At 47.7% G+C, this 60,948-nt stretch overlaps 1 protein-coding gene across 2 annotated transcripts; it reads right to left on the bottom strand.

The window, feature by feature from the left end:
* Positions 1–10,516: 10,516 nt before the first annotated feature.
* Positions 10,517–30,145, bottom strand: PVALB (parvalbumin). 2 transcript variants are annotated; one of them, XM_005887459.2, is made up of 5 exons: positions 30,070–30,145; positions 27,395–27,462; positions 25,597–25,729; positions 24,215–24,324; positions 10,517–10,728 (listed from the first exon to the last, which is right to left on the bottom strand). In XM_005887459.2, the coding sequence occupies exons 2-5, from the start codon at positions 27,453–27,455 to the stop codon at positions 10,700–10,702; spliced, it is 333 nt and encodes a 110-aa protein (XP_005887521.1). In that variant the 5' UTR covers positions 27,456–27,462; positions 30,070–30,145; the 3' UTR covers positions 10,517–10,699. The 2 variants fall into 2 exon arrangements, with proteins under 2 accessions (XP_005887521.1, XP_070226164.1); XM_070370063.1 differs by lacking the exon at positions 30,070–30,145 and adding an exon at positions 27,868–27,956.
* Positions 30,146–60,948: the final 30,803 nt, after the last annotated feature.

The raw sequence follows: 60,948 nt of genomic DNA, 5'->3' as shown, positions 1-60,948 counted from the left end.
GGATGTTGGCAATTTGATCTCTGGTTCCTCTGCCTTTTCTAAAACCAGCTTGAACATCAGGAAGTTCACGGTTCACATATTGCTGAAGCCTGGCTTGGAGAATTTTGAGCATTACTTTACTAGTGTGTGAGATGAGTGCAATTGTGCGGTAGTTTGAGCATTCTTTGGCATTGCCTTTCTTTGGGATTGGAATGAAAACTGACCTTTACCAGTCCTGTGGCCACTGCTGAGTTTTCCAAATTTGCTGGCATATTGAGTGCAGCACTTTCACAGCATCGTCTTTCAGTATTTGGAACAGCTCAATTGGAATTCCATCACCTCCACTAGCTTTGTTCGTAGTGACACTTTCTAAGGCCCACTTGTCTTCACATTCCAGGATGTCTGGCTCTAGGTCAGTGATCACACCATCGTGATTATCTGGGTCGTGAAGATCTTTTTTGTACAGTTCTTCTGTGTATTCTTGCCATCTCTTCTTAATATCTTCTGCTTGTGTTAGGTCCATACCATTTCTGTCCTTTATCGAGCTCATCTTTGCCTGAAATGTTCCTTTGGTATCTCTGATTTTCTTTTTTTTTTTTTGTATCTCTGATTTTCTTGAAGAGATCCCTAGTCTTTCCCATTCTGTTGTTTTCCTCTATTTCTTTGCATTGATCGCTGAAGAAGGCTTTCTTATCTCTTCTTGCTATTCTTTGGAACTCTGCATTCAGATGTTTATATCTTTCCTTTTCTCCTTTGCTTTTCGCTTCTCTTCTTTTCACAGCTATTTGTAAGGCCTCCCCAGACAGCCATTTTGCTTTTTTGCATTTCTTTTCCATGGGGATGGTCTTGATCCCTGTCTCCTGTACAATGTCATGAACCTCATTCCATAGTTCACCAGGCACTCTATCTATCAGATCTAGGCCCTTAAATCTATTTCTCTCTCATAATTTCCCTCAGTCCGTTCTTGACCTGCTTCCTTGCGTTTTCTATCTATCAGCGAAGGATATCTTTGAAATTGAGATGAGAAAAAAGAGGCACACAGAAGTTGAGCAACGTGCTTAGATTATACACTTGAAACAGGGTGAGGTAGGATTCGAACCCATGCCAGCTGGCGTCAGGAGCCATTGCCGTGCTGTTTCCAACGGAGCATCTCTGCCAAGTAGGCAGGGCTGGCCTCTGCTGCCTCTTGGCCCTCACTCCGACTCACTCAGTGACACCTCTTCTCCTGGCTCCCCGCCTACCCCCAGGCTGCCTTTCTCCAATGCATGGGTGGAGTGAGTCCTCCCTGCAGTGAGATGGTAGCCCCCAGGGCTATCAGCCTGCCCTCCAGGCGCTCCCTGGTGAGTATGCTCTGGCCATGACTTAACTCCCACTGTAGGCCACTTGATGTGGCTGGACTTGAAGGAACAATTCTTCACCCCAGCCTCTCAGAGTTCCTGTGAAGCTCAAAACCGATACCACCTGTTGCCTCAGGCATGCTTTGCAAGCTGTAAAGTGCTGGACAAAGTTAAAGGCTGTCAGTTTTACCAAGATCGACTTCTTTCTGAGACTGGTTCTCCATCTCTTGCTCCAAGGATTCTTGGGGCGTGTCATAAGCACATGAATGTGGCATCTGTGGGCTGGCATCTGGCAGCCTTTGAACAGACTGGGAATACCTTTTAGAATGCCGAGTCAAGGGCCTTTTCCGGATGGAAGCAGTGGGGCTGGTGGGCATGTTGCCCAACAGGGAGGCCTCCAGGCCCGCTTGCCAAGCCTCTGGTCCCTGTAAACAGGCGTGATTGCCTGGAGACCCTGGCACCCTCTTTACATTTACTTGAGGGAGCTGACAGGACATGAGCTGCCCAGAGCATCTTGACTTCTCCCACTGGGGGGCTGTGTGCCTGGTGGCACCAGAGGGACAAGGGGACAAACTTTTAAGTCAACAGATCTGGATTCAGAGTCTCATCTAACATAAAGATGGTTCTGTTTCCCCCTGTAGGTGAGACACCCCTCTGTTTCCCCAAAGAGAGTTCTGACGTCTCGGTTGCTGGGAAAGATTTTTAAGATCTCAAGAGGGAAAAGAAAAGCAAACAGTTGTGGGATATTTGAAATGAAGAATAGATACCAAGTCGTGTGGAGATTTCTCTCAAAGGGCTGACATTTCAGAGCTCTTTCCTGTTTTCTCAAACTTTAACAGTCAGTGCATCCATTTTCCAGAGGAGAAAACAGAGGCTCAGTTAAATGCTTTGAAAGACGTGTCTGACATCACATGGTTAATGAGAAGGTAGAGTGGGATTAGAATTCATATCGTCTGTTTCCACATCCAGCTCCACTGCTTACTGGTCAGGTGGCCTTGGGAGAGCTCAAGACCTCAGCTGAGCCTCCGTTTCATCATCTGTAAAATGGGACTAGTGACCTATGAGAGAGAGCTGTGAGAATTAAACAGGATAATTCCTGTAAACCATTTGATGCAGCCACAGAATAAACACCCAACAAATACCAGTGGTTTTTACTACTCTAGGATACGCTGTTATTAATGAATGAATGATTAACTTAAATGGACCTTGGCCATCTGCTGGGGCCTAGGAAGCTTTCCTTTCTAGAAACCAAAGAAATGAAGGCAGTTTCCTTTGCATGGAAATAAAGGCCCTAACTTATATGCAGGGTACATCATGAGAAACGCTGGTCTGGAAGAAGCACAAGCTGGAATCAAGATTGCCGGGAGAAATATCAATAACCTCAGATATGCAGATGACACCACCCTTATGGCAGAAAGTGAAGAGGAACTCAAAAGCCTCTTGATGAAAGTGAAAGAGGAGAGTGAAAAAGTTGGCTTAAAGCTCAACATTCAGAAAACGAAGATCATGGCATTCAGTCCCATCACTTCATGGGAAATAGATGGGGAAACAGTGGAAATAGTGTCAGACTTTATTTTTCTGGGCTCCAAAATCACTGCAGATGGTGACTGCAGCCATGAAATTAAAAGATGCTTACTCCTTGGAAGCAAAGTTATGACCAACCTAGATAGCATATTCAAAAGCAGAGACATTACTTTGTCAACAAAGGTCCAGCTAGTCAAGGCTACGATTTTTCCTGTGGTCGTGTATGGATGTGAGAGTTGGACTGTGAAGAAGGCTGAGAGCCGAAGAATTGATGCTTTTGAATTGTGGTGTTGGAGAAGACTCTTGAGAGTCCCTTGGACTGCAAGGAGATCCAACCAGTCCATTCTGAAGGAGATCAGCCCTGGGATTTCTTTGGAAGGAATGATGCTAAAGCTGAAACTCCAGTACTTTGGCCACCTCATGCAAAGAGTTGACTTATTGGAAAAGACTCTGATGCTGGGTGGGATTGAGGGCAGGAGGAGAAGGGGATGACAGAGGATGAGATGGCTGGATGGCATCACTGACTCAATGGACGTGAGTCTGGGTGAACTCCGGGAGTTGGTGATGGACAGGGAGGCCTGGCGTGCTGCGATTCATGGGGTCGCAAAGAGTTGGACACGACTGAGCAACTGAACTGAGTCATGTCTGGTGGCAGAATTGCCTGTTACTTCCTCTGGATCATTAACCTTCTTGAAGGATCCTTCCTAAAGCAGAGAAAGGGCCGCCCACCTCCACCCCCAGTGTAGACCATCCCTGACCTTCTCTCTGAGGGCTGCCCCCAACCAGTGTAGACCATCCCTGACCATCTCTGTGAGGGCTGCCCCCAGTGTAGACCATCCCTGACCATCTCTCTGAGGGCTGCCCCTCCCAGTGTAGACCATCCCTGACCATCTCTCTGGCGATGCTGACAAGCGGGCCTTTTGTGATGATTATGCAAGAAGCCTTTCAATAAGTGACCCTCTGCTCCAGCAAGAAGCTTTGAATTTTGCAGAACTGCTGGAGCAAAGTAATTTCTCATCTGGCACTGGCTCCCATAAGTCTCACAACCATCTCAGAATTGTCTCTGAAGTGCTCTGCCTAACCGATTGCCCTCCACTCATTTCTCGAGAGTTAACAGATGTGAGATTTAGAGGAGAGGGTGACAAGTGGCCCGGGACCTGGAGAAGCTGTTGTGGTGAGAGGGGCCACTTCTCACTGGAGCACATCCAAATTGGCATCGTGGTGAATATAGAAAAAGCTAGAAAGTTTAACGGCCTCCATGGCTTCCCTGGTGACTCAGATGGTGATGAATTTGCCTGCAATGCAGGAGACCTGGGTCTGATCCCTGGGTTGGAAAGATCCCCTGAGGAAGGGCATGGCAGCCCTCTCCGTATTCTTGCCTAGAGAACCCCAGGGACAGAGGAGTCTGGCAGGCTACAATCCACAGGGTCGCAAAGAGTCAGATGTGGCTGAGCAACTAACAGTTTCACTTTCACACTCTCAGGGGCCTCCATTATCAGAGCAGTTTCCACGCTGGTCCCTTGGCTGCTGCTTCCCTGCTGCATTCTCCTCCCAGTGGCAGATGGTTACCTACTTACATTTTTTTTTGTGAAACTTATTTTTTGAAAATTTATTTACGTTACCATATATAAAATAGGTAGCCAATGAGAATTTGCTGTATGGTTCAGGAAACTCAAACAGGGGCTCTGGATCAACCTAGAAGCAGGGGATGGGGAGGGAGGTGGGAGGGAGTTTCAAAAGGGGAGGGGATATATGTATACCTATGGCTGATTCATGTTGAGATTTGACAGAAAACAGCAAAATTCTGTAAAGCAATTATCCTTCAATAAAAAATAAATCAATTTAAAAAAGAATAATAAATGGGACTTCAATGGTAGCAAAAAAATTTTTTATTTATTTATAGCTGCCAGGTCTTCATTGCTGCAAAAGGGCTTTGTCTAGTTACAGAGAGCAGACTGCTCATGGCTGCTGCCTCCCTGTTGCCGAGTGTGGGCTCTAGGGAGCCTAGCTTCAGTAGTTGTGAGTCCCAGGCTCTGCGCAGGCGCAGTAGTTGTGGCTCTTGGGCTTAGTTGTTCCCGTGACACGTGAAATCCCTGGTCAGGAATGGAACCGCATGTCCCCTGCACTGGCAGGCAAATTCTTAACCACTGGTGGTCCACACCAGGGAAGTCCCAACTAGCCACTTTTTAATTCGTGTTCCTAAATATGGGATGCACATCATTTACCTACCCCGTAGGACAGACAGCTGTAGTGGGTCTCAGCATGGGCTCTGGGGTCAGATAAACCAGGCGTGGGCCTGACTCCTACATGGTTTTGGTTTGGAGTTCACCCAGGAGACCCTGCCCAAGGATGTAAGCCCAGTGTTTTAGGGTGAACCAATTCCTGAAAGTACCACTTGGGGAGTGGGGTGGAGACATGAGACAGGGCGGGGAGGGGACCTCTGGGAGGGCCCAGCACTAAGCGAACTGCTGCGGAGGGCAGCTTAGCCCCATGGAGACTCGGGGACACTGCATGGAGCTGGAGTCACCCCAGCTCCACTGAGGGAGCTGGCAGGTGCTTATCCGCCCCAACATCCGGCCCTGGTTGGAGCTGCACAGCTGCGACCCTCCGTACGTCCGCCTTGCCCTGTGCGGGGGCAGGATGTCCACAGCCAGGAACAAAACCCCACTGGACAGAGAGTCTTGGGTCATCAGGGTGAGGGATGGAGGCCCTGCAGGAGCCGCGGTGACCGCTCCCCTCCCCCAACATGGGGCTGCCTGCCCTAGGCCCTTGGGAGTCTCAGATCTGATCCCCATAAAGCCCCAAATGCAGACACACCTTCTACCACTTCCCTGAGAAGGCAGAGTGGGAACGGAGGTAATTCAGGAAAGAGCTGGTTGAGATGCGGTTTGGGGTCCAGGCGGGCTGCTCAGGCCCTTCTCTGGCTGCACTGATGGAGGAGGATGCCCCTCACAAACGACCTCCTCATGCCTATACAAGCCTGAATGTCAGGTTCACCCGATTCAGATCTTCCCAGGCTAATGTCCTGCAGAGTGGTAGCAGGGGCACTGGGGCTGGGGCATCTTTACTCTAGGGGCAGAGTCGGAAGGAGACTGAGGGCTTTGGGAAGAGCTCTCAGAGTTACTATGATGACTCAACAAGGTGATGCTTCTGAAGTGCTTAGCTGCATAAGGAGCAAGTAATCATCCAAAAATCATTTGTGGAGGAGATGAGTATGCTTTTAATTTTCATTTTCTATGTTCATTTTCATTGGCTGTGTGGTTTGGACAAATTACCTAACCTCTCTGAACCTCAGTGTTTTCACCCATGTCACCCTTGGGGGGTCATGGTGTGGATTAAGAGATGGCGTGTATTACATATGGGCTTCTCTGATAGCTCAGTTGGTAAAGAATCCGCCTGCAATTCGGGAGACCCGGCTCAATTCCTGGGTCTGGAACATCCGCTGGAGAAGGGATAGGCTACCCACTTCAGTGTTCTTGGGCTTCCCTTGTAGCTCAGCTGGTAAAGAATCCGCCTGCAATGCAGGAGACCTGGGTTCGATCCCTGGGTTGGGAAGATCCCCTGGAGAAGGGAATGGCTACCCACTCCAATATTCTGGCCTGGAGAATCCCATGGACTGTGTAGTCCATGGGATGGCAAAGAGTCTGACATGACTGAGCAACTTTCACTTTCATATGTTATATTGGAGAAGGAAATGGTATCTCACTCCAGTATTCTGGCTTGGAGAATCCCATGGACTGTGTAGTCCATGGGATCGCAAAGAGTCTGACACGATTGAGCAACTTTCACTTTCATATATTATATTGGAGAAGGAAATGGTATCTCACTCCAGTATTCTGGCCTGGAGAATCCCATGGACTGTGTAGTCCATGGGATCGCAAAGAGTCTGACACGATTGAGCAACTTTCACTTTCATATATTATATTGGAGAAGGAAATGGTATCTCACTCCAGTATTCTTGTCTGGATAATCCCATGGACAGAGGAGCCTGGTGGGCTACAGTCCATGGGGTCACAAAGAGTCGGACACGACTGAAGTGACTTAGGAGCAGCAGCGTATATTATATACAAGCATCTGGTGCATACATAGTAAGTACTCAACAGAGGAAGAGGCAGATGTGGCCTTGTCCAGCCTCAGAACTGGAGCCCAACACAGTCATATTCTCCAGGTTTGTGACTGAAAGGAGAGTTCTGAGCCCTGACTTCCAATTTTCCCTATTCATCCTCCCCCATCTCTGGTCCTTCTTCACTCCCTCACCCCTCATCTGCATCCTTTCCCTGCACTTGGACATTCCATCCATCATTCAGCTTTCTGCCCAGGTGCAGGCTGCTCCCGCTGTTATCAAAAGGCACTCAGGACCCACTGGCCAGCTCCTCCTCCCAGCCCGAGCTCCCTCCCTACCTGTTCCCAGCTTCTCCCAGACAGAAGGGAGACAGAGATAATGAGTGAGTCTCCTCTGAGCATAACAATGAAGGAAAGGAGTTGTGTTCAGCTGATGAACAAAGTAGAAAGGGAGCTCGGAGGGTGACGATGAGATGTTGGGGCTATGGATGATGGGTGGTTGGAGGCTGGTGACACTCAGCCTAGACCGGGAGGATGCTGAGCAGGGAGGACTTACACTTGGCTCCTCCCTCCTTGCTGCGTTTGGAAGGTCCTTGTGGATGAGGTACCGTGGAAGGGTGGGAAGGTGGGAGATGAGTTCAAGTCCTCTTTCTGCTCTGCACTTCTGTGAGGCCTTGAGTGAGTCACTGGCCACATGGCCATATCCACATCATGCCACCTTTTGTGTGCCAGGCCCTGGGATCCAGCAGGAAACCCCACAGACATACTCTCAACATCTTACAATCTCTGGGGCACTTGGCTGTGAATTAGGTGGTTACACTCCCCCCACCCCCTCTACACCTGTAATGCGGGCAGTTTATGGGCTCTGATCCCAGCTGGGGGCATCGTCTGGGTGGTGTTCCTGAGGACGAAGAGGGGAAAGCCAGGGAAAGAGGGGCAAGGAGGGCAGAATCGTCCAGGCTGAGGGACCAGTTTGGAGGGAGAGGCAAAGTTGGAGGACAGGGGTGGGGAGTGGGAGGCTGGGCCATCCCTGGGGGCACAGATGGCTGGGCTGGGCTTCTTATTTTATAAAATGACTTGTGAAATATTTTATTATAAATATATTACAAAAATCTAAATAAAATAGATGGAGTAGTCACTGGACAGTTTTAAGCAGAACTATGTAACCTGGTCTGGCTTGGTAAGGGCACTTGGGGGCTCTGGGTGGAGAATGGATTGGGGAGGGGGAGAGGAGGTCAGGAGAGTGGGTAGGAGGCCGTGCAGGGGTCCAGTGGCCAGAGCAGCTCCCACCAGCATCTCTCAGAGTCTTGTTGAAAGCAGCTCGTACAGTAAAGGTCCCTGCTATAAAAATGCCACACCTGAGTTACCAACAGCAACTGGAAGAATGGCGTCACTGGAAGAGATGCCTAACGTGCCGACCAGAGGCTTTTCATAAGTGTGAGAATCAGGCCACGTGGCTCCACGGAGTCGTGTCCTGCCATGCCCGTGATCAAGCCTGGACTGAGGCGGTGGCTGCCAGGGCAATGGATACGGGCCAAACCAAGACGGATGCAGAAGCAGGAGGGAGAGGAGTGATGGGGGTCAGCGTCACTTGTCATGACACCTCTGACCACACCATTCCCTCCTGCCCCCGCAGGGTACCCTTACCTTGTCCTGACCTTGTCCTGCTCAGGCTCCAAGCAAATCGTTTCCAAGACAGGCCCCTGGAGCCAAAATCCTGTGTCCCCTAAGAGGGTCAAAAAGACAGGCTTGGCGGCTGCACCACGTGACACCCCGGGGGCATTGTGATGTGTGGGCGGTCGTCTGGGTGCAGGGTGAGAGGCGCTCAAGGCCACCCAGGCCAGCGGGCAGCGGCAGCTGTCACTGTTCCTGACTCAAGTGTCTTTCTCATGGAGCCCTGCACTGGTTTCTGTGGAGATGCTCCACTCCCTAACCCCCGCTCCTGCATTCCACATGGGTGATGTATAGGGGGGCCCCTCTTCATCAGCCTTGTCCTCAGGCTCCAAAATTGGGCCCCGTCAGACTTCACATAGAAACCTGGGTCCCCCAGGTCATGACTATTGTCATGAGCATGTGTGCACATGTGCTGCCCACTCATACACTCTCACACACTCTGGCTCACCCAGGCCCACTTCCAGCCATTTGACCTCAGCGTCTGCCTTCTCAGCCCCAGGCTGAGCCCCTGGTAAGGTGGCCCTTTGGAGCTTGCCACTGCTTTGGCGCAGTTCCTGGTTCTGGCCTCTTCTAGGCCTGGGTGTGCTGCCTCTGTCCACTGGTACTATGGAAGGCAGCTCAACCATCACCCGTCCCTGACTCTCAGCCTGGACCCTGATGGGTGGCCTGCCTGTGCCCCATCTTCAGTGAGAGCCCTCCCTGACAGCCCTGCCCAGGGCAACAATGCAGGGCCCAGGGGAAGGGTCAGCAGATGCCACTGGTACCAGGTCTGGAGACCTGACATGGGCAAGAGCATGGCCGCGGTTCCCACCCCAAGGCTGTTGTGGGGAAGAGCAGAGCCACTCTGCAGGACCACCGCCATGTCTGCTCACCCAGCTTCCCTCCCTTCTTCTGATTTCCACTGGTACCTCTCTCCTGATTCTTCTCCAGCCATGAGCTGGAGGCCCATCCAGGATGGGCCAGTCAGGGCTGCCATCCTTTGGGTTGTGATGATTGGTCCAAGGAGGGATGCAGGCTCTGGAGGGGGCTGCCGGTTTAGGGTCCTGACCCCACCACTTACTCACACTGAGATCTTAGGCAAACATGTATTGGGTTGGCCAAAAATTTTGCTCAGGTTTTTCCATAAGATGTCATAGAAGAAACCCAAATGAACTTTTTGGCCAACCCAATAACTTCCCTGTGCCTCAGTTTCCTCACCTGTACAATGGAGAGAATAATGGTCCCCACTTAATTGTTGTACAGATAGAATTATGTAAACGGCTCAGCACAGAATCAGTGCTCAGTAAATACGAGCTGCTGGGATTAATAGGACTAAATTTGGGGCCTTCTGATGGAGTGATTGTAAAAGAGAAGCTCTTTTTTAAAAACTGATATTATGAATGTACACCTTGAGCTACTGGAGGAATCTTGCCATCAGGAGGGAAAGCCTGCCTGATAATGAATTCAGCACAAAGAAAACCAGAGCTCAGAGATGGGGGAAGAAGGAATGAATCCTGATGAAATCACTTGAGTTCCTTGATTCAGCTGTTCCTGAAAGTGTGCCCCTGAACTATTCAGGAACATAACCAAGTCTTTGTTTTTTCTTCTTTTTTTGCTTGCATCATTTTGAGTTGGGTTTCTATCATTTGCAACCAAAAATGTCATAATGAGCATCCATCTGTCCATCCATCCATCCATCCATCCACAAGTCCTAGCTGTGGTCTAAACACATCACTTTCCTCTCCAGGACTTAGTTTCCACATCTGTAAAATGGGAATTTCATCAATTACTTGATGGATGGTTTCAGCGATGAATGGGCAAGCCATGTACCAAAGGCAGAGGAGGGTCTCAGTAAATTTCACTTCCATTTCATCTTTTCTGTCTATATCCTGCCCCACCCCCACCTGGAAAGTCAAAAGAGGATCCACGCCCTACCAGACCTTGCTCCTTCAGCAGCAGAATCTGATTGGTACAGCTTTTATTGTTTCTCTGTCATTTTCCAGAAGATTGGTGTCATGAGAGGGCCACAGGGAATGGGGGAGTAAAAAATAACATAAACAAACAGAAAGGCAGGAGGCAGCGAGAGGGGCTGAGATCGGGTCGTTCAGGGCAGAGAAGAGCCAGATCTGGGCAGTCAGAGCCTCTTAGCTTTCAGCCACCAGAGTGGAAAATTCTGCAAAAGAAAACGACAGAGGTGAGTCAGAGGGGGACCGTGGCCTGGGACACTGGCTGGGACCTGACTGTGGGCAGACACCCCCCTCCAGCTCCACTGCATGGTGTTTTTTCTTGATTCTCAAATATGCTGCAGAAGAGAGAGCTAGAGTGATGGAGGGAGTGAGCATGGGGATGAGTGAATGAAGGAGTAAATGAATGAGGTGAGATGGGAAATGATGCACCCACCATATTTTTTGTGTCATGATGTCATGTCACCCACAAATTATTAGTAATACTAACTACAATGCTAACAGCCATGATAGTTTTCTGAATGTTTATCACATACCAGTCAGTTTTCTAAGTGCTTTATATACAACATCGTATTTAACTGACAAAAATCCCACGATGTGCATTTTATCATTATTCCCATTCTACAGAGAGGAAACAGAGGCTCAGAGTCCAGCAAGGTCTATGAGGTCACACAGCTAGGAAGAAGCACAGCCAGGCTTCACATCTCTTTCTTTTAGCGCTTGGTTTTTAGCTCCTCTTCTGAGCTATTTCTTAGCCCCTTGGTTTAACTCATGAGGGTCTCCAGCAGAATCTTGAGAACACACAAAGCCCCAGGCCCTTGCTACAGAATTTTTGACTCAGAAGGTCTGCGGAGGGATGAGTTATTTTATTTGTCAAAAGGTGATTCTGGTGAACAGCCAAGTTCAGAAACAGCTGTGTGCTCCTCCTCCTCTGGGGGACCGAGCCAGGCCCTGGAGGAGACCGACCATGTGACTTCTGTACACAGCTCAGGGGGGTGAGTGTGTCCTGGTGCTCAGAATGAGCTGGGCTCTGTCTCACATGCATGCATGCTAAGTTGCTCCCGTCATGTTCCACTCTTTACAACCCCTGGACTGTAGCCTGCCAGACTCCTCTGGGATACTCCAGGCAAGAATGTTGGAGTGGGTTGCCATGCCCTCTTCCAGGGGATCTTTCTGACCCAGGATCAAACCTGCATCTTTTATGTCTCCTGCACTGGCAGGTGGGTTCTTAACCACTAGCGCCACCTGGGAAGCCCCTGTCTCACACAGCTCCTCATTTAATCATCACAAACACTAGGGAACCGGGAGTTATTATCCCCATTTTACAGAGAGGCAAACTGAGGACCAGAGAGCAGAAGTGACTTTTCAGTGACTTCAGGTAGTAATTGGCTGAGGATTCAAGCTCTGGGATCCAGACCCCTCCATGTGGGCTTGCCTGCCAGTCCACGGTGGTCACCCCCTTCTCCAGCCGTGTACATTGGCCCTGCTTTGCCTTAATATTAAGGATGTCAGGGAGAGACCAGTGTTGGCACCAGGGGGCAATCAGACATCTTTCTAGTGAATCCAACTCCATTAAAATGAACAAAGGATGGGGCAACCAGGTGAGGGGAGGTGCAGGGGAGTCCAAGATGGTCCCCGCACCATGGGAGTTTCTGGAAGAAGATGCTATCAGGAAGTGCTCTGTGCTGCTGGCCTTTTCTCTGAATCTTAAGCGTGCCGAGGGCATTCACACCCCAGGATCTTTGCCCCTGCCATTCTCGTTGCCTGGTACATTCTCCAGGCTGCCTCACGGCCGGCTCCTTCTCACTCACCTGGTCTCAGCTCAAATACCACCTCTCAAGGGGCCTTCTCTGACCCCTCTGGTACAAGCAGTGACCCACCCCTACTGAGACCCTTTTTGCTATCACCATTTATTTATTAGCTTCACAGCACTCCCACTCTCGGAATACCTCTGAGTCTATTCTTGCTTATTTACTTGCTGTCTGCTTCCTGCATTGGACCCTCTCAGGCTTTGTTTCCTCCGTCCCACCTCTTGGCTCTGCATCTGACACCGAGGGGACCACATGTGTTTGTGAAAAGATGGGAGAGGCACAGAGACTCTGTGTTCCCAGCAAGAAGAGGTGCCTTCTATTTAAGGCATCAACAAAACCCTCAAAGAAAAGGTGGCTTTTGATATAGGCATATAGGCAGATGCAGGATTCCCACAGGAGAAAGCAGAGGGAGAGGTCCAGTCTCAGAGGGCAGGAAGCAACGGTGTGTATTTGGGGAAGACTCAGTAGTCGTGCTGGGCTGGCCTCTTGCATGTAAGATGAGCTCAGCTAGAGAGGCCTGGGCCCCCGAATCTGGCTCTTCCCCTTGTGGGCTGTGTGACCTTAGACAAGGCGCTGAGCCTCCCTGAGCCCCACTAGCATCCTCTGTAAAAGACAGCTCTGCTTCTGACTCAGGGCGGTCAGAAGAGAGGTGCTGATGCACAGGAGGCCTCAGCCCCTTCTGGCAGCTCCTCTACCCTCCCCGCTCCACGTGTTCTCAACTGTGGGGTCCTCATGTGCTGGTCAGTAGGGTTTCTGCTCAGCAGTCAGGTCTTCTGAGACCTTTATTTGGAAGATTTACTTTAGGAGAGTCTTCCCTGTTGTTTTTCTCTCCAAGAAACGAGAGAAGACAGAAGGAGTCGGCCACCCTCTCCAATATGTGTCTCTGAGATGCCATGTCCCCAGCCTGCCAGACACTGCGGGACCCTCAGATAAGGCCCCGTCACCTCTGGAAACGCAGGTGTGATGTGGGGACAGCACAGGTGGGGACTGAGAACTAGATTTCGAGGCTTAGTCCGGCCCTGTTTGCTGGGCGTCCACTCCCCAATCTGGCCCGGGAGTGAAGGGAGAGGGCAGTAACAATTCCTAGTCAGAGACAAACAAAAAACTGAATGTGAAGTGGCTTCACAAAGGCCACAAGAAGTATCTGGGGCTCCCCTGAGGTTCATCCTGTCCTCCCCAGGCTTGGTATGATACATACTGTGAAAACCTCCCAGGGTAATTTCTTCAATGCACATGGTTATGTAAAATGTTATCAGTGGGGATGCTGGGCTATTGTTGGACCTACAAAGTTAGAAGGATTTAAAAAATCACCAAGTGAAGAAACAAAACCACCTAAACAACACATGGAATCATCATGGAAGTGACCTGCCAATGACCCCGCCGGGTGGAGGGCTCCTCATCTTTTCGGGATTTGACCTGGGAGATGGACGCCACCCTTTCCTGTCCCCAGCTAGTCCCTGAGGCCAGGAAAGTCAGGTGGCCTGGAGGTGGGGGACTGGGGATCAAATCCAGGTGAGAGAGGGGAGAGTTCTCCTGCTCGTCCTGAAAACCCTCAGGGTGGCGGGCTAAGGGATCACAGTGAATGTCAGGAATGGAACCCATCATCAAACACTAAAAATTCCTCCCACAGTCCAGGCATCAAAGCGTCCACTTTCTCACCAGGGGCTCCTCTGAACCTACAGCACCCCACTAAGGCAGGTGGTTCTTTTGAAATGGTTTTTTTTTTTTTGGCTGCACAATGAGACCTGTGGGATTTTAGTTCCCTGACCAGGGATTGAACCTGTGCCCCCTGCGCAGGTGTCTTAACCACTGGACCACCAGGGAAGCCCCAAGATATCTTTTACCATTAGTACTTTGATTAATATTGCCCATTTTTATAGAATTTAAAAATTCTTATTTTTATTGCCTCTGTGGGAAGCATTTTTGCATTTACCATCTCATTAAGTTCTCACTTCCTCCATGGGAGAGAGGCTTTTGTCTGCATTTTATAAGGGGGGAAACTGAGGCCGCAGTCCAGTTGCATGACCAAGATCACACAGAGGACATGATTCAAACTTCCCTCTTTACCCTGGAGGTTTCCGACCTACTTTGACCTGGGTCTAGAGTGACACAGGCACCAGCTCAAATATCGCCACCCCATGACTGTCATATTAGCCGTTTTTTATTTACTTCGTGGTACTTATCACTCTCTGAAATGATCTTACTCATGTAATTGCTTATTTCTTTCAGTCTCCCCCTACCACACTGTAAACCCCCAGGGGTCAGGGGGCACTATCTCTCTTGCTCACAGCTCTCAAGCAACAGAACAGACCTGGCCCCCAGCAGATGCCTGTAAACAAATGCCAAATGGGTGAACAGATGGATGAATGGATGGCATGGCTCATGAGTCCTCCTTAGGTGTTCAGCAAGTACTGACTTTCTGCATATAGTTCTCACGACAGCCCCAGGAGGCAAGTGGGATGATTCCCATTTTATAGATGGGAAAGTGGAGGCCTGGAGAGGTCAAGTGTCAAGGTCATGTAGCATAGAAGGGACAGGAGCAGGGATTTGGCTGTGGTCTCAGGAACAGCCCCTACATGAAGGTAGAGAGGCCGCTCCTGAGAAGGCTAGTATCTCACGTCAGATGGAAACATGAAATCTCTCTAGCTTCAACCTGCCATTTGATCTGAAAAACTGGCTGGAGCCCGCATAGTCTGTCCTTGGGCACTGAGTCATTCTCTTCTGGGATAAAGGAGACATGAGTCTGTCCACCATCACCTGCTCATGGGGTAACTGTCAAGAGGGGTAATTGGTCCTTTCCATTTCCTGACCTCCATCCACGCCACCCCTAACCTTCACCCTAGAAATGACACGTTCTTGGCTGCTCCTCAGCAAAGAGGCTGACTATTACCTTCACACCAGATGGCATTTGGGGCAGTCAGTGTGAAGGGGACCAGGGGACACCGACCATGGGACCCTCCAGCAGTAGAATGTCTGACATTCTGGAGCTATGGAGGTGTTTTCGACCTGTGAGGTTTTCAAAAGCCTCTAAAAACAGACCTCTGGGATCCCCCATGAAGCAGTCAGGGTGTCACAATAGTACATGCCCTGGCTTTTTGCAGAAAACACAGGATTCTAATTTTGTCCTCCCAGATCCGGCGGCAGGGCACTTGGGAGACAAATCGAGGGCAGGGGTCACCGCTTCTGTTCCTTTTGTGCCTCTCTCAGGGCAGAGCTCTTAGGAACCAGCCAATTAACTAATAGCCTTCCTACCAAAATGTCTCCTCTAAAACGTCTAGGTCTCTCCTGAGAAAAAAACAAACAAGCAAACCTACAGAGACTCTGTAAAGTCCAGGTCAAGTGATTTGGCAGTAGGAGACTGGCATGGGGGATGGACAGCAGCGGATGGGGGTCTGGTCTTGGTTCTGCCTTTACTCATGTCCCTGGACAGACACCTCACCCTGCCAGGTCTGGGTTTTCTTATTTGTGCAGCCTTGGGTCTAGAAGACACCTTTCCAGCTCCCCTCCAGAGTGTGGAGCACAGGAGCTGGGAGTCAACCCTCAACTCCCATTTCTTGCTTCTGTGACCTGGGACTAGGTACTTCACCTCACTGTGCCTCAGTTTCCTCATCTGTAAAGTGTGGCTCCTTGGGCTGTTCAGAGGAAGCAGCTCTAAAGCCCTTATCACTGGCTTGATCTATAGCTAGCACGCAGCATTTGGTAGCTGTTATTATCAAGATGTTTCTATAGCTCAAGAATTTCCCTGATGGTCCAGTGGTTAAGACTCCAGGTTTCCAATGCAGGGCGTGCTGGTTCGATCCCTGGTTGGGGAACAAAGATCCCACATACCCCGAGGCGAAAAAGAAAAGTATCCTTCTATGGCTTCAGGACTCTGTGGGAGAGGGAGAGGGTGGGATGATTTGGGATAATGGCATTGAAACATGTATAATATCATATATGAAACGAGTCGCCAGTCCAGGTTCGATGCATGATACTGGATGCTTGGGGCTGGTGCACTGGGACGACCCAGAGGGATGGTATGGGGAGGGAGGAGGGAGGAGGGTTCAGGATGGGGAACACATATATATATCTGTGGCGGATTCATTTTGATATATGGCTAAATCAATACAATATTGTAAAGTTAAAATACTTAATAAAAAAAAAACGTAAAAAAAAAAACCACCAAACCCATGAAATGCCTGGCTGCTGCCTGGCAAGGGGGTGTTGTGGGGGTGGGTGACACCACAGATGGCCCCATCACCTTTATTTCTTGCCCCACCCCCCCTCCCCCGCCCCTGCCATTTCCTGTCCTGTCTGGCACCTGCTGACAACCTTCCAACAATCCTGGAAGCTGGGTCTGAATCTTGCTCCATCGCATCCTGCCTGGGCTGGGTGGCCGTAGGTCACTACCTGACCTCTCCGAGCCTCAGTTTTCTCATGTGTACAATGGGTATGATAACGTCTACTTACACAGCTCTTGGGAAATTCCGATGAGAAAATACAGATAGATGCCTGGCATATAGGAGATGGTGTATAAATAAATGTTAGTTCCTTGGATCTCCTCAGCACCACTGGGACAGGTTGGGGCTTTGAAATAACAACCGTAATCACAAAAATCCTGAGACTAAGATAGGAAGATGGAAACAGACAGAAGACACAGGAAGCCCAAAGAGCAAATCACTGATGTGATGCATGTTTCTGACACTGTCTATCCCATCCGAGTTAGGGTCCCATCCCTCATGTGCCTATCCACAGACACTCATTCTCTGCCCCTCAGTTTCTGCATCTGTAAAATGGGGACACTGAGAGTATCTCCTCGTAGGGTGACAGTGAGGACTACACAAGGTACAGTGGTTCTTGGGTGGAGGGACATTCAGAGCCCTTCCTCCCAGAGGGATTCAGGTGCATCCCTACCTTTCGCCAAGGAAACCTCACCTGAGGCCCCTGGGGGCCACCTGGCTGGTGTCCTCATCATCTGATCAGGGAGAGAGGAAAGGTGGGGGGTGAGCAGAGGAGGGAGCAGGCAAAGGGTCAGAGGATGGGCGGGTTCAGTCCTCTCCTTTCCCTTCTGAAACTGAAATTAGCCTAATTAGGTCTGTCCCAGGTCCCTGCGCTGTGGGGGTTGGACAAAATTAGAAGCTATTGACAGGTGAGCGCAGCACCCGCTGATAGCCTGAGGGGAAAGTGAGACGAACTTTGAGTCAGCGCCTGGAAGACGCTTTCCTCCCCTCTGTCGTGAGGAGCAGGATGAAGGCAGGCCTCTGGTTTATCACCTCGCCTCTAAATAGCTCCTGGGCTGGTTTCTTATAAATCGGTATTGCAAACAGGGATCACTTTCCCACCCCAGAGGACGGGGAGGCTGGGTCATTCGAGGTCAAGGCGGAAGGCAGTGAAGAGTCGGTGAACAGTAATGGGGGTGCCCTCTGAGCCAGGCACCACCCTAGGAGCCGTCCCACTTCATCCTTACCAGCCTTCTTATCCCCATTTTACTTACAGGGAAACTGAGGCCGAGCGCCACTCAGCCAGGAAGATTATAACTTAGGCCTGGCTCATGGTAGGATGCGTCTCTTTCTCAGAGGTTGGAAATGAAAGGCCCTGAGTGCTGAATTAAGCTGTAACCTCCAGGGCCAGAAGAAGGGACATCTTTCTTTCTCCCCTCACTGCTGTTCCTTTTGGCAGGAGGGCGGTTATATAAGAAGTGCTGCCTGCCCTCCCTTGGCTAAATCTTATCTAGTGCAGCATAAGGCTGGGAGTTAGGGAGAGTCCACACGGGAATAAAAGCAAGCATCTTGCTAAGCACAGAAACCATTTATAACTCAAATGTCCCAGCTCAGCCTGTTGGAGGGAGTGGCAGAGTCAGGACACCCAGGTTCCATTCGGCCAAGGGCTTGCTGTGTGACTTTGACACTTCACATCTGCGGGGCCTGTTTTCACATCTCTCACTGGGGATCACAGACTCCGTCCCCTAGACTGTATTGAGCCCGGATGAGGAGGCAATGAAATAGGACAAAACACTGCACGCCTCGGGGCTCTGCCATCAAGGCTGCGGATTGGCCCTGGTGTGCACCTCCTGCCTGCCTTGGAAATCAAACCCCATAGGGGCTGGAGGGCTGGAATTACAGGGAGGCGGCAGGATTCTCCTTTTGTCCTTCTCACTGTCTTCCCGTCTTAGACTTGGTTTCATTTCCTTTGAGGGTGGGTATTCCACTATTTGCAAAGGATTTTGAGGTAGCTTATAAGAGATGCAGGTTTGATCCCTGGGTTGGGAAGATCCTCCAGAGGACGGAATGCTGACCCACTCCAGTATTCTTGCCTGGAGAATCCCAGGGACACAGGAGCCTGGTGGGCTACAGTCCATAGGGTCACATAGAGTCGGACACGACTGAAGCGACTTAGCACTCACGAGAAAAAGCACGTGAAACAAGAGGAAAAGAATCATTTCCAGAGTACTCACTTAACTCTCGCAACGGTTTTTGAAAGTGGTTATTTTTATCCCCACTTTGGGATGAGGACATGGATGCTCAGAGAGGGGAGAAGGTTTGACTATTCACACTGCCGATAACTCGCACTCTACAGGTTGTGTTTTTTGCCTGACTTCAGGAGTTCCAGCCTGAGGGCTTACTCCTTCCCTCTCGCCTCCCACATTAAATAGGCTGCTGCTGCTGCTAAGTTGCTTCAGTCGTGTCCGACTCTGTGCGACCCCAGAGATGGCAGCCTACCCTGGGATTCTCCAGGCAAGAACACTGGAGTGGGTTGCCATTTCCTTCTCCAATGCATGAGAGTGAAAGGTAAAAGTGAAGTCGCTCAGTCGTGTCCGACTCTTCGCGATCCCATGGACTACAGCCCACCAGGCTCTTCCATCCATGGGATTTTCCAGGCAAGAGTACTGGAGTGGGGTGCCATTGCCTTCTCCCATTAAATAGGCTACTTAAGGATAAAAGAGAACAGATTTTTGCCAGAAGGAAGCAGAAAAGGCAAATGCCTTCAGGCACATGGAACCAACTGCAAGGGTCAGGCAATCGTTGTGACTAAATTTCTCAGCCATGGAAGCAAAAAGCAAACCATGGGCTCTTGAGTTGGACCAGGCCTGAGGCATAGGAAATGGGATCTGCCACTGGGATCAGGTTTCAGGAAACTAACAAGGATTGCTGTGTGTGGGTGTGTGTACATGGGGCGTGCAGTTCCTGTTTACAGTGTGGGGTGGGGGAGTGCTGGTGAGAGTGTGGAGGCTTGCAGCAGGTCCCCAGTCCTGAGTAGCTGAGTGATCGTGGGTAAGCCACCCACTTCCCTGGGCCTTGGTTTGTACTCCCTTCCCTTCCCTGTCTGTACAGTGAGAGCATGTCTTGGGATGCTGTTGTGAGGCCTGAGGAAGTGCCCACGAATGGTGCCTACTCTTCTCATCAGCCTGCCCGTCCATGTGGGCAGGGATTGGGTACAGAGAACCCAGACTGTGGACACATGCAGGGTGGCAGAGGGTTCTGCTGGGATCTCTGAGTCTCAGTTTTGACTCTGCTCTTGAGTGAGCCTGGGCATGCTCCTTAACTGCTGAGTGCCTCAGTTTCCTCATCGGTAAACCAAAGAGTGATGGCATCTACTTTCTAGGATGATCATAAGACAGTGGTACTCAGAGTGTGGTCCCCGGACCATAAACACCACGTGGGAACTCAGTAGAAATGCAAACGCTTGGGCTCTACCCTGGACCTAAGGAAGCAGAAACCCTGAGGACAGGGCCCAGCCATCTGTGTTGTGGGCTGGGTGCTGCTGGAGACCCACAGTGGGGGAGGACAAGTACTTGAGAAGGAACCTGACACTTCGTAGTCTTGCCTATTACTGATGCCTGGGTTTGGGGGCACCTTCCATCTTCTGGTCAGCTTCTTCTTCCTTTCCTACTTTAACTCTCCCCTTTACCAGCTCTGCAACAGGCTTTCAAAGGTGGCTGTGGAGAATCAATTGACCACATCTATAAAAGTCTTAGAGCTTCCAGGAAGTAAGGAAGCTTCCTTTACTTTCCCATCTCTTTCCCTGAGAGACAGGAAAGCAAAGGGTTATAATTAGAACTTTGTCTTTCTACCCACTCTTATCAGTCTGGGATACTTAAGGACCTGGTAAATATCACTCATCTGCAGAAGGGCAAGCAGCTAGAGATGGAGGCAGTACCCCTGGTTCTGGAAACCCCAGGCACCTGCTACATGCAAGCCCACAGCCAAAAACGGGTCTCCACCCTTAGCCTGAGGACAGCTCCCTATACACCACACTTCCTCGTCATTGTATCCCCAGGCTGGACACATATTCATTCATTCACTCGTTCATTGAACTTTTCTTTTACCCCTACTATGTGCTCTGTTCTAGGTGTTGGGGTCAGAGTTGAACCAAACAAAGTTCCTGCTTTTGTGGAGCTGACATCCATCCCAGAGGAAGAGAGAAGCAATAAGTCAATAAATAAAGTCATCTATGGTAGATGCCTTTTGACTTGGAATGAATGAATGGATAAAGCAGGCAGCCCAGAACACTTGCTTTGGATCCAGACAGACCCGAACTCAGATCTTGACCTTGTCTCTTCCTAGGCAAACCCTTAGCCTCTCTGAGTCTCAGTGTCCTCATCTGTAAAATGGGTATAGGAGTAGTATCCTCAAAAGAAGCTGGGGAGATGAAATGAGTAAAATGCTAAGCACAGTGTGTGGCGCAAGGGGGCACATTGGAGTTAGATGTCACTGCTGTTCCTACTCCAGGTCACACAGCTGAGCTAGCTGGCAACCTGGCCCTCTGTCTAGGGGTGTATGCACTGGGGCACCTGGGGAGTCCCAGGGATTGAAGAGACCCCAGGATTGGCCAGTCATCTGACTGCTAATGTTAAGAGCAGGCACCTAAGGGTCAGGGACAAGTTCCATAAATTGTCCCAAGTCCCACCGGGAGCTGAAGGCATCCTCCAGTTGGTGGACAGGGCTTAGATTCTTTGGCCTTGAGAGGGAGTAGGCAGCAAAGCAGAGAGCCTAAAATAGAAAATTCTGGGCCCACGGAGGGCTCTTTCTTCCATCCCGCTGCTTACTGGGCTCCATCACACCCATCCTTCCTGTCGCCCTCCAGAAACAGTATGGTGCACGGGGGCAGAAGCGGGGATGCGTGTCTTCATCCTCTCATCTCCAGAGTACCAGATGTGGCCCCCCACCTCAGGGTGACCTGTTCTTGTTGCCCATTTCATCTCTCGCCCCTCTCTTCTGTTCTGCCCTGACTCCCACACTTGCACCAGGTTGGCTGAGCCTGGACTGTGCTGGCAGACAGACCCAGGTTTGGCCCCAGTGTCACCTTGGGCCCTGGAGCTGCTCTTCCTGCATCTGCATCTGTGTCCTCTGTCATCCCGAGGTCACGTGAGGTGACGTGTGTGCAGAGTCCAGCTTCGGACAGGACACACATCGTTCACCCTGGTAATCATCCTCTCTTGCCTCCCACCCTCAGCAAATCAGCTTCTAGTCCCTTTCTAAACATGCCCTAAACCTCCCAGCCTTAGTGCCTTTGCTGACTGATACCCAGCCCTCGCCTCGACCTCCCTCCACTTGCCCCTTGGCCTGTGGCAGACCTGCCCATGGTCTCTAGTCTGCACCAGTGCCCGCTGTCTCCCTCTTGCAGAGCTCGTATGCACCTCCCGGCCTCTGCCTGGTATTTACCCTGTGTTTGTGTCTGTATCATAGAGCTGTGAGCCTTGCACAGATAGAATAGCAATAGTATGACAGCCGCTGTTTACTGAGCACTTACAGTGCTCTGCACTCTGCACTGCCATAGAATCCTCACAAAATCCCAGTGAGTTATGTGGTGTCATGTCAGGAAATCAGGGCTCAGAGGTGCCCAGCCAGGAAGTTATGGGTCTAATTCCTCTTTGCCTCCTCCACTGCCTGGTACTGTAGATATTTGCTACTTAGTAAATATCTTTTTGGTTTGATTGAAGAGTTGAATTAGGGCTTTAAGATCTGAGTTGGGCAGGGAAGGAGGGAGGGAGAAAAAGAGGGAGGCCAGGATCTGGCCTGGTTTTTCTTCATTGTGTAGGTTGCTTGTGGGCAGCCAGCCATGAAGACCCTGCCTAGGGCTTCTGAGCTGTAGCATATTGGCTGCAAATAAAAATGGGAAGGAGGTCCAAAGGCCTGGCTTGGGGTCATGACAGGAACCAGGTTCTGGGTGGAACTGTCTGATAAGTGACCCGGTGAGGATGGGGGTGTGGGGAGATGTGCCATTCACTGCAATCACCTGAACCAGCCACCCATTTCCCTCTAGGCACCCTCTGCTCTGGTTCTTTTAAAACCACCTCCCTCTTTCCCAGACCCAGGAAGGGCAGCTGCCAACGGGAGGCCAGGCGACTCATTGCTTCTGACCTTGTTAGAGTTGCTCCATTCTCATTTCTGGCATAAAACTTTAATAAACTATGTCCATGTTCAGAATCCTTGTACCTTTCCGAAGGCAATTTTGTGTCTCCAGCCACTTAATTTTTACAATGAGCCCAGGCAGGTCTTAGGATAAAACTGTGCACTCCGTTTGTCAGATGCAGGAACCTAGGTGTGGAGAGCTGATGGTCAAGGTCACAACTGGTGAAGAGCAGAGAGCAAGGAGAGCATAGGGGGCTGGATTTCATACTCAAGCAACAAATGTGTATTAAGTGTGGGCTGGGTGTGGGCTAGACACTGAGTATAAAAGGATGAATGTAACCTAGCTGCTATTAAAAAAATTAAACAGGCATGAATATAGCACTTCTCTGTGCCACTGTTCTGTACACATCACTCATTAACACAGGTAATCCTCTGACAATCCAATGAGATAGGAAGCATCATTATACTTAGTTCAGAGATGAGAAAACTGAGGCCTAAGAAGTTACTTGAATTGCCCCAAATCACAGTGAGAAAGTGGCTGGGCTGGGATTTGAACCCAGACAGCACGGGCCCAGAGCCTAAGCATTTAATACAGTTTCCTTTTAAACTGGCCGAAGGGACCATCATTAGGACTGGCACAGATGTGGTGTAGCATGTTGGAAAGAGCTGCGTGGTTCTGAATCCTCACTCCCCACTTATGTCCTACCTCCCCGAGCCGGTCAAGCACCTTCAACCTCAGTTTGCCCATTTGCAAAATGGAGATGATTCTTAAGGATGTTGTGATGCTACAAAAGATAAAGATGCTGGGATGTGAATGCTGGATAGATCTGAATGGAGAAGGGTGTGGGATGGTCGACCACCAACCCCTTGCCTGTCCTGAAAGCAAAGCTCGAAAAGCAAGGTCAGGCTGGATGTTTCTTTTCCTAATTCCCAGCTGATCTCTGGCTGGTTGTTTTTTTTTTTTTTTTCCCCTCTGGCTCTCCTACAGTGCTGGAATGGTATACCTGAGTGAAGCCAAAACAGGTTTTGAAATTTGAAGTTACGGGATACCCAAGACAAGATGCTGAGGAGAGGAGAGAAAGAATTTCCATCCTTGGAATCTGAGAATGTGAGAGCCAGTAGGGTCCTTGGGGATCAGTTGGCCTCATCTCCTTGGGTTACAGATGGGAGGCTGAGGCCCAGAGTAGGAGAGAGACTGCCCAAGGTCACAGAGCCCATTTGGGCAGAGCTGCGACCAGAACCCAAGCAGAAGTGCAGACAAAGTTCAGAAAATATCCCCAATTCTCCTGGATTCCTTACACAGCAGAGAGAGAGAGAGATAGAGAAAGAAAGGATCTATTCCTTGGGGGTTGTTCAAATCTAGAAAAAATAGCAATTTTTTCTTTGCCTGGCTTACACGACAGAGCTCTTAGACCTCACGGATTGCCATTTTTCTTCGTATCTTGGGGACTGCGGGACTCCCCCCTCCCCTTCTCATGATGGAGGGACATAGCTCTGAGTTTTGGCATCCAAACATCCCAGACCCACGATGTGCCCAGGTCACGGGTACTCACCATCAGCCCCAATCTTGCCATCTCCATCTTTGTCTCCAGCAGCCAGCAGCGTCTTGGTTTCTTTAACAGACAAGTCTCTGGCATCTGGGGAGAAGCCTTTCAGAATGAATCTGGAGGAGGAAAGGGAGAAAAGGGGGAGGGAATCAAGTGAGGGTCACCTTGTGGATGGTGGGCTGACGTCTGCACAGGGGAAGCAGGAGGCTCGAAGAGGAGGATGAGCAGGGAACATGCATGCCATTGTGCTGGGCCAGGTAGCCCCACCATGGCCAAGCTTCACGGATGGGTGTGCAGAGGACAGGCTGTCCTCAGCAAAGGGTTGCCCTCACTTCTGCTAGGGCACCTGAATTTGTTTATTTATTCAGTCAACAAAACAAATACCAGGGTATCTTCTCTGTGCCAGGGCCATGCTAGAAATGGGGGCATAGAGTTGGTCTTTGGAAGCCAAGTTGAAAAACAGGGAGGAAGTCAAGTATTCCAAGAGATGCCACACAGTGTGATGGAAGCAATGGTGGGAAGTGGAAGGCAGTTGCTTGAATGGTGCATCCATCCCACTGAAGGGGAGGGAAGAGTCAGGGGAGGCTTCCTGGAGAAAGTGACGCCTAGAGGATAAACAGAAGTCAGACTTTGCATGTGTATGCGCGTGCGCATACACACTGGGCATGGGAAGGTAGAGGCGCAGGATCTAGACAAAGGGTACCCTTGTGAGATGGTTTAGGGGAGAGACAGGATGGATGGGGAAGTCTCTACTTGAAAGGCCCCTCTCCACACCCTCCCCCTTCTCTTCCTGACAAAATTCAAGGCAGTCTTGGCCAGAGAGTTACATAAAGCACAGCTGGATTGGCAGACGTGGGCCAGGTGGCCGAGGGGGTTATGGTGGGAGGATTTTTGCTGATGTCATTTTTTTGCCTTTTCCTAGTCATAACCTTCTCTGCCTTGCTCCCAGGACTCTTGACCCCTCAAAGCTGGTTGTGCACCCCATGACATGCCCAGAAACTGTTCTAACCATCATGGTACAGAAGGGCAAGGGTCTGTGGGATGGCGGAAAGTGGCTTTTAGAGGAATGAAAATCAATGAAATACTCAAGGGAGCGCTCTCTGTCTTGGCTATGGTGTTAGGCAATGAGAAAAAGTGCCTCTCAGTTTGTATTAAATTATTAAGTAGCATCATTCCATTAGCAATATTAAGTGGCTATAATTTAACCTAGTTAGTTGCACTTTCTGCAGAGGATTTTATTCTTCCAGAAGCAACAGCAGATGGTTCTTTTCTGTGACGGATGCAGAGAGCAGGGCAGACAGAAAGGAACCTGGAAGCAAGTGTCCCAACCCCCACCCTGCTCCCTCCCCCAGAGCCACAGAAGATAGTCCCTGCAGGCCTCAGTTTACCCCAGCTCCTCCTCCTCGATGAAGCCGCTCTTGTCTTTATCCAGGATATGGAATACCTTCTTCACGTCTTCCGGGCTCTTTTTCTTTAGGCCAACCATCTGGAAGAACTTTTTGTGGTCGAAGGAGTCGACAGCTGTTGGGAGATGGAGAGGAGGGTGTTAAAATGAGGACAGAGAAGGGTCCTGGGAAAAGGTGGGAGAATGGGGATGTCACAGCTGGGCCAGTCCTGGGGGATGGAGGAGATACACCTCCGTGGCAGGGCTGAGGGAGTCCAGGCCAGGCAAGGGGGTTTGGACCAAGGTTGCACAGCCATGGGTGGCAGAGGGAGGATTGCACCCAGATCTCCCTGGCTCCCCAACTCCCTCCACCTTCGACTATACCCTTCGCTAAGGGTAGGGGTAGCATTTGAAGGCAGAGAAGTTTCCATGAAGCCTTTTGGGTGGTGGCTGAGTGGGGGTGGGCACGGGAATTGAAGGAAGAGTGAATATGATGTGTGTCTGTTGTTGGGGAGGAGGGTCGACCTTTTTCTTGGCCATGGATTGTGTGGCCAGAAAATCAACACGGAGAGGACAAGTTTCTCTCAAGGTCACCTAGTAGGAGGAGTGGGGGGAGGACACAGAAGTCCTGGCTTTGCTGCAGAAAGCCATTCCGGTGGGAGTGGGGGTGGGTGCTGGAAGTCTCCCCAAGAATTCCCAGTTAGGTTTCCTCTCAGAGGGACAAGATGGGTCAAGGAGAAGTGGGTGGGCTATCGCAGGGCTCTGGGAGGGAGGCTTCATGCCCAGGGGATGGAGTGCCAAGCAGAAAGGAAGGGAGCCCCCCTTCAATATTCTGTACCCTGAGCTCTTTTTTAAGGACAATCTGGGAGAGTAAACGACCTTAGACCAAGTAACATGTGTGTCGGGGGTGGTGGGGTGGTGTAGGGGCAATCCCATGGAAAGTCAAGGTATCCTCCCTGGCTGGAGGGGAGGAAAGTTGCTCTGTCCACCTCAGACACCAGATGGAGGGGGATGGGGACAGCACCTGGAGGTGACCCCCGTGCTCATCCCCCTTCTGCCCTGCGAAGTGACCTTGGGCAAGTTTCTAACCCTCTGCCTCCCTCAGTTTCCCCATCTCGGGGACAGGAGGGAGGAGGAACTTAAGCAGCTAAGCGTTCAAGTCCAGGGCAGCTCAGAGACATGAGACTGTCCGTTCCCCTCTCTCGGTGCCTGAGGAGGCTGGAAGTTGCAAGCGCGGAGGATGCTCTGCGCGCAGCGCTGAGCAGAGCAGAGCTCCAGCTTGGGGAAGGTCATCTCGCTCCCTCGCAGATCCGTTGAGCGGGGTGGGCCCTGAGCCCCGGAGAAGGGGCTTGGACATTCAGGAAACCAGCAAGCAGTAGCTAGGCGAAAAGAGCCCTCTCCGGAAAGGGGTCGCGGGGAGAGAAGCATGCGCACCTATGGCCCCTCCAAGTGCCTTGAAAAGCCCCGAGCGCTCACAAGGACCCAGAGGTCCCGCTTTCCACCCCGGTCTTCGCCCTTGGTCCGGGACCTGAGTCCTCGCAGCGCGGTTACCCAGCCTTCGGCGCCCCAGAGTTTCGGTTGTCAGGCCAGGCGCCCGGCCTCCTAGCTCGCTGTCTGCGCCAGGTCCTGGCGGGGCCAAGTTTGGGTAGTGCCGTGGACCCTCTTCCACGCTCCGCTAGCGCCCGGCGGAAGCGTGAGCATAGAAGCGCCGGGATGACTGGCCAGCCGCGGGACCCACGGGGGTGCAGGGGCCAGGGAGATGGATGAGGGGACAGGGATGCGGAGGGGAGCGCGCTGCTCACCGGTAAAGGCCCCCACTGCCTTCTTGATGTCCTCAGCGTGGAGCAAGTCTGTCATCGACATCCTGCAACTGTTTGAGCGGGCAGAGCAAGTGCGAAAAGATTAAAAAGTGCTTTTCTCATCATTTCTGCTCATATGACCTGCGCTGCAGTGCCGCGCGCCGGGCGCACGCCCGCCGGCCTGGCGCAGAGCCAGGGGGCGCGGGGCTCGGCGCGCAGCCACAGCGGCTCAGTCCAGCTGAGCCGCCGATCTGTGCTGACCGGGCTAGCCGGGCGGGCGCACGGTCCCGCCGCCGCTCCCGCCCCGCCCTGCCGGGGGTCCTTGGGACTCCAGGGGCTGCAGCCAGGGCTCCAGGGGAAGGGGCAAACCCTGGAATTTAAAGGGCGCCCGCGTTCCCAGTTGGAGGGTTTTCCTGCCGTCAAGGGCAAGCAGGAAGCGCCGGCCTGGTGCGACGCAGGGTCTGGGATCCGCGCACCTCCGAGGATGTCCGGCCTCTTCGGGGAGTATACTGGACCGACAGGGGCAGGTCTACATCCTCGTGGGCCCCTTGGCCCTACTCCCATTCTCTCTCCACTCCTACCTCTGCCTCCGCTGTCTGTCCTGGATGCAAATTTATGCTGCAAAATCTAAGCTCTGAGGTCTGGAAACCTGACCCACCGGGAGGTGGTGGCAGGGATAGGCCGGTGCTGCTAGGGCCCTCTGCGGGTGCCCCATCCCACATCTGGTCGGGAACTCGGAATACAGAAACCGATTTTATTTTTTTCATAGTCTGACTTTTCAAAGAACCCTTCTTGGATCCCCACTAACTACTTGCTTTCCAGGTCTCCTGAGCCAAAGTATCATGCGGGTCTGGACTCCTCCTGCCCCTATAAACCGTATGGGGGAGGGGAGGGTGGCAGAAGGTACTTGCCCTCTGCACTTTCAAGGCTCATGCTTGGGGAGCTGGTGCCACCCTCAGACCACACTTCCGAGACACAGGTTTTATGGCCCCAACTTCATCTCTGGGAAACATGACACTACCTGATCTTTATGCAGCCAGAGACTGGTTGCTGTCTTTCCCAGGGTTCCCCGAGGGTTCAGGCTGCAACCAGCTGTCTCTAAAGTGTGCAGAGCACTGGACAAGGAGTCAAGAGTCCTGGGTTCAAGATCTGGGGTTGCAGTAAGTCCTTATGTCACCTTGGGTTGTGACCTTTGCCATCCCTGGGCCTCAGTCTCCCTCCACTTTGTTGATGGTATGTGGGTGGTCCTTTGTGGTGGATTCTCAACACTCTGACTTCAGGTGTGGGCAGGTGGGCGGGGCTGAGACAGTGTGCCTTGGTGGAGGAGCTAGGGAGAGCTATGGAGAAGGCAATGGTACCCCACTCCAGTACTCTTGCCTGGCAAATCCCATGGATGGAGGAGCCTGGTAGGCTGCAGTCCATGGGGTCGCTAAGAGTCAGACACGACTGAGCGACTTCACTTTCACTTTTCATTTTCCTGCATTGGAGAAGGAAATGGCGACCCACTCCAGTGTTCTTGCCTGGAGAATCTCAGGGACGGGGGAGCCTGGTGGGCTGCCATCTGTGGGGTTGCACAGAGTCGGACACGACTGAAGCGACTTAGCAACTGAAGCGACTTAGCAGCAGCAGCAGCAGCAGCCCGGCTACCCTGTAGCTCAGGTTCCCTGGCACTCACTGTTGACACTATCTCCTTCAGCTTGGTGTTGGACGGCTGCCCTTCCTGGGAACCTTAGGATGCTGCTGGCTCCAGTGGGCCCCCTTCTCTGTGAGTCAGCTCCTTCAGGGGACAGCCCGCCAGCTGGTCTCCAAGGCACTGATGCTGCAGCTCCTGTCCTGATCTCTCACCGTATGAAGCCATCCGTGGACCCCTCAGCTGCCCCTGTTGCTTCTGCTCTGACTGGCCTTTTAACTTAGAGATGCTGGGCTTCTGTGTTGTCATCTCAAGCCCCAGGCTCAGCTCACTTCAGGGGCCTTGTTGGCAAATCTGCTTCCCCAGCTGAGGGATTCTTATGCTATACTAGTGGGGAAACTGAGGCCAGAGAGAGTCAGCGAGTGGCATAAAAACACACAGCAAGGCAGTGGCTCAGAGGGATCCACCCCTGGCTCTACTAACGTCAAGTCCAGAGATCCACTGCATGGGGCTCTGCCAGCGCCCAGGACCATACCAATCAGGTCCCACATGTCTCAGCCTCAGATCGGCTTCCGAGGAGTCCCCGAACACTGACCCCTGTGGCAGAGGCTGGACTTCAACAGCCCCATCCTTCCCTCCCTGCTTCTTCCAACTCTCCCTGCTGCAGAAGCTTCCCATTAACTAGACACCATAGTCCACCCAGCCAGAGCATCAGATGATGTCTTTAGGTCAGCCCATCAGCCCTCCATACCCCTTCCTCCTGTGTCCTCTGCCCAGGCAAGGGCCACCTCACCTGAGTCCATAGATGTCTGACTCCACCCATCTTGTTCTGTAAGGTGGGCTTAGCCAGTGGGAGGAATTTGCCTCAGGTCACACCACGAGTTAGGATGGAAACCCCAGGAATTGTACTCTCAACCGTGAACTTCATGGCTGTCTGCCTCAGCCTGTGTCACCAGCCTAGCCTGTGTCTCTGGCAGGGAAGGGGACATTTGGCCGTCCCGCCTCTCCTCCCCTCCATCCTCGTCCAGCCCCGGTGGCTGCCACTCACCTCAGGTGTGGGGTGGAGGGCTGGAACCTGGACCGAAAGGTTGGCTGGTGGGAGATCCCGTCAGGAAGTGAGCCTGGGGGAGGATGGCCACCTATATAGGCTTCCGCTCTGGCTATTTTGGGAGGTGGCGCTCCCCTCTGTTCCCAGCCCCCTCCCCTTCCGGTGTCAGGTACTTCCCAACCACGGTGCTGGGTGTCTGTATCACATTCACCCTCCCTGGGCCCCTCGAGCCAGGCCTATTAATAACCCCTAGTCCCTGCCTCCCTCCAGCACCCAAAACTGAGGCTCAAGCAGGGCTCTCCTCTTCCATTAAGTCTTCCATGAACACTCTAGATGCCAGTAACATCGCCAGGCTCCAAAATCCCACAAGGAAAGGAAGGCAGCACTCGAGCAGAGGGATGGAATAGGAACTGTCTTCCATGCATGGGGCTGGTTAGATTCCTATTTTTACTCAGTCTTCTCCCTCCAGCCTTGCAGTACAGGCCTGTCTCCCTCTTGCTCTTGCATGAGTGAGGCAAACAGACAGGCTAGGGGTTCTGCGATTGACTACTCAAAGCTGTGGACTGGAGCAGGGAGTGGACCCAGCATTTTCATAAGATGACCTAGTGCCTCCTAGAAACACATGCTCTGCATGTTCTCTGACAAATTCCTTCCTCTCTTTGCATCTCAGTCTCTGTCTGTAAAATGAGTTCAATTAGAGGCAAACTTGGCTCTAGAGATGGGCCAGATGAAGAACCCCCTGAAATTGTATTCCCAAAATCACATGCAAGTGCTCTTTTGTGAAGCAAGGGCCCACAGCTTTCAGGAGATTCACTAAGACATCTCTGGGGTGGTCTGTCTTGGATTGGAGATGACCATCCAAGGGGTGTGCTTTGAAAAGCATGAATGAATGTAACACATATTTACTGAGTGTCTAGTATGAACACCATGAAAGCTTCCTTTTCTCATCCCCAGCCTTAAAAAGAATTTCCAGGATGCTGACATTGTCAACAGGACATTCCAGTTCCTGATGGTGGTGTTAGGAGGCCCAGTCTCCATGCGAGGTAGATTGGAGGGAAGCTGTACTGGTCCTTCGTTGACCATCAGTTGACTCCATGGATGGAAGGAGCAGAGGGTGAACTGGATGGGGAAGCTGGTTCTGGAGCCTGAATGTGTTGTGCTAAGGGTCTGGACTAGGGTGATGGTAATGGTATCAAGGAGGGATGTAGACATAGGATAGCATCTCTGAGGAGACTCTTGCAGGCTTGAGGGCTATGAGGAACAAGTTGGACAAGTCCTAGCTGACTCTCAGTTTTCAAGCTGGGGTTCACTAGAGATTGGCAGTGCTGCTTTTGAAGGCGGTAAGCCTGGGGAGGAAGTGGTACCAAGCTGAGGAGATGATAGTTGGAGATGAGCTCAGAGATCCTCCATAGTGACCTCCTACAACCTGCTCACATTGTAGGTGAAGAAACCAAGGCCAAGATGACAGACCCAAATCATGTAGAGAGTAGTGAATGAACCAGGACTTTGTGCTGGGTTTGGGATGCTTGGAGGACATTCTGGTGGAATGTGCCCAGGAGCTCTGAACTTTGGAGAGGGCTGACTGGACATAGAGCTGTGGTGGTCATTGGGGAGGTCAAGGAGTTGAAGTCACAGGCATGGCTGAGCCCTGGGGCAGTGCGTTGGGGGATGCAGCATCTTGAGGACCAGCCATGGAGAAAGATCCCCGGCTGGGGTCTGGGAAAGTAATCACACTCGTTTGCTGAGTATTATACCAGGTATAGTGTACACTGCATCATGGTTTCATCCTCATAACTCTCCCTATAAGGTAGGTATTGCCTTCAGGATTTTGCTAATGAGGGAACAAGGCTCAGCAAGGTTAGGTGACTTGCCTAAGGTTACAGAGTGCCAGGGTCCAGCCCCGGTTGGATCCAGGGATTCCCTCAGGATGATGGCGTTGGCGATTAAGGGATAGCAAAGGCTGAGAGATTTATTAGATGCTCAATAATAACTGGTTTACACGGGAAATCAATAAAGTTCGTGACACCAAACTTGCTCTGACCACGGAAGCCGCAGGCACCCTCTCGAATAGCGGAAGGTGCCCCACCTTAGGTACCTTCTCAAGTGCTTCTTAGAAGCCCAGGCAAATAAGTGGTTGCAGAGGACCCCCGCACTCCAAATTATTTTGGCATGAAGGAAGAACAGAAGAGAAAAGGAAGAAAAGGAAACAAGAAAGAACGACACAGGGAGACCAAGCTTCGGTGAGCAAGGCCCATAGCTTTATTTTCTACAGGGGCTTTTATACCATAAGTTGCACATAGAGGATAATAGGGGGTGTGAAATCATGCAAAGTCAGCAGTCTTTGATCCTTATCGAAACCAGGGTTTCTTTTCTGCAAACTTATCGTGTACAAATGGTTTAGGTGGTTTACATCATCTTCTGGCCAGAAGGCTATTAACATTTTATGACTCTGACAAAGGTTTGTCAACCATAAGACTTATTTTCTCTAAGAGTAATTATTTTAAAGTTTGGCACCATCCTCCAAAGGTGTTGGATAAAGTTGCATTCCTATAGGGCAGAGGTGCAATGGGTTTACAACAAAGGAAAGAATTTATTACCTTAAGGGTCTAAAGTTGCTAACACCAAGGCCACCACTTATTTTTTCTACATACCAACTATATTAATTAATACACTTCCAAGGATACAATACAGGGGATGTGGAAACTTGGCAGCAAGCATTGGCTCATCAATGAAATCTTCTACTAGTTTTATTCTGACAGCTTCTAACTCTCCGAGAGGCTCTAAACTATTTGAATATCTTAAGCTTCCCGTGCCTCTTGAGGCTGGGAGACTGTGAACAATCGAATGCATAGCTGTAGGAGTCCGGCTAAACTTGTCAGGCAAGTTAGCCATCTGAGGGGTTTGGAGTTAAATACTCCTATTATGCCCAGGAACTTTATTAACTGGAGCTGTAAGTTAACTCTTTTTCAGAGAGAGAGATGGTGGTGGGGGACAGGCCCCCGTAAAGTCAGAGGTGTAGGTGAGAGCACAAAGCAGTAAAGCAGGCAGACTCTGGTTTTGGGGTAGATGCTCAGGCAGGCCCAGAGGGGCACCCCTTGAGTTCTGGCTCGCCTTGCCCACCAGAACTCTCCCACATAACCTTGTTATGGGTGGGGACTCCCGTGCTGGCTCCCGGCATCTCCCCCTTTTTTATTTCTTAAAACAGCCAGATGCAGTTCAGTCGCGAGCTTCTGAGTGCTCTGTCGAAGAATTCTGACAATACAAGGAAGAATGATTATAAGAAGCAGAATTAAAGCAGCCAGAGCAACATAGCTAAAAACAGTAGACAGAATATTCTTTCCTGAAATGAAGTTAGAGCAAGTGTGGAAGAAGTCACTTGCTGCTCCAGCGGCAGTAAAATCTAATCGGGAGTGTTCCATGGTTGCTATTTGATCGTGAAGTTTCCCTAAATCTAAACCAATGTCAGAGCTGTTCCAGACACCTGAAATATGGTTTTTAATTTTTTCCCAATCATAATCTGTCTCATTTACTTTCAGGGGTGTTACACATATCCACCGGTAGTCAGCATGACAGGACAATGCCATTTTCACTTTTAAAGCCTGCAATTCAGTCCCAATATGTGTTACTGCTTCCTCTAGGGCATCTACCCTCATTTCTAATTTCCTGTCTATAGCTTCCTGGGTTGCCAATGTTAAAGAAACGTTTTTGGACATAGTATCAACATATTGAGCAGTATGTACTTGTTGAGTCAATGATATTGCTGCCACGGTAACAGAAGTAATTGCAGTTATTAAAGCTGCTATTCCCAAGATAAGTAAGCCCACAAACCATCGTGTTCACATCAAATCCTGTAGTTGTTGTAATACAGCCAAACTGTAATTATCATACCAGTAATTAGGCACAGTTACAGGTATCATGAGATAGGGTGGACGTTTCAATACCACAAGAGAATAAACATTATATTGGGGGGTCAAACAAGATGAAAGCATACATTGTTCACAAGTTACTATATTAGGTCCGCCTGAATAATTCATGTATACATTTAGTCTCTTGGAGTCATTAGTAAAGAGAAAAACATAAGGTGAGGGTAGACAAGCTAAAATAGAATAATTAGAATTGCTATCTGGACGGAATAAGGAAATGGGAGCAGTGGCAGCAAGGGCCCTCCAAATTTCTGGCTGCTGAAAGGTTCTGTTCTTAGTTGTATAAGACAATATAGGAGGAGCACATTCATTATTATGCCATCTAGTGATACTAAATGGCCAAGGAACCAAGTCTTTCTTCCAATTATAATATCTACTGAGAAAGTCACCAAGGAACAATGGGCTCGTACCTGGGTCTGGGTTACTCCAGTCTTGAATCATGTAATTTCCTCCTCCTGGTATTCTATAATCAATTCTCGAATCATAAGTACAAGATCTCCAAATCGGATACCCTGTATGATCATCTATGGTGTTCCATATGATATCTGAAGGCTTGGTGTTATAACAACTTGGATATCCAGGAGGGGGTCTATGGAATACAGTTTTGTGGGATCAAGGGCCCCAGGCATACGAGCCTGCAACATCCAAACCGCTAGACGCTCTCTAAGTTCAATACTTGAGGCTGGAGAACGGGTCAGAATTGCTTTTTTAGAGGCTCCAATACGTCCTTCCTTAGGGGTAGTAATAAAGCTTTCTATATAGTTGGGGAAGTTGAAGCAAACAGGAAGATCGTCTGTTAATCCCCTGAAGGTAAAATTGAAATTAATAGGATATTTATCTGTTGTATGGGAAGTATATGACCCTCCCAGTAACTGAGGCTGGTTTGTGTGGATCCGTAAGGGGTTGAGAGGGTAACAGGCAGGAAGGCCAGGGGTCTCCAAATAGAGGAAATAGCCTGCAAGTGTCAGACATTTTTATCTCTCTTAAGCGGCAGGAGGAAACAAACTAGCAATATTTTTTCCTTCTCTATACAAATTTAAAGGGAGGTTTCTCTTAAAATATTGTGTTGCCATAATGACACCCGGCTTCGCCTGAAGTTAGCTATTCCCGAGTCTAGAGATAACCAATGCCTTTTTCTTATGGAAATGTTTGTCTTAAGCTATGCTAATGTACTATGCCTTTACCCCAAACTCTGTCTCCAAGTTGGTTCCGCCTCTTGGCCCAGAACCTACTTGACAAACCAGTATGGATATTGTTCCCCTAATCTATGTAAATGAAACTATTTGTGTGGTGGTCTGCCCTTCTTCAAGATTCAAGTTAATCATTTTATGGCCCAGGATAAACCATTTGGTGCCAAGATTATCCCAAAATGCATCTTATGGGTGAGGGGCCTGGTGCCATTCTGAATTTTAAGACATTCCTTTCTTTCATTAACAGACTGCTAGTGACTATATAACATCCAGCTAAAGACTAGCAGGGGGGTACTCTTTCTGCCCCCTTCTGATGCCTATGTCAGAAGCTTTCTCTATCTCCTTTATACTTTAATAAAACTTTATTACACAAAAGCTCTGAGCGATCAAGCCTCGTCTCTGGCCCCGGATTGAATTCTTCTCCTCCGGGGGCCAAGAATCCTGGTGTATTCGCGTGATTCAACAACAACCTTTCAGGGTCACGTTCCAAGTAACTACTTGAAAGGTTGGAGGATCTAGAAAGTAAGCCCATTTCTTTTCAGGAGTGGGGGAGTAGGCGCTTACCTGGCAAGATAATAAGGCAAGCATAGCAATAAACACCTTCTCAGGGGAGGCAGGAGAGCCCTGCGGGGAAGCTATCCCTTGTGCCTGGTGACAGAGCACCTTAATCTGTCCCCAGGTAGGTATGGGAGCTTGTTGAGTTGCGCGAGCTGGGCGTCCTGGTGGTCTCCTGTAAGGCAAAGACTTAGGGGGAACATTATCCTTTATGCGGAGTTGTGACATCTGTTTGGTGGGTGGCTCCCCCTCCTGTTCATCCAGGATCTCTGGCGTCATTCGTCTCAGGACCAGCTGGCCTTCCCGTGTTGGCAGAGGGAGTGGAGGTAGAGGAGGCCCCTTCCTCTTTTGGGGTCGCGACGGCCGTGGAATCCAGTATCCAAGGGGTTTAGACATGGCAAATCAATCTATCTGGAACCCAAATTGGAGAATCTGCGTCCTGTGGAAAAACACAAGCATATCTTCGACCGCTGGTTAACAATGGGTTGGGACCTTTCCATTGTCTGGAAAGGAGGTCCTTCCATTTAACTAATGGTTTTGTATTCAATTGCTCTGGGCACCAATGGAGAAGCATTGCGGTAATTCCGGCTGAATCAGTATTTAAAACATTTATTACAAAAAGAGCATGTTGCAAGATGTGATGGGGAGAACTATATTTAAACTCCCCTTCTTTTAATTTTTGAATTTGGATTTTTAACGTTTGGTGTGCTCTTTCCACAATGGCTTGTCCTTGTGGATTATAAGGGATGCCTGTATTATGTTTAATTTGAAACTTTAGACAAAATTCCTGAAAAGACTTGGAAGTGTAAGCAGGAGCATTGTCAGTTTTCAAAGCTTTTGGCAAGCCCAAATATGAAAAACAAGTAAAGAGATGTTGTATTACATCTCTAACTGCTTCCCCTGTACGAGCAGTTGCAATAATAACATGAGAAAAGGTATCCACAGTTACATGAACAAAAGACAATTTTGCAAATGAAGAGATGTGAGTTACATCCATCTGCCAGAGTGCATTAGGTTTGAGACCGCGAGGGTTAACTCCCATAGGTAAACTACTTACAGCAGTGGGACAATGAGAACTGGAATGAACAATTTCCCTAGCAGATTCTCGAGGAATCTGAAATTGATATCTTAGTGCAGTAGCATTTTGATGGTGGAGTGAATGAGAAGCCCTGGCTTCTTCAAAAGCAGAAGCCACTGTTACCTTAGTTAGTGAATCTGCCAGGTCATTTAGGGCATTTAAAGGTCCAGGCAATCCAGAATGAGCCCGAATGTGGCCGATAAAATATGCTCGGCTTCATTTCCAAATTTGCTGCTGCAGTTTAGTTAGCAAGTGAAATATTGCAGTTTTGTTCTCAGGCAGAACTGCAGTCTCAATGTGTGGAAACAGTCTGACCACCATACTGAGAGTCAGATCAGATCAGATCAGATCAGTCGCTCAGTCGTGTCCGACTCTTTGCGACCCCATGAATCGCAGCACGCCAGGCCTCCCTGTCCATCACCAACTCCCGGAGTTCACTCAGACTCATGTCCATAGAGTCAGTGATGCCATCCAGCCATCTCATCCTCTGTTGTCCCCTTCTCCTCTTGCCCCCAATCCCACCCAGCATCAGAGTCTTTTCCAATGAGTCAACTCTTCGCATCAGGTGGCCAAAGTACTGGAGTTTCAGCTTTAGCATCATTCCTTCCAAAGAAATCCCAGGGCTGATCTCCTTCAGAATGGACTGGTTGGATCTCCTTGCAGTCCAAGGGACTCTCAAGAGTCTTCTCCAACACCACAGTTCAAAAGCATCAATTCTTCGGCTCTCAGCCTTCTTTACAGTCCAACTCTCACATCCATACATGACCACAGGAAAAACCATAGCCTTGACTAGACGAACCTTTGTTGGCAAAGTAATGTCTCTGCTTTTGAATATGCTATCTAGGTTGGTCATAACTTTCCTTCCAAGGAGCAAGCGTCTTTTAATTTCATGGCTGCAGTCACCATCTGCAGTGATTTTGGAGCCCCCAAAAATAAAGTCTGACACTGTTTCCAATGTTTCCCCATCTATTTCCCATGAAGTGATGGGACTGGATGCCATGATCTTCGTTTTCTGAATGTTGAGCTTTAAGCCAACTTTTTCACTCTCCTCTTTCACTTTCATCAAGAGGCTTTTGAGTTCCTCTTCACTTTCTGCCATAAGGGTGGTGTCATCTGCATATCTGAGGTTATTGATATTTCTCCCCGCAATCTTGATTCCAGCTTGTGTTTCTTCCAGTCCAGCGTTTCTCAAGATGTACTCTGCATGTAAGTTAAATAAACAGGGTGACAATATACAGCCTTGACATACTCCTTTTCCTATTTGGAACCAGTCTGTTGTTCCATGTCCAGTTCTAACTGTTGCTTCCTGACCTGCATATAGGTTTCTCAAGAGGCAGATCAGGTGGTCTGGTATTCCCATCTCTTTCAGAATTTTCCACAGTTTATTGTGATCCACACAGTCAAAGGCTTTGGCATAGTCAATAAAGCAGAAATAGATGTTTTTCTGGAACTCTCTTGCTTTTTCCATGATCCAGCGGATGTTGGCAATTTGATCTCTGGTTCCTCTGCCTTTTCTAAAACCAGCTTGAACATCAGGAAGTTCATGGTTCACATATTGCTGAAGCCTAGCTTGGAGAATTTTGAGCATTACTTTACTAGCGTGTGAGATGAGTGCAATTGTGCGGTAGTTTGAGCATTCTTTGGCATTGCCTTTCTTTGGGATTGGAATGAAAACTGACTTTTTCCAGTCCTGTGGCCAGTGCTGAGTTTTCCAAATTTGCTGGCATATTGAGTGCAGCACTTTCACAGCATCATCTTTCAGGATTTAGAATAGCTCAACTGGAATTCCATCACCTCCACTAGCTTTGTTCGTAGTGATGTTTTCTAAGGCCCACTTGACTTCACATTCCAGGATGTCTGGCTCTAGGTGAGTGATCACACCATCGTGATTACCTGGGTCGTGAAGATCTTTTTTGTACAGTTCTTGTGTGTATTCTTGCCATCTCTTCTTAATATCTTCTTCTTCTGTTAGGTCCATACCATTTCTGTCCTTTATCGAGCCCATCTTTGCATGAAATGTTCCCTTTGTATCTCTAATTTTCTTGAAGAAATATCTAGTCTTTCCCATTCTGTTGTTTTCCTCTATTTCTTTGCATTGATCGCTGAAGAAGGCTTTCTTATCTCTTCTTGCTATTCTTTGGAACTCTGCATTCAGATGTTTATATCTTTCCTTTTCTCATTTGCTTTTCACTTCTGTTCTTTTCACAGCTATTTGTAAGGCCTCCGCAGACAGCCATTTTGCTTTTTTGCATTTCTTTTCCATGGGGATGGTCTTGATCCCTGTCTCCTGTACAACGTCACGAACCTCTGACCATAGTTCATCAGGCACTGTATCTATTAGATCTAGGCCCTTAAGTCTATTTCTCACTTCCACTGTAGAATCATAAGGGATTTGATTTAGGTCATACCTGAATGGTCTAGTGGTTTTCCCTACTTTCTTCAATTTAAGTCTGAATTTGGCAATAAGGAGTTCATGGTCTGAGCCACAGTCAGCTCCTGGTCTTGTTTTTGCTGACTGTATAGAGCTTCTCCATCTTTGGCTGCAAAGAATATAATCAATCTGATTTCGGTGTTGACTATCTGGTGATGTCCACGTATAGAGTCTTCTCTTATGTTGTTGGAAGAGGGTGTTTGTTATGACCAGTGCATTTTCTTGGCAAAACTCTATTAGTCTTTGCCCTGCTTTATTCCCTATTCCAAGGCCAAATTTGCCTGTTACTCCAGGTGTTTCTAGATTTCCTACTTTTGCATTCCAGTCCCCTATAATGAAAAGGACATCAAGGTTAAATTCCTCCTCTGCAAGCATAACAAAAGCCTCTATAACAGCTGTGAGTTCAGCTCTCGGGCCGAAGTCTCCTGCATATGTAAAACTTTATACTGATCTCTTGTAACTATAGAAGCTCTGCCATTAGCTAACCGGTCAGTAAAAACCATTAGAGCGTCTGAGATGGGGGAGTATTTACATCTAACAGGGAAAATAACTGGATGTTTAGACATAAAATTTAGCAAAACATGTGAAGGTAAATGATGCAGAATTTGGCCAAAATAATTTCCTACAGCAATCTGCCAATTTTCATCAAACATTAGAAGAGCATCAAGCTGTTCTTTATTATATGGAATTACAATTTCTGCTGGCTCTTTACCAAATAATTCAATACTCCGCTTTCTCCCCTTTAATATTAAAGTAGCCACTAAACCTGGATAAGAAGCCACTACCTTTTTAGCTTGAGCGCGAAGATGGATCCACTCTAGAGGGCCGTTTTGCCATAAAACTCCTGTAGGCCCTGTTGGAGTAGCCAGGCAGAGGAGTTGCCAGTTTGTTTGTAAATCAATTCTTTTTACATAGCTATCAGATAAAGCTGCTTCTACTTTGTCTAAGGCCTCCCGTGCCTCAGCAGTTAATTGTCTTTTAGAAGTTGGATCAGGATCCCCATGTAAAATGTTAAAAAGAGGTTTTAATTCGGCAGTGGTTAATTTTAAATAGGGCCTAATCCAATTAATATCGCCTAAAAGTTTTTGATAATCATTTAAAGTAACAAGGTGATCTTTTCTTAATTGTAAAGGAGCATGAGTCACGGTTTCTGAGTTGATAACCCTTCCTAAGTAAGTTATGGGCGGATTGACCTGAATTTTTTCTGGGGCAATTTTTAAGCCTCTGGCTGTCAATGCCTAAGTCAAATCTTGGAGGACAGTTTGTAAATGAGCTCTATCAGGATGAGCTATTAAAATATCATCCATATAGTGAATCATATACAGTTGTTCATACTTAAAGCCCTAATATCTTCTATAGCTGCATTAACAAATTTTTGACATAAAGTAGGGCTATTTTTTGGAGAAGGAAATGGCAACCCACTCCAGTGTTCTTGCCTGGAGAATCCCAGGGACGGGGGAGTCTGGTGGGCTGCCGTCTATGGGGTCGCACAGAGTCGGACACGACTAAAGCGATTTAGCAGCAGCAGCAGGGCTATTTTTCATTCCCTGGGGCAACACTTTCCATTGAAACCTTAAATGAGGCTGTTTAAAATTTTCTGATGGTAAACAAAAGGCAAATCGCTTTTTATCCTCAGCATTTAAGGGGATGGTGAAAAAACAGTCTTGCAAATCAATTACAATAATATTATGTCCTTCTGGGACAGCTACTGGGGAAGGAAGCCCGGGTTGTAAGGCCCCCATATCTTCCATAGTGGCATTGATAGCTCTTAAATCTTGTAAATGTCGCCACTTGCCAGATTTTTTCTTAATAACAAAAATAGGAGTGTTCCAGGGACTACTGGAGGGCTCAATATGTCCCAATTGCAGTTGTTCAGAAATTAACATTTTAGCTGCCAGTAATTTTTCCTGAGGCAGAGGCCATTGTTCTACCCACACTGGGTCTTGAGATTTCCATGTAATGGGGTCGGCAGCAAAAACAATGGCCTCCATTATAAATTTGGATATCCCAATCCAGTGCATAGCTGTCGAGGGGTTGGACAAATTGGCTCAATTATTCCTTCCTGTTGTTTACCAAATCCTTTGGATGGATCATAGCCCATATGGAGCATTTGAGAGGGCACTTTTTCATTGGGACTGAAAAGTAGCACTCCCATTTGAGATAACATGTCCCTTCCCCATAGAGTAAAGGGGAGTGAAGGAACTACATAAAGCTGGAAAGTTCCGCAGGTATTCTCAAACTGCCAATCTAATATTTTTGCACTTTCAGCTACTGCCTGGGCTCTCCCTATTCCCACCAAGTCATTTTCAGTTGTATGCGTTGGCCAGGAACTAGGCCAATCTTTCCCAGCAATGCAGGAAACATCTGCCCCTGTATCTAACAGCCCCACAACAGACTTGCCAGAAACCAAGATAGTTTTCATAGGGCGTTTCTGAGTAATCTCTGTTACCCAAAAGACCATATCACTAGACCCAAACCCTCTTTCTTGTCTCTCACTTTGAGTAGCAGCGTGCCCTATGGCAGCGTGATAAGGTAAAAGTAAATGCTGTGCTATTCTTTGTCCTTTATGAATTTGTATAGTTTTAGTTGGGGGTGAAATCATTATTTGAATTTCTCCTGTATAGTCTGAATCAATTACTCCAGGCACAACTATAAGTCCTTGCGTGGCTAAAGAGCTTCTGCCTAATACAATTCCCACCAAGCCTGTTGGTAATAGGCCTCTAATCCCGGTAGGGATTTTTATAGTGGGACTATCTGGTGTTAATATTGTTGAGGTGGTGGAACTGAGGTCCAATCCTGTGCTGCCTGGGGTTGCTCTGATGAGCTCTGTGATGAGACAAAGGGTATGAATGGGTTCATTGTTGTTGTCCTTGCCCCAGTCGTTATCAGGGCCTGGGGCTGGCCCCTCAACCAGTTTCCCGACTGCTGGTCAGGAACTAGCGAGGTTCCGTTTTTATGGAATCTTGATCTGCAGTCTTTAGCCCAATGATATCCCTTCTGACAACGAGGACAAAGTGATTTAGGGAGATTAGGAATCATAGCCATGGAGGCAGGGTTTGGCTGAGAAGAGTTAGCTGTTCTTTGGGGGCAGGTGCATGTAAAGTGCCCCTCCTGACCCCAAGAAAAGTAGTCTCTGGATGAGCCAGCATTCCGGCCTTGATTATTGGAATTCCTCCCTGTAAGAAAAGATTGAACTGCTTGCTGATGAGAATCTCCTTTTATGGCCGCTGCTATGGCAACACCCTGCATCATTGCTGGCCCTACATCTGCACATTGCTTGATGAAATCTGACAGTGTTCCATATTTTTTTTATAGGATGTAGGATAGCCTGGCAAGTAGAGTTAGCATTTTCGAATGCTAATTGTTTTATCAATATGTCAGCTGCCTCATTACTAGAAATTACTCTGTGAATTCCTTCCATAAGCCATGCTACAAAGTCCTCATATGGCTCCTCTGGTTTTTGTTTGATGTTTGAAAAGGAAGATGCTGATTCCTTTCCTCGATACAGTGATCGCCAGGCCTTAAGGGCACAGCCTGTCGCTTGATCTAGAATCCTTGTGTCTAGAGCCATTTGATCTCCCAGTGTTCTAAATGCATTAGTTCCTGCTATCATATCTTTGGTAATATGACTCAGGTCATCTCTGCGGTTGGCATCAGCCTGCTGTTGGGCAGCATCAGATTATTCAGCTTTCCAAAGCATAAATTGCCCTCCAGATAGGCAAGCCTTAGCAACTGATTTCCAATCATGAGGTGTCAGTCATCCCTCTGGCCGCTAAGGCCTCTAACAGTGTTATAGGGGGCTGTAGGCCCATATGTAGCACAAGCTTGTTTAAGCTCTTTTATCATTTTCATAAAATGATATCATTTTAAGCTTTCATATCATTTCAAGCTGGTTTTAGAAAAGGCAGAGGAACCAGAGATCAAATTGCCAACATCCGCTGGATCATGGAAAAAGCAAGACAGTTCCAGAAAAGCATCTATTTCTGCTTTATTGACTATGCCAAAGCCTTTGACTGTGTGGATCACAATAAACTGTGGAAAATTCTGAAAGAGATGGGAATACCAGACCACCTGATCTGCCTCTTGAGAAATTTGTATGCAGGTCAGGAAGCAACAGTTAGAACTGGACGTGGAACAACAGACTGGTTCCAAATAGGAAAAGGAGTACGTCAAGGCTGTATACTGTCACCCTGTTCATTTAACTTATATGCAGAGTACCTCATGAGAAACGCTGGACTGGAAGAAACACAAGCTGGAATCAAGATTGCGGGGAGAAATATCAATAACCTCAGATATGCAGATGACACCACCCTTATGGCAGAAAGTGAAGAGAAACTCAAAAGCCTCTTGATGAAGGTGAAAGTGGAGAGTGAAAAAGTTGGCTTAAAGCTCAACATTCAGAAAACGAAGATCATGGCATCCGGTCCCATCACTTCATGGGAAATAGATGGGGAAACATTGGAAACAGTGTCAGACTTTATTTTTGGGGGCTCCAAAATCACTGCAGATGGTGACTGCAGCCATGAAATTAAAATATGCTTACTCCTTGGAAGGAAAGTTATGACCAACCTAGATAGCATATTCAAAAGCAGAGACATTACTTTGCCAACAAAGGTTCGTCTAGTCAAGGCTATGGTTTTTCCTGTGGTCATGTATGGATGTGAGAGTTGGACTGTGAAGAAGGCTGAGAGCCGAAGAATTGATGCTTTTGAACTGTGGTGTTGGAGAAGACTCTTGAGAGTCCCTTGGACTGCAAGGAGATCCAACCAGTCCATTCTGAAGGAGATCAGCCCTGGGATTTCTTTGGAAGGAATGATGCTAAAGCTGAAACTCCAGTACTTTGGCCACCTGATGCGAAGAGTTGACTCATTGGAAAAGACTCTGATGCTGGGTGGGATTGGGGGCAAGAGGAGAAGGGGATGAGAGAGGATGAGATGGCTGGATGGCATCACTGACTTGATGGACGTGAGTCTGGGTGAACTCCGGGATTTGGTGATGGACAGGGAGGCCTGGCGTGCTGCGATTCATGGGGTCGCAAAGAATAGGACACGACTGAGCGACTGATCTGGTCTGATCATTTTCATTGGAATGGGTTCCCAGTAAGGGGGTCTTCCCGTGCCATGTGCATCATACACTATCGGAAAACAGGCTTCAATGTGGAGATCAATCTCCTCGTCAGGGCCCGAGAGGACCCTCCTCCGGGGAATTCCTGATAGGGGCCTTTTATTCCCATAAGAGTGGGGAGGAATGGGAGAGTGGGAGCGTCTCCTCTCCTGTTCTGAAGATCCCCTGACTGTCTGATACCCAGATCTTACAGATGGTCTAGTTGGGAATGTTTCTCCAAAGCTCTCAGGAGCGGATGGCCTGACTGGGGATATTTCTCTTACTTTTTAAGGGATGTTTTCTGCTAGGAGAGGCCGATCCTCATCAGAATGATATTGAGCTGCTGCCTCCTCTAAAGCTGTTTCATCTTGAGGGGAAAGCTGATCTTTCTTTTCATCTTTATGACTGCTGGTTTTCATAGCAGCTAATATAGTCCTTAGTTCTTGATAGGTATGTATGGGCTCTTTATTTTCATTTTCTTTTTTATCAGGTACTGTTTCATTTTCATTGCCTTTTTCAACAGGTACCTTTCAGGCCCACTTTCTTTTCTATCTGGTATTTTTTCATTTTTATTTTCCTTTTTAGCGAGTCCCTTTCCAGATTCAAAAGCGGGATCTAAAACATCTCTCATCATATTCCACAGAGAAAAAATGTTGCTGCTGCTGCTAAGTCGCTTCAGTCATGTCCGACTCTGTGCGACCCCATAGATGGCAGCCCACCAGGCTCCCCTGTCCCTGGGATTCTCCAGGCAAGAACACTGGAGTGGGTTGCCATTTCCTTCTCCAATGCATGAAAGTGAAAAGTGAAAGTTAAGTCGCTCACTGGTGTTTGACTCTTAGCGATCCCATGGACTGCAGCCCGCCAGGCTCCTCTGTCCATGAAATTCTCCAGGAAAGAATACTGGAGTGGGTTGTCATGCCCTTTTCCAGAAACTAACATAATGTATGTTAATTTTGTTTCAATTTAAAAAAAAGAAAGAAACATTCTATGCCCAAAAATGGCAAAAGGGGGAATACTGACTCATTTGACAGGTAAATCCAAGAAGGTTCACATATATCTTGACCCAGAACTCAACAACTGCCATGAGAATGCTGTTTCTATTTCTCAGAAATACCTTGTATTGCATTGGCTACCTGCTCAGACTGACTGTCCCTTGAAGGTTACAAGATGGTCTTTCCCTGCAGCACTGTAAACCTTCAGGACCAAGCCCTATGGAGAAAAGGGAGTCTACTGCCCTAAAATCTTGATCAGTATTCCCAGGACTGAGTTTCATTGACTGCGATTAGCTTGGCCTGGTCGCCCACCACCCTTAAACAGGTCACTATCAGTGGCAGAGGTTGCAGAGGCCTGGACTGCAAGGCACCTTCAAGACTACACCAAGGGAACTGCACGTGGAGGAGGTGGGGCTTCTGGGTGGTCAAAGCCATGAACCATTCGCTGCATGAGTCTCGAAGTGGGAGGATGCCCAAGTGTGCCAGGCACTCGGGAGGTTTATGCCCCAAGTCCTTGGTGAATTTGATGACAGTATACTTTTGAACTTCTCCAGGATGATTCACTCTGGAGCCTAGAGCAGCCTTTCTGAACTTGAGATCTCCATCTCCATCTTGACCCTTGTGAGGCCTAATAAGCAACTACTCCCATCCCCTTGGGCCTCTGCTTAAAGGTAGCAGCAGAGCCCAATGGCATTTTCTCCTAGCTTTAGGGTTTCTTTCAACAGTAATGAGGTAGATGAGTAGGACATACGGATGTCACATTCCCACATTGACCTCACCTCTTCCATCCCTTCATCCCTGAAACTGTGCCTGGCCTTCAGCTGAACACTTCCACTTACACATTACTGAAATGGATCCCATTACCCTCCTTTTGGCCTTCCCAGGCTAAAGAACCTTCCTGCCAGTGCAGGAGATATAAGAGATTCGGGTTTGATCCCTGGGTCGAGAAGATCCCCTGGAGGAGAACGTGGCAACCCATTCCAGTATTCTTGCCTGGAGAATCCCAGGGACAGAGGAACCTGGTGGGCTACAGTCCGTAGAGTTGCAAAGAGTCGGACATGACTGAAGTGTCTCAACATGCACTCATACAACCTCCTTTTACAGATGGAAAAGCTTAAGTTCAGAGAGGTCAAGTCCCTTGCCCAAGGTCACACAGCAGGCAGGGACCAGAGTCTGGTCTGTCTGCCTCCACTCCTGTCCTGTGCTGTCCCCAAAGCCCGCTCTGGCCTCCCAGCTGGCGATGAGAAGGAGGCCGGTGTGTGTGGGTCAGCAGTCTGCTAGCTGCCGTCTGCCAGGAGACAAGCATTCAGCTGTCAGCTTCACTGGTGATATTTCATTAGTTCACACTATTTCCACCTGCTGTGGTGGGAACAGGATACAGAGTTCCTCACATCCAGGGGCCTGTCGGACTGGGTGGAGGCTGCGGGATCTAATGATATTTATGAGGTCAGCCCTGTGAAGTGATGTGTATTAACTCAAAGGAATGTCAGCCTCATTCCGTCTTGAGCCTGTGGCCTTGTTTCCCCTCTGGTCCCCCACTTGTATTTAAGTGCAATTTCACCCCTGAGAGAGAGAGGTCAATGGGTAGAAAGTCCTAAGAGTGTTAAGAGCATGCAGGTAGACAGCTCTGGGTCCCTACCCTGGCTCTGCCACTTACTTGCTGTGTGACCTTGAGCTGGTCGCTCTGCCTCTCTGGACCTCAGTTTCCTCATCTGTAAAATGGAGCTGAAGAGGAAGCTGTGATGAATACTGAATGAGACCCTGCCTAAGGGATTTGGAGGATACAAAATCCTACACAAATGACAATCGGAGTGGTTATCATTGTGAGGAATTTACCCTCAACCCAGTCCTGCCACTGAGGTCTGCCTTTGTGGAAACACACAGAGCAGCTTTGTGGATAGGAATATGGAGAATCAAGGAGTGCCAGCCGCTGATAACCACTGGCTTTTGGACCCAGTGTCCTTGCTGGGGAAATCAGGAGTTGCTGATAAGGGAGAAGGAAGAACTAGAGGATGTGAAAGGTACAGGGGCTGAAAATGGGGTCTCAGACCCAAGGTGGTCCTAGCTGGGGCTGGGACTCTGGCAAGTGAGCCGAGGTTGGGGTTGTGTAAGCTGAGGTGATTATAGCTCTTGGCCACCTGAGTTTGAATCCCTTCCTTGAAAAGCTCACCTATCTCAGTGATGCTCAGAGAAAACCAGGGAAGAGTTCAGTCTGTGAGGCTGGAGTTACAAAGAGGAGCAGCGCATCCCAAGGTCATGGCTGTGAAAGTTAGAAGACCCAGTAGAAACTGGTAAGCACCCAGACTGTCCCTTTTTGGACTGTACTGAGTGATGTGTGTGGAGAAGTGGAGAGATGTTGGTCTGCAGAGTGTTTAAGAACTCTCTCGGCTCCCAGATGCCTGCTGACATCAGGGAGCAGACAACATCCTACCCTGAGTGCAGCTCAATGGATAGAGCCATCCTAGATTCTAAAGGCAGGAGCCTTTCTCACATTATCATTTCTTCCTCAATGCACTTCTACCTCTGTCCGTCCTGGCTCCCATCTCCATGACAACCCACATCCCATAACGAGAGTTAGAATGGTCATCGAGGACTTTCCTAGTGATGCAGTGGGTAAGAATCTACCTACCTACCAGTGCATGGGACACAGGTTGGATCCCTGATCCAGAAGATCCCACATGCTGTGGAGCCAGAACTGCTGAGCCCACGTGCCTAGAGCCCGTGCTCCATAACAAGAGAAGCCATCACAATGAGAAGTCCGTGCACCACAAGGAAGTGTAGTCCCCGCTCACAGAAATGAGAGAAAGCCTATGCACAGCAAGGAAGATCTAGTGCAACCAAAAATAAAATTAATTAATTAATTAAAAAAAGAATGATCGCTTGAAAGAGGTTGTGTATTTCTGTGTGTATGTGGTGTGCGTGTGTTGGCCCTTGCACCCATGCTCATGCCCACAGGGGATGGCTGATAAATTTCCATGTGTTTTTCTGGGACTCCCATCCTATGCGCTCTTAACTGACTCTTGGGATAGACAGTGACTGGCACTCTCCCAAGACGGACCCAGGAGCTCTAACAGTCAGCAGGTGTCCTCTCCATCATCTAGCATCTTTGCCTCAAAAGCAAATAAATACTAATATTCTGAACTCTGCTACAGTAATGAAGGAAAACAAAGGACTCATATCTGTACCCTAGTGTTACGGATTGAGTTGTATCCCCCCAGTTTCATCTGTTGAAGTCCTCACCTCTAGGACCTCAGGCTGTGACTGTATTTGCTGGATTGGTGTTTGCAGAGGTAATTCATCTGAGATCACTGGGGTGGACCCTAATCCACTGTGACTGGCTTCCTTATGAGAAGAGGGGTTTGGGACACAGACATGCACAGAGGGAAGACCATGAAGATACAGGGAAAAGATGAGTGTCTGCAAGCAGAGAGAGGCCTCAAGAGGAACAACCCTGCAGACACCTAGACCTCGGACTTCTGGCCTCCAGGACTGTGAAGACATTAATGTCCGTTGTTTAAGCCCCCCAGCCTGGGGTCCTTTATTGTGGCAGCCCCAGCAAACCATTGCATGAATGACACAGAGAGACTGCTGACGGGGGTATAAGAGGGAAGGGGTCTTAACACATGGACCACGGTCTCATGAAAACTCTCCATGTCTTTTGAAATGGTTACCTTTCCTTTCTTAAAGAAATTTTTTATTATAAAAGTGACATATACCCTTTAAAGAAACAATGGAAAATAATGGGGTTGGGGTCGGGGAGTCTCCAGGGATTCATTGCTACCTGAGTACAACCAGCCTTTGTTTTTTGTTTCAACCACGCCGCATGGCTTATGGGATCTTAGTTTCTCAACTAGGAATCAAACCGTGCTCACAGCAATGAAAGCGCAAGTACTAACCACTGGACCACCAAGGAATTCCCCCAGTACAACCACTGCTATTATTTCTGGAGACTTTTTTGCCTTCCTGCTTCTGCCAGGCCACCCACCTGTCAATCATCCTTGGTGAATCAGCTTGGATCCCACTACTTACTGGAAGCCCTCTTTGGTTTCTCCCCCACCTCCTACCAAATGCCCCTCCTAGCCCCTGCATTTGCCTTCATCACTGCCTCAGTAATGGCCCCGTTATCCCACCTGTTCTGTGTTTCCAGCTGCCTTTTCAGCTGGGAGTTTGAGGCACAAACACCCGCTGTCCAGCTTCTCCAGGAGGGCCTCCAAGGAGAATAAATCAAACTGATGTTTTTATTTTTGGCTGCGTGTGGACAGTGGTTCTCTAAAACATGCTTGGATTGCTACTTATAATGCCATCTAAAACCATTTATCTACCTGTACTTCAGAGGCACCTACCGGTATATAATTAATGTTTCAGGAACTGCAGGCTAAGAAGCAATGTTGTAACAAATTCAATAAAGACTTTTAAAATGGTCCAGATTAAAAAAAAAAAAGGAACTGCAGGCTACCCTTTAGGTTCAAGCTTCATATTCATGGAGTTCTCACTTAGACCGAAAATTGCAGCTCATATTCTGATAGGAGAGGATGCTTTGGGGAACTGGAAACCAGATACTGGAAATCAGACTGAGCAAATCTGGAATGTTTGATACCTATATGTCTTGGTGTCTCTTCAGCCAATGGAGGGAGGCCTGATGTTGGCCCCTTGTGGGGAAGCCCTCGGTGATACAAACAATGTGTTTTAAGGGCATGGTTGAGCCATCACTTTTTCTTATCACCTCTGTATTGCTTTCATTCTGATTCTGGGTTGAATTCTATTGAAAAAATATTATAAATCACAGAAGCTGAATCCCTTTGAAAACCTAGTGCTCCCTATCATGCTCATGACCCTAGACTAATCCATAGATGGTGTTGGGCCACAGGACTGAGGCTTTGAGACAGTGACTGAGAATCAGGAAATACACATATTGGCAAAGCAAGGTGGAGAAGGACTGGCTGGGACTGCAGGCCATGCTTCCCACCCTCCCCACTATCTCTCCCCCTCACTATCTCCCTCCGTCCCTCTTCTCACTCTCACCATCCCCATCTCCCCTCCGCTTTCCCCCCTCTATGCCTCTTTCTTAGCTGGACCATTCCTTTCCTTTGTCTCCTTGGCCGGCCTTTCTTTTCCACAGCTCTCAGTCATGACTCCTTGGCCTTATAGTTCTATTGCATTGATAGGTCTTTAGACATGAATTTACCCATCTCATTTTCAAAGTTTTTCCTTCTGTTGCTTTTTGAAAAATTGTGATAAAAATGCACAACAAAATCTGTCATCTTAACCACTTCGAAGTATACAGTTCACTTGAACCAAGTATACCATTCAGTTGTACTAAAACGTGTCAACCATTTCGTTTTGCAGATGGGAAGCCTGAGGCTCAGAGGGAACGGGACATGTCGGGGGACATGGCAGAGAGAGGACTCACGCTCAGACTATGGATTGCCTTCTGGGTCCCGAAAGAGGGCAGGACATGTCAAAGGGAAGAGGAGGAACAGGGTAGAGGGAGAGGTGTGAGGCATGGGCAGGAGGTGCTGGGTCATGGTTAGACAGTGGTCCGCGCTCTGTTCTCTCCTCCTCAGCTGGAAAAGGCATGAACTATCAAATGAAAAGAACATACTCAGTGAAAGAAGTCAGGCACAAAAGTCATCCATATACTGTATGATTCCATTTACAGGAAGTATCCAGAATAGGTAAATTCATCGGTGCAGAAAGTGGGTTGGTGGTGGTCAGGGGCTGGGAGAGACTAGAGAGTGACTGCTTAATGAGTAAAGAGTATTATTATTATTATAGGTGATGAAGAGTTTTGGGAAGTAGACAGAGATGATGATCCCACAATACTGTGAAGACATTAAATGCCACTGAAACATAGTATTCATCCAAAGAACACTGTCTTTTATTACAGGTTAAATATTTAAAGAGGAACATAATAATGTATAATAATACGTGCATAATAATAATGTAACTGAAAACTACATTATATTTCGTATTTATTATTATCTACTGAATTTGCTTTCACTTATTTAAGAGGTGCAGAGAAGGCAATGGCACCCCACTCCAGTACTCTTGCCTGGAAAATCTCATGGATGGAGGAGCCTGGTAGGCTGCAGTCCATGGGGTCACTAAGAGTCGGACACGACTGAGCGACTTCACTTTCACTTTTCACTTTTATGCATTGGAGAAGGAAATGGCAACCCACTCCAGTGTTCTTGCCTGGAGAATCCCAGGGACAGGGGAGCCTGGTAGGCTGCCGTCTATGGGGTCACACAGAGTCAGACACGATTGAAGTGACTTAGCATAGCATAGCATGGCATTTAAGAGGTGTTAATTGCTTCTTATGAATATGGAACTTTGTTTTCGTCCTAATGAAAAAAAATGCCACTGAATGCTTTACTTTAAAATGGGTAGCTTTCTGTTCTGTTAATGTCACCTCAGTCAAAAACATTTTTTTTCCCCCAAGATTGTTAGTGAATCTTGCAGATGACAGAATATCACATAACAGATGTTTTCATGGGCATAGTCGTGGTGGGTGACACTCACCAGACAGAAGACAGATGGGAGACACCGCCTTCCTTCTGCCTTGAAGGATTTCCTCATCCACCTTGACAGTAGATTGTAGGAGTGACCAGAAGTGACAGTGTGCTCCCTTTCTGGATATTTTTCCACCCTCTCCTTCCTGCAGGACCATGACAACAGTCGCTCATCCCTCATGACTTAATTCAGGTGTCAACTCTTTCCTGAAGCCCTCTTTGATTGCTCCCCACCCCCAATTGCACGCCATGCTTACATTCCCTGCATTTACCAGGACAGCTGCTGTGAAGCGATTATCCACTGACCTGTCTGCTCCCACCCTGTCTATGGGCCTGTTGAGATCAGGGACCTTTCAGAGGCAGAGTGGAAATGTAGATGTAGACCTTGATGCCACATCTACCTGGGTTCAAAGCCTGGCTTGGCCAACTTATTAGCTGGGTGACTTTGGGGCAAATTGCTTAGCCTTTAGGAACATCAGTTTCACATCTGGAGAATGAAGATGAGATTTCCATTTTAGGGCTGTGTCAAGGCACCTTGATTATATAATCTTATTCCTTGAGAGATTTTATCTTTTTCTTCTTCTCCAGCTCCTCTTCCTTTTCCATTATGATTATTTTACTTTTCATTTTCCCTTAGTTTCAGCCCTTTCTGAATATTTTCAAACTGTCTCTCTGACCAGGTGAACAGCAGAATGGGTAACCTGGTGTCCATGGGGGCGGGCTGCAGTGGTGCAAGTGGGGCGAGCTGAGTGAGGTGGGTAAGTATCTGGGAACAGTGATGTCTGCTGCCATCGCCTAGGGGCAGGAAAGGACAGTATTAGCTTGGATTGCCAGCTCATCCTGTGTGATGCAGCCAGAGAGTCACCCTCTCTGAGCCTCCACTTCTGGTTGTGTAAGTGGGGGTTCATGTGAGGACTTCCCTGGAGTGTGGTGAGGGTGAAATACACACCAGTGGAAAGGTCCGTATAGTCAAAGCTATGGTCTTTCCAGTGGTCATTTTCAGATGTGACAGTTGGACCATAAGGAACCCTGAGCACCAGAATTGATGCTTTCAAACTGTGATGCTGGAGAAGACTGTTGAGAATCCCTTGGGCAGCAAGGAGATCAAATCAGTCCATTCTAAAGGAAATCAGTCCTGACTATTCATTGGAAGGACTGATGCTGAAACTGAAGCTCCAATACTTTGGCCACCTGATGCGAACAGCTGACTCATTGGAAAAGACCCTGATGCTGGGAAAGATTGAAGGCAGGAGGAGAAGGGGACAACAGGGGATGAGATACTTGGATGGCATCACTGACTTAATGGGCATAAATTTTGAGCAAACTCCGGGAGATAGTGAAGGACAAGGAAGCCTGGCATGCTTCAGTCCATGAGGTCGTGGATTCAGACACAACTGAGCGACTGAAAAACAACATGGGAAGACCTGATGCAGACAGAGGTCATAGGAATGGAGCATGTGCTCAATAGCTGCACATGCACAGACATACCACCAGATGCCTTGCTTTTGTAGTATCCCTGCTAAATTGGAGAATGATGTCATGCATAGAAATAGAAATGTACTCAGCTGTTTGCTGGGTTCTAAACAGATTCTTCCGTCAGTGAGCTTTCAGGAACTCCACATTTCTACCCGAATTCTTAAAATGATTTGCAGACAAGTAAGAAAGGAGACAACTTGGCAACTGAACAACAATAACAAGGAAAGAGTTCGGTTTCCCAGGCGGTTCAGCGTCTGCCAATACAGGAGATGTAAGAGACGTGGGTTTGATCCTTGGGTTGAGAATATCTCCTGGAGGAGGGCAGGGCAACCCACTCCGGATTCTTGCCTGGAGAATCCCATGGACAGAGGAGCCTGGCAGGCTACAGTCCATGGAGTCACAAAGAGTTCGAAATGACTGAAGCGACTTAGCACACACACAGAAAGGATACTTCTGTTCTTCTTTTTTCACCTTTTTAAAATTGAAGTTAAAGTTGATTTACAATGTTGTATTGGTTTCTGGTGTCTGGCAAAGTTCAGTTTTATATATATGTGTGTATATCTGGATAAATTCTTTTGCATATTCTTCTCCATTGTAGTTTATTACAAGATTTTGAATATAGTTCCCTATACTATACAGTAGGACATTGTTCTTTATGTCTAGTAGTTTTTATCTGCTAATCCTAAGCTCCTAATTTATCCATCCCCCATCTTTTCCCACTTTGGTAACCATAAATTTGTTTTCTCTGACAGTATGTTTCTGTTTTGTAAATAAGTTCATTTGTATCATCTGTTAAATTCCACATATAAGTGGTATCATATGACATTTGTCTCTCTTGGACTCGCTTCACTTAGTAGGATAATCTGTAGGTCCATCCATGTTGCTGCAAATGGCATCATTTCACTCTTTTTATGGCTGAGTAATAGTCCATCACATATATGTATATATTTATATATCACATCTTCTTTATTTATTTGTCGATGGACATATAGATTGCTTCCATGTCTTGGCTATTGTAAATAGTGCTGCTATGAACATTATGGTAAATGCATCTGTTTGAATTAGAGTTTTGGGGGAGTTCCATTCTTGATGTCACAGCTGGTGCCTGGTCTTGCAGGCTGAGAGGTGAGCAGGTAAGGGACCAGAGGCAGGAAGTGACACCCCCACTTGAATTCCCTCAGACCACAAGTGTGGGCTAAGGCCCCCCACTCTTGTTGGGTGAGGAAGGTTGAGAAACATGACCTGGACATGTGAAAGTCAAGTCCCAGTGTTGAGTGACTTTGGAGCAAGAAGGGAGACGGGGGTCCCACCCTCCAGGCTGAGTAGGCTATAGCAAGCAGCTCCCTAAAGACTCTAAACTCCAGGGCAAGAGCCCAGTTGAAGTCTTAGATCCATAAGTGGTAAAGAAACATCAGTAGGATGAATCAAAAACATGGGCTGATCCCTGAATTCCCTCTTCTCACTTCCATCCCTATTCAATGGAAGGAAATGTTCTGCAAATTCTTGAGCTCAGTTTCTCTATATGTCAAATGGGCACAATCTACCCACTTCAACAGATTCCTGTCTAAGATGCTACGTTAAGGCTCCCATCCAGGTTGGGGTTTCACACAGGCTCAGCAGGGCAGTTCCTCTCTCTTCTCTCTTACACTATATGGAACCACTTACCTCTCCAGACTTCCGTCTTCTCTGAAAAGTGGAGGAAGTGTGCTGTCCCCATTCCCACAAAGGGAAGCGTGTGAGCTGCAAAGGCAGTGGTTGGACTCCCCGTCCCCTCTGAGCCCAGGAAGTGCTGAGTGGGCATTGCGGAAGGGCAGAGATGTCCCAGGAGCCAACGCTGCTCTGCAGCATGGTCCCTCCTTCCATGGACACCCTCCTGGTCTGTTCCCAGTTCTCCTTGACTCTCAAGCTCTGAAGAAACAAGATCCCTGTCTGGCTCCATCCTCGTCTGTTTCCTGAGATTCCTTCAGAGGTTCATGGACTGACCGCCCATCCTGGGCTGAAGAAAGGAGTCTTCTGGGTCTTTCTTTAGGTCCACCTTATGGGCATTAGATGGGACAGACCTGAGAACCTTTCTCTTCATGATGTGAAATCAGTTAGTGGGTCCCTAACAGGTATTCTCTGAGCAAAACACCTAGGAAAATACTTCTGCCCTTAAAGAGGATGCACTTACAATACAGATTAATATATTAATATATCTACCATGGTACTTGAAATAGAGGTGGATACGTGTAACTTTGTACATGCATGTAAATATGTATATATGCCTCCAAGCATTTCTTCACCAACTCTCTATGCCCTGCAGTTCAAGCTGCTGTAAAGTCTTTCTTGGATCATCACAGTAAATATCCATATAGATATATACACAAGTAAGAGGTGATAATATTCCTACATGGTGTTAACCCTGGGCATAATTCCAGCCATTTTGCATTTTTCAACTCATCTATCATCTAAATGAGTTTGAGCAAACTCCGGGAGATATTGAAGGACAGGAAAGCCTGGCATGTTGCAGTCCACGGGGTTGCAGAGAGTTGGACATGACTTAGCAACTGAACAACAGCAATCCTCTAAAACTATCATTATTTCCATTTTACAGATGGAAAAAGTAAGGCATCAGAGAGGCTAAGTATCTTGCCCAAAGTCACACAGCAGATAAGTAACAGAGCTGGGATTTGAACCCAGGCAGTCTGGCTCCAGACCCTGTGCTCGTCATTCTATAATCTCCTGACACTCACCAGCAGCAGCCTCTGATGTGCACATCATCTGCAGAATCAGCCCCTTCAACCACTCTTCACACACTCTGGAACCTACCTCCCTATTACCTAAAACCCTCCAGCTCACCCCTCACCCCCATCTTTGGGATAGCAGTGAAACCCCTTCAGCAGGTCCTAATGCCCTCCTCTGCCTCATTTTTAGAAGTGGCTCCTTTGCAACATGCACTTGAGGATCAATATCTCTGTCTTTTTCAGTATGAAGCCTCCTTTATAATGTCAAAATAATTCTTGAACTGAGCATGGTAATAGTTCTACTTTTAGTATCTATTGATTTAGAAAACATCTACCAGCAAAGAGCTACCATGAATTCCGTAATACTTTAAAATATATTTGCTGAATTGTGATATGTGATATATTACTTTTTCAGTTTATAAACCAGGCTGGATTCAGAGATAAATTCTCAGACTTATACTAAATCCCTGAACCCAGAGATTCTTATCCCTTAGCTAGGAAATCACTGTTTTTCTCCACTCTTTCAAAATTTTGCAAGTTCCCAAGGCACATTTGAACATTCTGATAACTTGTCCTGGAGTGACCCTCCCTAAGGACTCGGCTAAAGCACCACCTCCTCTGGGGAGTCCTTCCTGACTCATCTCATCACCCCATCATTGCCCAGCAAATAGCTCTGCTCCATTGTCTCTGCACCATGGCTCTTCTTTACTATTGCTCAGTCACATTGTCCCATCGTCATTTGTTTGCAAACACTAGTGTATAATTTGGCCAAGTACAGGAGCCTTGGCATCCATGAGACCCAGTTTTCTGTCTTGGCTGTGGCATCTTCTAGCTTTGTGTACTTGGGCAAGATTGAGCAAATGCCTTCTCTATTTTTGAGCATCAGATTCTTCACCTGTAAAATGAGGATGTCTTCCTAGCATCACCTGACACATTTCTGATAACAGAGCCATTCCTTCTGCTTTTCTTCATCTCTATTTTAAAGTAAAGAATCCATTCTATGTGGTTTGATGGGGCTGCAGTGGTGGTAGGTGTTCCAGACCTGGACAAAAGGAGGGCTCCATCTCCTACTCACAGTAATTGGCTTGAAAGTAGGCATGTGGCTCCAAACATGCCAATCCAGTCCTGTCTGGAACTTTCTGTAAGAAAATAAGAAGAGATTTTCTTGTCACTCAGGGGTTGCTATGCAGGTAAAATGTAGCTCTAGAGGGGTGGACAACTACCTTACCTAACACACAGAAAGAATCTAAGAAATGGAGCAGAAGATGAAACATTGACTACATCATACAAGTCTCTTGATCCAACTATTCCTGAAGACAGTGAACTCCTGGGTTTCTAATTACAAAAGCCAACAAATCCTTCCCCACCCCCTTCCTTTTAAACTTAAATTAGCATGAGTCAAGTTTATTTCCTTTGTACCAAAAAGAATTCTATGGCAGTCCATTACGTTCGTGGTTCTTGATGAACCATGTTTTTTAGTATTCATGCCCCTGAGTTGTCAACTCCTATCGACTATGGGCAGAGCTTGAAAGTGATCAATGAAATAAGATGGAAGTGATGCTGTGCCTATTCTGGGCCTAAGTCTGAAGAAGGCTTGACAGCTTCTGTCCTCTTGGAAGGCCTGAGCGGCCCTGTAAATTCAGGAGAGACCATGTGGAGATGCCACATGAAGAGGAAGACATCCATATGCCACATAGAGAGATAGAAGCTCAGTTTTCTGGTGTCCCAGCTGGGTCCAGTCCCCTGTCAACCTTCCAGCTGAATGTAGCCACATAAGTGATCACAGGCAAGACCAGATAAATCATCCAGTCTAGTCCTCTTCAGATTACAGTATTTGGAGTGATGATAAAATGATTGCTGTTTTAAGCCACTGTGATTTGGTGTAGCTTATTATACAGCAGTAAATAACAGGAGCACTGACTAATATACTCCTTCACAGGGCTGTTGTTAGAACTAAGATACTGCAAGTAAATTGCTTAGCATAGTGCTTGGCACATAGAAATTGCTCATTAAGTATCAACTATTTCTTTTCTTATCATTGGTATTATTATTGTTACCCAAATTTTGTTGTTATCCAAATGTTTGCTGCCCAAATTAGACTGTGATCGCATTGTATCATATACATTGCTATATCCCTGGGATCCAGCCCAGAACATAACATATGTTTAGCACTCTGTCAATGCTGCTTTCAATGAATGAATGAATGAATGAACAGCAAAAGAAGTGTTCACAAATGCAAAATTCAGTGCATCATGCATAGTTTATCTTTAGCGTGTATTTTTGATCTGTGTATATTTCAGATGGAATTCGATCCAAAGTTGTCTAGACCACTGAGGGTCTAGAAGACTTTCCAGGACAGCTGATCTCCTTGTAGTAACTCAGTGATCCAGACTGAGGGAGATTTCAGAAGTCTGTGGCTATACCATCTAGAACATGGCCTCTGATTGGGTAGTATATCAGGTGAACGCAGACATGGTGAACACCACATTGGCTCTTAAATTCTTTCCAGTAGAAGGGCACACCATACTTCCTGTTACACTTCTTTGGCCAAAACTAGTCACATGGCCCCATCTAATTTCATATGTGACAGAGGGCTGTTCTCAGGAAGAGGGAATTCCTGAAACCTTCCCCCTCCAAGCAGGTGCTTATGCTTTACGGGCAAGATGGTCAACAGCTCTACCACTAGATTAGCCCTGGTATAGTGAAAAACAAAGATAATACTCCGTGCATCTCATTTTACAGAGAGAAAATCAAGACTAATAAGCAAAGTGACTTCCTTAGACCCCCAAGATTGATCAATTTTTAATTTAAAAAATTTAATATATATGAGATAATACTAGTCTAGCAAAATGTTAAGAGTAATTTTCTGCAGTGGGGACATAGTGTTCAGTAGAATTCCTTCAATTTTTCTGTACATTTGACATTTTCTGTAATGTTGTAAATTTAAATTTACTTTTAAATCAGTTAACATTAATACATTTACATTATTCAAAATTCAGAAGGTATCAAAAGTTAAATATTATAAAGTCTTCCTTCTCCCCTGTCCCAGGTTCCCAGGTTCTTTCCCAAAGGGAACCAATGTTATCAGCTTTTTATGATTCCTTCAAGAGATATTCTGTGTCTGGGCAACCACAATTGCAAACAGATGCAGGCTTCTCCATTTTTAAAAAAATTATTATTAGGTAGCAGAGTTTTGCCAAGAGAACACACTAGTCATAGCAAACACCCTCTTCCAACAACATAAGAGACGACTCTACCCATGGACATCACCAGATGGTCAATAACAACATCAGACAGATTATATTCTTTGCAGCCGTAGATGGAGAAGCTCTATACAGTCAGTATAAACAAGACCAGGAGCTGACTGTGGCTCAGATCATGAACTCCTTATTGCCAAATTCAGACTGAAATTGAAGAAAGTAGGGAAAACCACTAGACCATTCAGGTATGACCTAAATCAAATCCCTTATGATTATACAGTGAAAGTGACAAATAGATTCAAGGAATTAGATCTGATAAACAGAGTGCCTGAAGAACTATGGACAGAGGTTTGTGACATTGTACGGGAGGTGGTGATCAAGGCCATCCCCAAGAAAAAGAAATGCAAAAAAGCAAAATGGATGTCCGAGGAGGCCTTACAAATAGCTAAGAAAAGAAGAGAAGCTAAAGACAAAGGAGAAAAGGAAAGATATACCCATCTGAATGCAGAGTTCCAAAGAAGAGCAAGGAGAGATAAGAAAACCTTCCTCAGTGATCAGTGCAAAGAAATAGAAGAAAAAAATAGAATGGGAGACTAAAGATCTCTTCAAGAAAATTAGAGATACCAAGGGAATATTTCATGCAAAGATGGGCACAATAAAGGACAGAAATAGTATGGATCTAACAGAAGCAGAAGATATTAAGAAGAGGTGGCAGGAATACTCAGAAGAACTATACAAAAAAGATCTTTATGACCAAGATAATCATGATGGTGTTATCACTCACCTAGAGCCAAACATCCTGGAATGTGAAGTCAAGTGGGCCTTAGAAAGCATCACTACAAACAAAGCTAGTGGAGGTGATGGAATTCCAGTTGAGCTATTTCAAATCCTAAAAGATGATGCTGTGAAAGTGCTGCACTCAATATGCCAGCAAATTTGGAAAACTTAGCAGTGGACACAGGACTGGAAAAGGTCAGTTTTCATTTCAATCCCAAAGAAAGGCAATGCCAAAGAATGCTCAAACTACTGCACAATTACACTTATTTCACACACTAGCAAAGTAATGCTCAAAATTCTCCAAGCGAGGCTTCAACAGTGTGTGAACCGTGAACTTCCAGATGTGCAAGCTGGTTTTAGAAAAGGCAGAGGAACCAGAGATCAAATTGCCAATATTCACTGGATCGTCAAACAGCAAGAGAGTTCCAGAAAAACATCTATTTCTGCTTTATTGACTACGTCAAAGCCTTTGACTATGTGGATTACAGCAAACTGGAAAATTCTTAAAGAGGTGGGAATACCAGATCACCTTACCTGCATCCTGAGAAATCTGTATGCAGGTCAAGAAGCAACAGTTAGAACCAGACATGGAACAATGGACTCGTTCCAAATTGGGAAAGGAGTATGTCAAGGCTATATATTGTCACCCTGCTTATTTAACTTATATGTAGAGTACATCATGTGAAATGCTGGGCTGGATGAAACACAAGTTGGAATCAAGATTGCCGGGAGAAATATCAATAACCTCAGATATGCAGATGGCACCACTCTTATGACAGAAAGTGAAGAGGAACTGAAGAGCCTCTTGATGAGAGTGCAAAAGCTGGCTTAAAACGCAACATTCAAAAAGTGAAGATCGCAACATCTGGTTCCACTACTTCATGGCAAATAGATAGGGGAAACAATGGAAACAGTGACA

Source organism: Bos mutus, chromosome 5 (genome assembly GCF_027580195.1).
Source record: "Bos mutus isolate GX-2022 chromosome 5, NWIPB_WYAK_1.1, whole genome shotgun sequence".
NCBI classification, from domain to species: Eukaryota; Metazoa; Chordata; class Mammalia; order Artiodactyla; family Bovidae; genus Bos; species Bos mutus.
The sequence above is the reverse complement of the archived record's forward strand: the minus strand, read 5'-3'. Positions and strand labels throughout refer to the sequence as shown.

What these genes read in the sequence shown, in the direction of transcription:
- PVALB (XM_005887459.2), bottom strand. Translation starts at nt 27,455, where the DNA reads ATGTCGATGACAGACTTGCTCCACGCTGAGGACATCAAGAAGGCAGTG. An exon ending in GGCAGTGGGGGCCTTTACCG is followed by an intron (nt 25,730 to 27,394) that starts GTGAGCAGCGCG and finishes ATCTCCCAACAG; the next exon opens with CTGTCGACTCCTTCGACCAC. An exon ending in TGGCAAGATTGGGGCTGATG is followed by an intron (nt 10,729 to 24,214) that starts GTGAGTACCCGT and finishes TTTCTTTTGCAG; the next exon opens with AATTTTCCACTCTGGTGGCT.